The 53,814-nt window shown below is 38.8% G+C and overlaps 2 protein-coding genes and 1 long non-coding RNA gene across 4 annotated transcripts; all 3 read right to left on the bottom strand.

Moving 5' to 3' along the window:
• Positions 1-6,076: 6,076 nt before the first annotated feature.
• On the bottom strand, positions 6,077-6,672 carry LOC122656610 (calcium and calcium/calmodulin-dependent serine/threonine-protein kinase-like). Its single transcript, XM_043851209.1, has 2 exons — positions 6,439-6,672; positions 6,077-6,354 (listed from the first exon to the last, which is right to left on the bottom strand). The coding sequence occupies exons 1-2, from the start codon at positions 6,496-6,498 to the stop codon at positions 6,178-6,180; spliced, it is 237 nt and encodes a 78-aa protein (XP_043707144.1). The 5' UTR covers positions 6,499-6,672; the 3' UTR covers positions 6,077-6,177.
• An 8,765-nt stretch (positions 6,673-15,437) lies between these two features.
• On the bottom strand, positions 15,438-15,990 carry LOC122656779. The gene is made up of 2 exons (XR_006332162.1): positions 15,800-15,990; positions 15,438-15,715 (listed from the first exon to the last, which is right to left on the bottom strand). It is a non-coding gene; the product is annotated as an uncharacterized LOC122656779 (long non-coding RNA).
• A 5,637-nt stretch (positions 15,991-21,627) lies between these two features.
• On the bottom strand, positions 21,628-46,565 carry LOC122656778 (calcium and calcium/calmodulin-dependent serine/threonine-protein kinase-like). Of its 2 annotated transcripts, XM_043851427.1 has the most exons (7): positions 45,638-46,556; positions 45,497-45,551; positions 45,268-45,378; positions 44,804-45,036; positions 41,503-41,710; positions 21,998-22,057; positions 21,628-21,913 (listed from the first exon to the last, which is right to left on the bottom strand). In XM_043851427.1, the coding sequence occupies exons 1-7, from the start codon at positions 46,348-46,350 to the stop codon at positions 21,737-21,739; spliced, it is 1,557 nt and encodes a 518-aa protein (XP_043707362.1). In that variant the 5' UTR covers positions 46,351-46,556; the 3' UTR covers positions 21,628-21,736. The 2 variants fall into 2 exon arrangements, with proteins under 2 accessions (XP_043707362.1, XP_043707363.1); XM_043851428.1 differs by lacking the exon at positions 41,503-41,710 and having other exon boundaries at positions 45,638-46,565.
• Positions 46,566-53,814: the final 7,249 nt, after the last annotated feature.

Below are 53,814 nucleotides of genomic sequence, written 5' to 3'. Positions count from 1 at the left end.
TCAGAAGAAAGAAAAGAGTGATGATGACAACAAAGAACAACAAGAAACCACTATAGTTTCTTTTGATGGTGTTCTACTTTTTTCTGTGTGTAGATGGTTGTGTAAATGCAACATATAATGACTCAAATTGGGTAATTGATTCAGGAGCATCTTTTCATGCTACTTCACATAAAGATTTCTTTACTTTTTATAATTTAAGAGACTTTGGTTTGGTATGAATGAGAAATGATGGAAAATAAATTTTTTTTGGAATGGGTAATGTTTGCTTTGCAATCAGTGTTGGTAATAAGTTGGTTCTCAAGGATGTGAGACATGTTCTGGATCTCAGATTAAATCTCATTTCAGCTAGAAAGCTTAATGATGAAGGGTATGAGTCTTAGTTTCGTAATGGGATGTGAAAGTTGAAAAATGGCTCTTTTGTTGTGGTAAAAAGGTAAGAAATGCTGCTCTCTTGGTGAGGTAAACATTGTCATTGGAGAATCATTCTGATTTGTGGCATCGACGGCTTGGCCACATGAATGTAAAAGGTGTGGAGGTTTTGATGAAGAGAAATTATCTTTCAAATCTGAAAAGTACGTCTTTGTCCCTTTGTGATGATTGTTTGGGTGGAAAGCAACATAGAGTTTTTTTTTCACATGTTTTAACTAAACGAAAAATTGAGATTTTTGAATTTATTCATTCTGATGTATGTGGTCCCATGAAGGTAAAAACTCTTGATGGTGCAGTGTATTTTGTTACTTTTATGGGTGATGCATCCAAGAAAGTTTGGAGTTTTATCATGAAGACTAAAGACCAAGTACTTGGAATCTTTCAACAATTTCATGTCATGGTTGAAAGAGAAATAAGAAAATCTCCCAAATGCATTCGTACAGATAATTATGGTGAGTATGATGAACGTGGTACTTTTGAGAAGTATTGCAAAGTTTATGGTATTTGGCATGAACAAACAGTTCGCAAGACTCCACAACTTATGGTGTTGAGAAAAAGATGAACCACATCATTATAGAAAGAATTAGGTGCATGCTCTCAACAATAAAATTATCAAAGCCATTTTGGGGAGAAGCTTTACAGACAACCATATACTTGATCAATTTCTCCATCTATTCCTTTGAATGGAAATGTTCCACAAAAGATGTGGAGTGGAAAAGATGTTTCCTATAGTCACTTGAAAGTATTTGGTTGCAAGGCATTTGTGCATGCTCCAAAAGATGAGCGGTCTAAGCTTGATGACAATACAAAACAATGTATTTTCATTGGATATACACATGAAAAGCTTGGTTACAGATTATGTGATCCAGTTGATAAGAAGATTATCAAAAGTAGGGATGTGATTTTTCAAGAAAATTAAATACTTGTTGATTTTGACGAGGAACTTCCAAAGAGGATTGTAGATGAATTGCATGAAGAACAACTCCCTTTACTTATACATGATGATGATGAATAACAAGGTCAAATTGAAGAAAATCAAATTAAGGGTGATGAGACTCCTTAGATAGTTGATGATATGAATGGAAATGATGACGCACATAGTGATGTTGAGAGGGAAAGCAGTTACCTCAAGAACCACCTACGCCAAGAGTAGGTGATACTTAAAGTGGTGAACTAGAGAATTTAAAGAAGCCATGATTCATTAACAAAAGGTTGAATGGAAGAAATCTATACAAGAAGAGCTTGATTCTTTGCATAAGAATAAGACCCATGAGTTGGTTGAACTACCAAAGGGACGAAAGGCTTTGAAAAATAAATGGATTTTTCAAGCTAAAAAAATGAAGATAACAAGAAAAAAATGAGGTACAAGGCAAATCTAGTTGTCAAGGGGTTCAGGCAGAAACAGGGTATTGATTTTGTTGAATTTTTTTCTCTTGTGGTGAAAATGACTTCGATTCATACTATCTTTAGCCTAGCTACTGGTCAAGACTTGGAGATTGAGTAGTTGAATGTGAAAACAGCTTTCTTGCATGGAGATTTAAATGAAGAAATTTATATGGAGCAGCCAAAAAGATTCCATGTAAAGGGTAAGGAGCACATGGTGTGCAAATTGAAGAAGAACTTATATGGATTGAAGCAAATACCGCGATTATGGTACATCAAATTTGACTCATTTATGATGAATACTGGTTTTACTAGAACCATTGTTGACCATTGTGTGTACCTCAGAAAATATTCTGATTCTTTCTTTATTATTTTCTTGTTGTATGTTGATGATATACTCATTATTGGTCAAGATGCTAACTTGATTGACAGGTTGAAGAAATAATTGAACAAGGTCTTTGACATGAAGAACCTAGGGGTTACAAAACAGATTTTGGGCATGACAATCAAGCGTGATAGGAAAAACAAAAAATTATGTCTATCACAAGAAAAGAACAATGAAAAAGTACTTGCAAGATTCAACATGAAGAATGCAAAGCCTGTGAGTACACCATTAGCTAGCCATTTCAAGTTGAGTGCTAAGTTGTCTCCTTTTAGAAATAAAGAAAAGAAGAAAATGGAGATGATCTCATATGCTTCAATTGTAGGGAGTTTGATTTATGCAATAGTGTGTACTAGACCAGACATAACACATGCCATCGGTGTTATTAGTAGGTGCTTAGTAAATCCACGTAAGCAACATTGAAAAGCTGTAAAATGGATTCTAAAAGTATCTAAGAGGCACATCCAAAGTTTGTTTATGCTTTGAAAATTCATCATCCATGGTGGAAGACTATACAAATTCAGACATGGCAGAAGATCTTGATAAGAGAATGTCTACTTTGGGTTATTTGTTTACTTTCGCAGGGGACATTTCTTGGCAATCAAAGTTGCAAAAGTGTGTTACACTATCAACTACAAAAGCAGGATACATTGTTGCCACAGAAGTTTGTAAGGAGATGCTATGGTTGAAGCATTTTGTTATGGAGTTGGGTTTGGAGCAAAATGAGTATGTTATTAGGTGTGACAGTGAAAGTGCCATTGATTTGAACAAAAATGCTATATTCCACTCTAGGACCAAACACATTGAGATTTGATTTCATTGGATTAAAGATATCCTTGAAAGTGGTTTGATGAAGATCAATAAAATTCATACTATTAGGAATCCATCAAATATGATGACCAAGATAGTGCCAAAGGAGAAGCATGAACTATGCATGAATTTGGCAGACATGGATTCCATGTGAGCCTACAGTATGGGGGAGTCCTCCTCATGGAAGTGGAGGGGGTGTTTGTTGGGTGTTGGATTATTTTGATCTAACCCCATGTGGAGTTATTTGAGTGCTTAGGCTAAGTTGGGTCCAAAACTCATGTGAAGTCAAAGGACCAATAAGTTGGCATTCACTACCTTCCTTAGTAGGTTGTAAAATTCAAAGAGTCACTTTGTGAAGTGTGTAGTGGGGTTTTCTTTCAAGACAAAAAGAAGGAAGAAAGAGAATTAGTGGATTTTTTCTAAGGAGAGAGAAAATGTTTTTCTCCTTTATTGACAAAAAGAAAAGGAGAAATTTGTTCTTGGAGCTCTTGGAGAAGAAGTAGAAATTTTTTGTGGAGGTTTTGTTCTCACATTTGGATCATTATTGAGGTCGTTTTGCTACATATCATGCTCTTATTCAGCTGGGTAACCGAAGTTGCAGCTTCCTGTTCGGTTGAGTTCTCCAAGCTTTGGGAGAAATTATTGGTAGCTTTTAGAGGTGACTTGGTAGCATTTTCATTAAAGTGTAAGGTAATCTTGTAATCTCTCTAAATACTTGTTATTTCTTTTCTCAATCTTGTGGTAGATCTCAAGTTTGAGCATAAACTTGAGAGGTGAATCATTATAATCTTTTGTTTTAGTGGAGTATTTCGGAGTTGCCCCGTGGTTTTTTCCTTCATATTAAAGGGTTTTTCCTGTTAAATCTATTATTCATTTGGTTTGTGGTTGCTTGTTTCATTTCCATTTTCATTTTGTTTGCTTCTTTGTTTCACATAGGTGGGAAGATTTTTCCGCATCTGTCCCCAACAAATCTTTTAGTCATTTTTGGGAAGGATAACTTATATGTAGGGCTAGAAACAAGTTTGTTTGCAGTGTTGAGATAACGAATTCAAGCATTAGGATATTGGTACTAGGCCTGATTTAGTAAGATTACTATTTCAATTTCAAGGGGTGATTTCTATTTCGGAAATTGTTTGATTTTATTTTTGCACCTTACTTCAATGAAATAGAAATAAAGTGGAATAGAAATTCTGAAATAACTGAGGGCCTGTTTCAAAAGCTCAATTTCATTTGATTTCACTCTTGCTCTTTAATGAGTACATGGTTAATTTGATGGACAAAGTAGTAATTTCATGGTAAAAATAAAACACTAAACTTCTTCTCCTAATGGTCTCACCACCACCATGCCACCACCGCCCCGACACCGCCACCTTTGCCACCACCACACCGACACTACCACCGCCACCACTTCCATGCCACCACCACCAATGTCACCACCTCCCGCCACCACCACCACCACTGCCACTATCCCACCACTACCACCACCATCCTTCCCAAAGAAATATAGAGAATCTATTCTCAGAAATTGAACTACCAAATGGATTTTTTTTATTCTTGAAATATTTCATATTGATACAAAAAAAAAACAATTTCATTTTTTTCGACCAAATATCTATTTGTTGACTATTTCATGAAATCAATCCAAAATTGAAATATAAACCATACCAGATCAGGCCTTGGTCTGGAGTAAGAATTGTAGGCGAATTTTGATGCAATCCAGGTTCGAAAACCTTGATTTGGATCACTTGTGAGCCCACCCAAGTTCTAAACAATCTGGCTATTGCATCAATATCTCCTTTATTATTGCATTTTCCCCAGGGTAGCGAGCGACCTAGTTCACTACTTGACTTTTACTGATTTGATTTCTGGCTTCTACTTATTTCTTCTACTATTCTCTTTCATATTACTGTTGTTTGCATATTTTCTTCATTAAATTATCTTGTTTATGTTCAATTTTAGAATTTTTTCTCCTTCGAAATCACTTGGAACATTATCCACAGGCATTGGCATAATAGGGGATTTTTTCATTCCCTTTTCTGAATCACTCTCCTACAATTACCTTATGGGATCCATTCCATTCCAAGCATATCTTGTTGGTGGGATTTTATAGTTGAATTTATAAGGTAAAGTATCTCCTGGATCTGTCACATACCTGAACATATTCAATGTGGAAGACATATTCTGTTCTTCATATCCATATTGTCACTAGAGCACTAATTCTGACCAAATGTAATCACTATTTCCTTGTTGTTACCTCAGTTATGCTAGTCTATGCTCTATTAATGAAATCAATGGATATCTTATGTGTGTCTCTGTCAATAAGACTTCTCTTATTCAAAGAACCACTTCCCTTTATTCTGTAATCTAACTCTTGTCTCCCTTCTTATTCTGCAGACCCAGGGATGCCTCGACATCAGAGATATGGTCCAATGTGCCGAGCTTGCCATTGCAAACCCAGCACAGCCTGGTGAGTTCCAGGTATTCAACTGGTTCACTGGGCAGTTCTCTGTCAATCAACTTCCCACACTCGTCACAAAAGCACGAAAGAAGATGTACAAACCATATGTGTCAAACCCACAAGTGGAGGCAGAGGTGCATTACTACAATGCGAAGCATATCAAGCTTACTGAGTTGAGCCTCAAACCACATCTGCTATTTGATTCTCTTCTTGATTCATTTCTCAATTTTTTCATCAAATAAAAGGATAGAGTTGACACAAAACAGATTATGCCCAATGTTTCTTAGAGAAAAATAGGAATCAAGCCGAGGATAGTTACAGCCTTAACAAGTATTGTAATATCTGTGATGTTTCAGGGGTCATGTTTTAGTGTGAAATTCCAAGTCTAGTTGGCCAGGTGAGTTAACTTACCTGAATTAACTAAATTCCAAGTCTAGTTGTTAAGTAACCAATGCTAAGATACAAGTTGATTACAATTGAACTGCACAAATTCCCAATTGTTTGTAACTTGAATTTACTCAACAAAAATATTGAGGTTTCTGAGCTGGGCGCTGCCCTTATTCAATTCCTTGCCTTGCAGGAATCATGGGGATGAGAAGCAACAGTCGGATTACTACATGATTTGAGCCAATTAGGTCATATGGTTCTGAAGACAAATGTGAATGCTCCCAAACTGACTAGAAAGGAAGATGCCATTAGCACGCTGTAGCAAAAATTAGGTAGGTCGAAGGGAGTGGAGGACTACATCTTTGAGGGAGCTATCTCTCTTCATGGCAGCTTTGAACTCTTCGAAGGTGACCTTTCCATCTGTGTTAGCATCCATTCGTTCAAATATTTCATCCAAAGTTCCAGGTTCTGTGATATCTGCTGGAAGGCAGTCCTCTGGCAATGCCTGCACAATTCAATGTGTCCTATCAAGAGCAATGGAAAACAAAAGGGGTTGGATTCAGAGGAAGTGAAAGTGGAGGGATGGTACTCTGAGCATGGATGCCACTTCTTCCTTGGTGATGCATCCAGACCTGTCTGTGTCATACATCTAACAGCCACAAAAAACACAGGTGTTCAGTTTTAATTCTCTTAATCTTTGAAGCCAGAATACTATTGTAATGGGTTCAAAGGAAAAGGAAAAAATATAAAAGCATAAATGGTTTAGATTGTTGAAGGAAAGACATCTCAGAATCAGGATGGGAAGAACCCTTTCTTTGCATCATTTATGGGAATCAGACATAGCAAATCTTGTTTGTGAGAAGTTTTACCCAATTTGATGGTAAGTGGGTTACTGTTCCATTTAGCTTTCTTTTTAACTGGATCATTTCATGTTGAAGGATGACCTATGACCCAGACCCAGATACACTAAGTGTCCAGGTTCATTATGCACATGTTGCACATGTGATTATGCTAGGATTTTATTTACATATTTGTAATGTTATCTAAGTATAAATAAAGTGGTGGCCTCTATTTTCTTGACAAGCCTAAATCATTCTTTTCTCCTCTCTTCTCAATTGGTATGAGCTTAAAACCCTAAATATGTTTTTTTTTCATAAATAAGTATATGGGATGGATTAACTACATACTTTAGTGTAGAGACATGGAACACATTATGAATCCCCGATAATGCTGGTGGCAATGCTATCTTCTACGCCATGTTACCAACTCTCTGAAGGATTTCAAAAGGACCCATATACCTTGTACTTAACTTGCCCTTCTTACCAAATCTCATTACCCCTTTCATTAAGGCTACCTTGAGAAACACCTTGTCTCCCTTTTTGAATTTCAAATCCTTCCGTCTTGTATCTACATAACTATTTTGTCGGCTTTGAGCTGTAGATATTCTTTGCCGAATCAATTTCACCTTATCATTGGATTGCTGAATTATCTCCGGACCAAGGATTTGTTTTTCTCCTACTTCATCCCAATTCAGTGGTGATCTGCATTTCCGACCATATAATGCCTTGTAAGGTGTCATGTCAATTGTAGCTTGGAAGCTATTATTGTAAGCAAATTGCACAAGTGGTAGATGTGTATCCCAACTACCAGTAAAGTCTATCGCGCTGGCCCTTAATATATCTTCTAGTGTTTGGATGGTATTTTTTGATTGTCTGTCAGTTTGGTGATGAAAATCTATACTGAAATATAACTGAGTACCCAAGCTTGCTATAATTTCTCCCTAAACAACAAGCAAACCTCGATTCTTGATCGGATACAATGCATACCGGTACTCCATGCAATTTAACAATCCCTTTAATGTGTAAAACCTAACACGATGCAGAGAAGATTGGAAAAAATGCAAACACAATCGCACAATGCGCACAAGGATTTATGTGGTTCGGCAAGGTTGCCTACGTCTACGGTGAGATGATATCTGTTTCACTATCAATAGAGAATAGGGTTACAGTCGCTCATTCCTCATGCCTCTCTTTGATTTTCTTTTACAGAGAAAGAACTCTCGCTACAGGTTTATAGCGAAACCCTATATAGGAAATTTATCGAAATACCCATATAGTCCTTATAGAGGCCCACAAAGTCTCCACACAGCAATCCAGTCATCAAAAGTCAAGACACCAATCCTCAACATAATGTATGCTGAGCTAACCTCTCCAACGTATAATTCATGCAAACAACAAGGAAATGTGTTGATTTAGTCAATTTGTCCATATAACCCACACTACATCATATTTTCTGGACGTCTTAGGTAGAGAAGTGACGAAATCCAAAGTTACAAGTTCCCATTTCCACTCTGGTATCTTCAACGGCTGACCCAGAGGGTCTTTGATGTTCCACTTTAACTTACTGGCATATACGATATCGCTTCACGAATTGAGCAATTTCCTCTTCATACCATTCCACCAAAATATACCTTTCAAGTCTTGGTACATCTTGGTACTTCCTGGATGTACCGTATAGGCTGTCTAGTGTGCTTCTTTTAAGATATCTTGTTTAATTCTTCTTCATCCAGTACACACAGTCTTGATTTGAACCTCAGAACTCCATCATCAGAGATAGAAAAATTTGGTTTCTTCCCTTGTTGCACTCCCTTCCTGATCTTTTCTAGGAACTGGTCATTCTCGTACTTGGCTTTAATCCTATCAATTAATGTAGGCTACATCATAAGGTTTGACAAGATTGTTGTAGCACTGCTCACAACTACTTCTATATTCATCTTCCTCAAATCATCAAGATTTTGTTGTCGTATGGATATCATCATTACTAAAAATCTTTGTCTCTTCCTATTGAGTGCATCTGCAACAACATTTGCCTTCCCAAGATGATAGCGAATGGCACAGCCATAGTCCTTCAATAACTCAAGCCATCTACGCTATCTTATATTCAAATCTTTCTGAGTAAATATGTATTTCAGGCTTTTGTAGTCTTCTTTCTCTCCTCACAGAACCTGCCACTCCCTTGTCCCTCGACAATCTAGATCTACAAGGTTCTTTCGTTTTCACTTCTTAACTTGTGTAATAAATAAATTTGTTTGCCTTGCTGTCATCTTTGTTTAGGAAAGTCAAAGAGGAAATACAATATAGGACTTTTAATTTCTTCCATCAGGGTTTGTTTATTTGGTCATCCTTAATTCTTAGTTATAATCTTGAGAAGCTTATTACATGTGATCTTAGGGAATTTGAAGAAGTGAACCTATGATTTCATATTAAGTTGCTTTACAAAACAACTAAGCATGAAAAAACTTAGATTTCATTATAGTGAAAAAATCCACAACACAAATAAATCCACCTTGTTAGGAACCATTAAATTTCTTCTCCCTTTTCTACAGTGCCTACAACCGTTTAAGAACCGGTACCGTCCCGTTAGTAATCGGGAGCAGGATTTAGGTTTGGTCTCGTTAACTAAATGGGACGATTCTGGGATTGGCACTTTTGATACCGGTACCGGTATGGTCCCGTCCCAATTGGCTCCCTTACTAGTCTATATCCGAAATAATATCAAAGTCTCACATATCCAATAACTACAAATCTACTCTAAGCTCTCTAACCTCTACTTGTACCACAAGGTTACAAAATTATGTTTATAACCATTATCTCTCCTGAGGGTGTCATGACACTCAAATCAGTCTTTAATGTCATAGGCAGAATCTTCAATTTAGTAGAAAACCATGTGAGATGAAACAGTGTGTGGACCATGAATCAAACAATACAAATGTAGTATTGCCAAAAACATTTAACATACCTGAAATTAATAATGCATACTAATCATATATCATTGAAGCAAATCCTCACAAAATAAAACATTATCAAGTAAAACAATTACTAGTGACTACTGTTGGACAAGCCTATGCATCTTGCTGAGTAAGGGCAAAGACTCTCCCTGGAACCAGGGGTTTCTGTCCCCCAAGACTTCCTAGACCTTGCTGCTGTTATTTTTGTTGGGTATTCCACAATGAGCATGATATTTTGCTACATATCATGCTCTTATTCAGCCAGGTAACCGAAGTTGCAGCTTCCTTGTTCGGTTGAGTTCTCCAAGCTTTGGGAGAAATTATTGGTGGCTTTTAGAGGTGACTTGGTAGCATTTTCATTAAAGTGTAAGGTAACCTTGTAATCTCTCTAAATGTTTGTTATTTCTTTTCTCAATCTTGTGGTGGATCTCAAGTTTGAGCATAAACTTGAGAGGTGAATCATTGTAATCCTTTGTTTTAGTGGAGTATTTCGGAGTTGCCCCGTGGTTTTTTCCTTCATATTAAAGGGTTTTTCCTGTTAAATCGTTTATTCATTTGGTTTGTGGTTGCTTGTTTCATTTCCATTTTCATTTTGTTTACTTCTTTGTTTCACATAGGTGGGAAAGTTTTTCCGCATCTCTCCCCAACAAATTTTTTTGTCAGTTTTGGGAAGGATAATTTATATGTAGGGTTGGAAACAAGTTTGTTTGTAGTGTTGAGATAACGAATTCAAGCATTAGGATATTGGTATTAGGCTTGATTTTGTAAGATTTCTATTTCAATTTCAAGGGGTGATTTCTATTTCGGAAATTGTTTGATTTGATTTTTGCACCTTACTTCAATGAAATAGAAATAAAGTGGAATAGAAATTCTGAAATAACTGAGGGGCTGTTTCAGAATCTCAATTTCAGATTTCACTCTTGCTCTTTATTGAGCACTTGGTTAATTTGATGGACAAAGTTGTAATTTCATGGTAAAAATAAAACACTAAACTTCTTCTCCTAATGGTCTCACCACCACCATGCCACCACCACCCCGACACCGCCACCTTTGCCACCACCACCCCGACTGTCACACCCCCATTCTTGACCTTGGGAAATATGATGGGAACACCCCCGCATCCCAAACTATTCGGCAAGATCGACGTTCTTTGCTGTGACATGTACATTAACCCGACTTTTTATTCAGAAAATAAGAAGAGAACAGAGATTGGCGGAAGGACTGACATATAAAGATCACCTTAAATAAGGAAGTCTAAGTGATACCATATAAGTAATATAAAGAATTCAGTCATACACCAACAAAGTATTTAAAAAGATAACCAGTACTAAATACCAAAGGGCAAGAGAAAGTAATAGGTGCAAATCATTATTACAATTACCCACGGATCCCTAAGTACCAGATAGTCAAACCAAGTTCAATACTCAAGTCCAAACTAGTAACCCTCCTGGGTGCAGTCATCACAAAGATAATCCGACGTCGGCTCTACATTCGACTGAGCGCCCAAAGCCACATAGTCCTTGTCTGAGGGCAACGTCGAATCTCCCCCAATAGTATCGGCAGTCCCTGTGTCCACATCTAAAAACAAGGTTTCCGAGGGATGAGCTTACAAGTCCACCGAGCGATCAAACCAATCACAGTATATAAAATAGATACATCATCAATGCATGCTAAAGTACGCTCACCACACCGGATGCATGAATGTTCTTAATCTATACCTTCCCCCCTAACAATGAGACTCTAAGTCAGGTCGAGTACTACAATAACACAGGCAGCATCGTCGGCCAACGGTACTATAAACAGATGGTAAATAACGGTGCCATAAACGGATGACAATAACGGTGCCATAAACGGAAGACGATAAAGGTGTCATAACGGATGGTATTTCGACCATGTCAACCCCATGTTACCAAGGAAACCCGCGAGATTGGACCCACTCATCGAGTTATCCGCGAGCCCCCAATACAAATCTCGTCCTGGTGTCACCGAAGTATGGCGATGACTTCACGGTGGGCTACCCCGAAATACGATCGGGGCCCATGGGTTTGTCCGACACCTACACCCCTATTAGAAGGGTCGTAGTATTGGGTACATCCCCTCCTAGCCAACTGACAATCAATGAATGCGATGGTCATGATTACAATCCTACACCGTGCGAGTGTAATCCGGAGGTTGAGTCCATAGTGCCTAATTCGGAGGTCACTACCTTCTCCCTCTTCGATTCACATCAACACCAAGGTAGCAATACGATGGGTGTGATACCGAGATAACGGTCGATCGGTCACACCCGAGTCAATTCCACAATCCATCATAATAAAGAATTATAAGTAAAGCATCTTATAATCTACACCCCCCCCATAATAGCATGATCAATATGTAAAGTCCATAACTTTTCACACATGAATAACCCACCCCCATTCATGACACATAACATAGGAAAGATAGTCATGTTTGTGATACGTAATTAATTCAACATGCACAACTAACCGGATGTCTAATGAGAAACACTCTGTAAAATAGTTCAAGCGTTCAATCCACTCACCGAGTCCCACGCGTAGGGGAAGAAGGGGTCCCGTGCAATGTACGTCCCACCCACACGAGTACGATAACCTATCATGTCATAATAACAATGTGCAATGTGTGAGAGGTGACCCCAATGAAGTCCCAAGGTTGGAACCAACAAAACAGGGCATTTTGGTTTTGGCGGATGATGCACTGTAATGTCTGGCGGATAATGCATCGTCCGCCCACTGCATCATCCGCCAGAGTCCGAGAGAGCTTCCTTCAGCTTGAATGGCTCCCAAATTGGGGCCAGAGGCCAAGGGCTCATCGGAGACAGCAAGGGGGGTATAGAGAGTTCCAATTGGAGCAATTAGGTCGGTGGTGGAGCCCCCGATTTGTACCCAATAGATTGGAGCTTGATCCAAGCTCCCAACATCCATGGAAATGGTGCCCAATTGGGGTTCCCAAGCTACCTAAGCTAACAACTGAGAGATTGGCCCCTCCTTGAGGATTAATTGGCTCAATCAAGTAGTACTCAGTGGGCTAGGTTTGTAGAAATGAAAAGCCCCTTGATAGGAGCATGGATTGGACATCCATACATGAATTCCACATAGATTTGCATAGAAACAAGGTGGGAGAGATGGCTTACAATGGGTTTTAAACAAGAGCAGCAAGAAGAGGAGTTCCTAACCTGAGCTTGGGCTCCAAAACAGCTTCTCCACGGACTTCTACTCCATTGGTGAGTGATGGGCTGGTTGGGGGAGAGAGGTGAGCTCAAGAATAGCTCCAAAGGTGATGGAGGCCTCCTTCTCTTTCTCTTTCTCTTTCTTCTCCCTTCTACCTCCTTCTCCCACCCAAGCTTGCTCTCCACGTTTTTAGCTCTCCCTCAAGGGTTGGAGATGAGTGGAAATGAAGGAGAATAGGGTTTGGTTGGGTTATATAAGTGGTCTAAGTCTTGTTTGGCTTGGGGGGGTGAGTTTAAGACTCAATGATGGGTTTACCTTTAAGGTGCAGCCCAAGTGGTCCATAGGTTCATGACTAGTAGCTGATAGGGAGTCCTTGGGGTCCCCAAACACCTAGACTCAATCCTTGGCTAAGCCTTGGGTCAAGGCAATGGTGAACCAAGCACCTATTAGCCTCTCAGAGATAATCTCGCACTCTGGCGGATCATGGGCTGGCGGCTCATGCATGATCCGCCAGTCCCAGACTTGGCAGTTCAGGGCCCCCAATATGCCTAGGCTTCTAGGGTGGGTCCCAAATACTGAGGGGATATTAAGGGTCATATCTATGGGTTGGCACACCATTTACCCGAGGGGTATAATTGGGACTCGACAATGTGAATGGTACGTACCTTCATCTCTTGGACGGAAGGGGTGGTCTAGGGGGAAGGTTGACATATGCGGAATCATCGACGAACCTTCCCCGATCCCTATCGAGAAACCTCTCATCGACCGTCTCTCCACTCGACATGTCGAAGATCTTAAAGGTCGATTTCACGGTAATGTTCCAGAGGTCACCAACATAATAGAGTTCCGCTCCTACACAAAGTTTGAGTTAGTACTGATTTGGTTACGGGAGTAACACCGACACTGCCACCACCACCGCCACCTCTTCCATGCCACCACCACCTCCCGCCACCACTGCAACCGCCACCACCATCACTGCCACTATCCCACCACTACCACAACCACCCCTTCCCAAAGAAATATAGAGAATCTATTCTCAGAAATTGAACTACCACATGGATTTTTTTTTATTCTTGAAATATTTCATATTGATACAACAAAAAAAATTTCAATTTTTTTGACCAAATATCTATTTGTTGACTATTTCATGAAATCAATCCAAAATTGAAATACAAATCATACCAAATCAGGCCTTGATCTGGATTAAGAATTGTAGGCGAATTCTGACCCAATTCAGGTTTGAAAACCTTGATTTGGATCACTTAAGAGCCCACCCAAGTACTAAACAATCTCGCTATTGCATCAACTTCTCCTTTATTATTGCATTTTCCACAGGGTAGCGAGCGACCTGGTTCACTACTTGACTTTTGCTGATTTGATTTCTGGCTTCTACTATTCTCCTTCATATTACTGTTGTTTTCATATTTTCTTCATTAAATTATCTTGTTCAAGTTTAATGTTAGGATTTTTTTCTCCTTCGAAATCCCTTGGAACATTATCCACAGGCATTGGCATAATAGGAGATTTTTTCATTCCCTTTTCTAAATCACTCTCCTACAACTATCTTATGGGATCCATTCCATTCCAAGCATATCTTGTTGGTGGGATTTTTTAGTTGAATCTATAAGGTAAAGTATCTCCTGGGTCTGCCACATACCTGAACATATTCAATGTGGAAGACATATTCTGTTCTTCATATCCATATTGTCACTAGAGCACTTATTCTGACCAAATGTAATCACTATTTTCCTGTTGTTACCTCAGTTATGCTATTCTGTGCTCTATTAATTAAAACGTTGGATTTCTTATGTGTGTCTTTGTCAATAAGACTTCTCTTATTCAAAGAACCACTTCTCTTTATTGTGTAATGTAACTCTTGTCTCCTTTCTTACTCTGTAGACCCAGGGATGCCTCGACATCAGAGATATGGTCCAATGTGCCGAGCTTGCCATTGCAAACCCAACATAGCCTAGTGAGTTCTGGGTATTCAACTGGTTCACTGGGCAGTTCTCTGTCAATCAACTTCCCACACTCGTCACAAAAGCAAGAAAGAAGCTAGGGTTGGATGTACAAACCATATCTGTATCCAACCCACAAGTGGAGGCAGAGGTGCGTTACTACGATGCGAAGCATACCAAGCTTACTGAGTTGAGCCTCAAACTACATCTGCTATTTGATTCTCTTCTTGATTCATTGCTTAATTTTTTTCATCAAATACAAGGATAGAGTGGACACAAAACAGATTCTGCCCAATGTTTCTGGGAGAAAAATAGGAATCAAGCCAAGGACAGTTACAGCCTTAACACGTATTGTAATATCTGCGATGTTTCGGGGTCATGTTTTAGTGTGAAATTCCAAGTCTAGTTGGCCAGGTGAGTCAACTTACTTGAATTAACTGGATTGTACAATCTGTGACAATATAATAATAGAGTGAAGTTGTTCAGTAACTAATACTAAGATACAAGTTGATTACAATTGAACTACACAAATTCCAAATTGTCTGTAACTTGAATTTGCTCAACAAAAATCTTGAGGTTTCTAAGCTAGACGCTGCCCTTGTTCAATTCCTTGCCTTCCAAGAATCATGGGGATGAGAAGCAGCAGTCGGATTACTACATGATTTGAGCCAATTAGGTCATATGGTTCTGAAGACAAATGTGAATGCTCCTTAACTGACTAGAAAGGAAGCTGTCATTAGCACGTTGTAGCAAAAATTAGGTAGGTCGAAGGGAGTGGAGGACTACATCTTGGAGGGAGCTATCTCTCTTCATGGCAGCTTTGAACTCCTCGAAGGTGACCTTTCCATCTGTGTTAGCATCCATTCGTTCAAATATTTCATCCAGAGTTCCAGGTTCTGTGATATCTGTTGGAAGGCAGTCCTCTGGCAATGCCTGCACAGTTCAATGTGTCCTATCAAGAGTAATGGAAAACAAAAAGGGTTGGATTCAGAGGAAGTGAAAGGGGAGGGATGGTACTCTGAGCATGGATGCCACTTCTTCCTTGGTGATGCATCCAGACCTGTCTGTGTCATACATCTAACAGCCACAAAAAACACAGGTGTTCAGTTTTAATTCTCTTAATCTTTGAAGCCAGAATACTATTGTAATGGGTTCAAAGGAAAAGGAAAAAATATAAAAGCATAAATGGTTTAGATTGTTGAAGGAAAGACATCTCAAAATCAGGATGGGAAGAACCCTTTCTTTGCATCATTTATGGGAATCAGACATAGCAAATCTTGTTTGTGAGAAGTTTTACCCAATTTGATGGTAAGTGGGTTACTGTTCCATTTAGCTTTCTTTTTAACTGGATCATTTCATGTTGAAGGATGACCTATGACCCAGACCCAGATACACTAGAGTGTCCAGGTTCATTGTGCATATGTTGCACATGTGATTATGCTAGGATTTTATTTACATATTTGTAATGTTATCTAAGTATAAATAAAGTGGTGGCCTCTGTCTTCTTGACAAGCCTAAGTCATTCTTTTCTCCTCTCTTCTCAATTGGTATGAGCTTAAAACCCTAAATATGTTTTTTTTTCATAACTGAGTATATGGGATGGATTAACTACATACTTTAGTGTAGAGACATGGAACACATTGTGAATCCCCGATAATGCTGGTGGCAATGCTATCTTCTATGCCATGTTACCAACTGTCTGAAGGATTTCAAAAGGACTCACATACCTTGGACTTAACTTGCCCTTCTTACCAAATCTCATTACCCCTTTCATTGAGGCTACCTTGAGAAACACCTTGTCTCCCTTTTTGAATTTCAAATCATTCCATCTTGCATCTACATAACTATTTTGTCGTCTTTGAGCTATAGATATTCTTTGCCGAATCAATTTCACCTTATCATGGGATTGTTGGATTATCTCTGGACCAAGGATTGTTTTTTCTCCTACTTCATCCCAATTTAGTGGTGATCTGCATTTTGACCATATAATGCCTCGTAAGGTGCCATGTCGATTGTAGCTTGGAAGCTATTATTGTAAGCAAATTTCACAAGTGGTAGATGTGTATCCCAACTACCAGTAAAGCCTATCGCGCTGGCCCTTAACATATCTTCTAGTGTTTAGATGGTATTTTTTGACTGTCTGTCAGTTTGGGGATGAAAATCTATAATGAAATATAACTGGGTACCCAAGCTTGCAGTAATTTCTGCCTAAACGACAAGTAAACCTCGGTTCTTGATCCGATACAATGCATACCGGTACTCCATGCAATTTAACAATCCCTTCAATGTGTAAAACCTAACATGATGCAGAGAAGGATGGAAAAAATGCAAACACAATCGCACAATGCGCACAAGGATTTACGTGGTTCGGCAAGGTTGCCTAAGCCTATAGTGAGATGAGATCTATTTCACTCTCAATGGAGAATAGGGTTACAGTCGCTCATTCCTCACATCTCTCTCAGATTTTTGTTTACAGAGAAAGAACTCTGGCTACAGGTTTATAGCGAAACCCTATACGGGAAATTTATCAAAATACCCATATAGTCCTTATAGTGGCCCACAGAGTCTCCACACAGTAGTCCAGTCATCAAAAGTCAAGACACCAATCCTCAACACAATGTACGCTGAGCTAACTTCTCCAACGTATAATTCATGTGGACAACAAGGAAATGTGTTGATTTAGTCAATTTGTCCATATAACCCACATTACATCATGTTTTTTGGACGTCTTAGGTAGAGAAGTGATGAAATCCAAAGTTACATGTTCCCATTTCCACTCTATCTTCAATGGCTGACCCAGAGGGTCTTTGATGTTCCACTTTAACTTACTGGCATATACGATATTGCTTCACGAATTGAGCAATTTCCTCTTCATACCATTCCACCAAAATATACCTTTCAAGTCTTGGTACATCTTGGTACTTCCTGGATGTACCATATAGGCTGCCTAGTGTGCTTCTTTTAAGATCTCTTTTTTAATTCTTCTTTATCCGGTACACACAGTCTTGATCTGAACCTCAGAACACCATCATCAGAGATAGAAAAATTAGGTTTCTTCCCTTCTTGCACTCCCTTCCTGATCTTTTCTAGGAACTGGTCATTCTCTTGCTTGGCTTTAATCCTATCAATTAATGTAGGCTACATCATAAGGTCTGACAAGATTGTTGTAGCACCGCTCACAACTACTTTTATATTCATCTTCCTCAAATCATCAAGATTTTGTTGTTGTATGGATAATATCATTATTGAAAATCTCTGTCTCTTCCTATTGAGTGCATCTGCAACAACATTTGCCTTACCTAGATGGTAGCGAATGGCACAACCATAGTCCTTCAATAACTCAAGCCATCTACGCCGTCTTATATTCAAATCTTTCTGAGTAAATATGTATTTCAGGCTCTTGTAGTCTTCTTTCTCTCCTCACAGAACCTGCCACTCCCTTGTCCCTCGACAATCTAGATCTACAAGGTTCTTTCGTTTTCACTTTTTAACATGTGTAATAAATAAATTCGTTTGCCTTGCTGTCATCTTTGTTTAGGAAAGTCAAAGAGGAAACACAATATAGGATTTTTAATTTCTTCCATTAGGGTTTGTTTATTTGGTCATCCTTAATTCTTAGTTATAATCTTGAGAAGCTTATTACATGTGATCTTAGGGAATTTGAAGAAGTGAACCTATGATTTCATATTAAGTTGCTTTACAAAACAACTAAGCATGAAAAAACTTAGATTTCATTATAGTGAAAAAATCCACAACACAAATAAATCCACCTCGTTAGGAACCATTAAATTCTTCTCCCTTTTCTACAGTGCCTAGAACCGTTTAAGAACCGATACCGTCCCGTCCCGTTAGTAATCGGGAGCAGGATTTAGGTTTGGTCTCGTTAACTAAATGGGACGATTCTGGGATTGGAACTTTTGGTACCGGTACCGTTATGGTCCCGTCCCTATTGACACCCTTGCTAGTCTATTTACGAAATAATATCAAAGTCTCACATATCCAATAACTACAAATCTACTCTAAGCTCTTTAACCTCTACTTGTACCACAAGGTTACAAAATCATGTCCATAACCATTATCTCTCCTGAGGGTGTCATGACACTCAAATCAGTCTATAATGTCATAGGCAGAATCTTCAATTGAGTAGAAAACCATGTGAGATGAAACAGTGTGTCGATCATGAGTCGAACAATACAAATGTAGGATTGCCAAAAACATTTAACATACCTAAAATTAATAATGCATACTAATCATATATCATTGAAGCAAATCCTCACAAAATAAAACATTATCAAGTAAAACAATTACCAGTGACTACTGCTGGAGAAGCCTATGCATCTTGCTGAGTAAGGGCAAAGACCCTCCCTGGAACTAGGGGTTTCTGTCCCCCAAGACTTCCTAGACCTTGCTGCTGTTATTTCCGTTGGGTATTCCACAAAGAGCATGATATTTTTCTACATATCATGCTCTTATTCAGCCGGGTAACCAAAGTTGCAGCTTCCTTGTTCGGTTGAGTTCTCCAAGCTTTGGGAGAAATTATTGGTGGCTTTTAGAGGTGACTTGGTAGCATTTTCATTAAAGTGTAAGGTAACCTTGTAATCTCTCTAAATGTTTGTTATTTCTTTTCTCAATCTTGTAGTGGATCTCAAGTTTGAGCATAAACTTGAGAGGTGAATCATTGTAATCCTTTGTTTTAGTGGAGTATTTCAGAGTTGCCCCGTGGTTTTTTCCTTCATATTAAAGGGTTTTTCCTGTTAAATCTTTTATTCATTTGGTTTGTGGTTGCTTGTTTTGTTTCCATTTTCGTTTTGTTTACTTCTTTGTTTCACATAGGTGGGAATGTTTTTCCGCATCTCTCCCCAACAAATTTTGTAGTCAGTTTTGGGAAGGATAATTTATATGTAGGGCTGGAAACAAGTTTGTTTGCAGTGTTGAGATAATGAATTCAAGCATTAGGATATTGGTATTAGGCGTGATTTGGTAAGATTTCTATTTCAATTTCAAGGGGTGATTTCTATTTTGGAGATTGTTTGATTCGATTTTTGCACCTTACTTCAATGAAATAAAAATAAAGTGGAATAGAAATTATGAAATAACTGAGGGGCTGTTTCAGAATCTCAATTTCAGATTTCACTCTTGCCACCTCCACCACTTCCACGCCACCACCACCAATGCCACCACCTTCTGCCACCACTGCCACCACCACCACCATCACTGCCCACTATCCCACCGCTACCACCACCACCCCTTCCCAAAGAAATATAGAGAATCTATTCTCAGAAATTGAACTACCACATGGATTTTTTTTTATTCTTGAAAATTTTCATATTGATACAACAAAAACAATTTCAATTTTTTCGACCAAATATCTATTTGTTGACTATTTCATGAAATCAATCCAAAATTGAAATACAAATCATACCAAATCAGGCCTTGATCTGGAGTAAGAATTGTAGGCGAATTCTGATGCAATTCAGGTTTGAAAACCTTGATTTGGATCATTTATGAGCCCACCCAAGTACTAAACAATCTCGCTATTGCATCAATTTCTCCTTTATTATTCCATTTTCCCCAGGGTAGTGAATGACCTGGTTCACTACTTGACTTTTACTGATTTGATTTATAGCTTCTACTATTCTCTTTCATATTACTGTTGTTTTCATATTTTCTTCATTAAATTATCTTGTTCAAGTTCAATTTTAGGATTTTTTTCCCCTTCGAAATCCCTTGGAACATTATCCACAGGCATTGGCATAATAGGAGATTTTTTCATTCCCTTTTCTAAATCACTCTCCTACAACTATCTTATGGGATCCATTCCATTCCAAGCATATCTTGTTGGTGGGATTTTTTAGTTGAATCTATAAGGTAAAGTATCTCCTGGGTCTGTCACATACCTGAACATATTCAATGTGGAAGACATATTCTGTTCTTCATATCCATATTGTCACTAGAGCACTTATTCTGACCAAATGTAATCACTATTTTCCTGTTGTTACCTCAGTTATGCTATTCTGTGCTCTATTAATTAAAACATTGGATTTCTTATGTGTGTCTCTGTCAATAAGACTTCTCTTATTCAAAGAACCACTTCTCTTTATTGTGTAATGTAACTCTTGTCTCCTTTCTTACTCTGTAGACCCAGGGATGCCTCGACATCAGAGATATGGTCCAATGTGCCGAGCTTGCCATTGCAAACCCAACACAACCTGGTGAGTTCTGGGTATTCAACTGGTTCACTGGGCAGTTCTCTGTCAATCAACTTCCCACACTCGTCACAAAAGCACGAAAGAAGCTAGGGTTGGATGTACAAACCATATCTGTATCCAACCCACAAGTGGAGGCAGAGGTGCGTTACTACGATGCGAAGCATACCAAGCTTACTGAGTTGAGCCTCAAACTACATCTGCTATTTGATTCTCTTCTTGATTCATTGCTTAATTTTTTTCATCAAATACAAGGATAAGAGTGGACACAAAACAGATTCTACCCAATGTTTCTAGGAGAAAAATAGGAATCAAGCCGAGTACAGCTACAACCTTAACACGTATTATAATATCTGTGATGTTTCGGGGTCATGTTTTAGTGTGAAATTCCAAGTCTAGTTGGCCAGGTGAGTCAACTTACTTGAATTAACTGGATTGTACAGTCTGTGACAAGAGAATAATAGAGTGAAGTTGTTCAGTAACTAATGCTAAGATACAAGTTGATTACAATTGAACTGCACAAATTCCCAATTGTCTGTAACTTGAATTTGCTCAACAAAAATCTTGAGGTTTCTGAGCTGGGCACTGCCCTTATTCAATTCCTTGCCTTCAGGAATCATGGGGATGAGAAGCAACAGTTGGATTACTAAATGATTTGAGCCAATTAGGTCATATGGTTTTGAAGACAAATGTGAATGCTCCCTAACTAACTGGAAAGGAAGATGTCATTAGCATGCTATAGCAAAAATTAGGTAGGTCGAAGGGAGTGGAGGACTACATCTTGGAGGGAGCTATCTCTCTTCATGGCAGCTTTGAACTCTTCGAAGGTGACCTTTCCATCTGTGTTAGCATCCATTCGTTCAAATATTTCATCCAGAGTTCCAGGTTCTGTGATATCTGCTGGAAGGCAGTCCTCTGGCAATGCCTACTCAGTTCAATGTGTCCTATCAAGAGCAATGGAAAACAAAAAGGGTCGGATTCAGAGGAAGTGAAAGGGGAGGGATGGCACTCTGAGCATGGATGCCACTTCTTCCTTGGTGATGCATCCAGACCTGTCTGTGTCATACATCTAACAGCCACAAAAAGCGCTGGTGTTCAATTTTAATTCTCTTAATCTTTGAAGCCATAAAAGCATAAATGGTTTAGATTGTTAAAGGAAAGACATCTCAGAATCAGGATGGGAAGAACCCTTTCTTTGCATCATTCATGGGAATCAGACATAGCAAATCTTGTTTGTGAGAAGTTTTACCCAATTTGATGGTAAGTGGGTTACTGTTCCATTTAGCTTTCTTTTTAACTAGATCATTTCATGTTATAGGATGACCCGTGACCCAGACCCGGATATACTAGAGTGTCCAGATTCATTATGCACATGTTGCACATGTGATTATGCTAGGATTTTACTTACATATTTGTAATGTTATCTAATTATAAATAAAGTGGTGGCCTCTGTCTTCTTGACAAGCCTAAATCATTCTTTTCTCCTCTCTTCTCAATTGGTATGAGCTTAAAACCCTAAATATGTTTTTTTTTTTTGGGTTTCTTCTTTTCCTCCGCCACCGCCAGCAGTAGCGCACCACCACCGATCTTGAGGCTCCGGCCTCTTCTTGTCAAAAATGGTTGACTAAACAAGTGCCCATGCATGTCGTACCATGTGTGACAGTCACTAACAACCATTGACCACCGCTGCCACTTACACTGCAACCACCGTTAAGCTCCAATGCCCGTTCCATCACTTTCATTGCGCCTCCCAGGGCAGTCATTTTTTGTTCGTACCTACCAGGGCCCTCCCCCTCTCACTAGCGCTTCTCCCAAGGACATTCTGGCCCCTGCCGCTGCTCCTAGGGGCCTTTTCACCCCTGCCACCGCTCCCAAGGGACTTTTCACCCCTTGCCGCCGCTCCCAGGGGCCTTTCCGCCCTCTTTGCTGCTCCAGGGGACTCCTGCCCCAGTCGCTCGAGCCCAGGGTTTCCACCCCAGCCGCTAGCCTCTCTACAGGCCTCCACGGGTCTTTATTGGACTTTCCATGGCCCTCCATTTGGCTTGCCCATGCTTCTGTCATCCTCTCTAGACCTCGGCTGCTCTGTCTGCGCCTCCTCAGCCATCATTTAGCTGCCACTAGGCTGTTGGCCTTCTTTTGTGAGTACCATAGTTCTTTCAACTTTAGTACATTTGTTTTGGTTCTTCTAGCACATCCGTTGATATTAGGAGCAGTGATCTGAGTCACCCTATTGCTCCTCACCATCGTCCCACTCTCCAACATGGACCTACTAAGTTGAATGGAACAAATTACTTAGCTTGATCTCGTGCCTTTTCCTTACCATTCGTGGTAATCATTTTTTGGGGAAAATTAATAGAGACACACATATGCCCACTGAAACTCCTGCTAAGGATAATTGGTTGGCTAATGATGCCTTGATCATTTTGGTCCTTTTGAACTCCATGGAGTCATCCATTAGTTCCAATTTTGTCCTCCTTAATTCAGTCAAGGAGTTATGGGATGCTGTGAAGCACACTTATGGTCAAGCCAACAACTATGCCCAAATGTATGAAATTTGTTATCAAGCTCATGAAACTAAACAAAAGGATCTCTCTGTGTCTCCCTATTATTCTACCCTGACGACATTATGGCAACAATTGGATTTCTATCATCTTATTACTATGACTAGCCCAATTGATGTTGCTACATTTGCAAAGTAACATGAGATGGAATGCGTTTATGCTTTCCTCAATGGCCTTAATCCTGAGTATGATCAGATACGCATTCAAGTTCTCAACAGGAGTACCTTTCCCTACTCTGCTTGAAGCCTATAATATGATTCAGCATGAGGATCACCGCCATTCTATCATGATACCTCCTACTGCACCTCATCGGTCTGCTCTTGTTACTATAGACAGACTTCTTTACCTGTGGACAGTGCTGGTTTGGTCAATAAGGCTGGTTCTACTCGTCCTCCAGTACAATGTGATTACTGTGGCCGCCCTTGTCACACTAGGGAGACTTGCTAGAAATTACATGGCCATCTCAAGGGGGCAGGAAGGGAGGGAAAGCTGGTTCTACTAGTCCTCAAGCTCAGGCTCACTTGACTGAAACTCTTGAGGTCCTTACTAGTACTTCATCTATGTAATGCAAACCCGGGTTCAAATAACCCTTATTGGGTTGCTGGTGGACCCACTCAAGCAAGGAAATACTCAAGTATAAGATTCAATGGCAATCTGGTAATTTTTTTAATCACAAGAAAAGGAACAAAAGGGAATAGTCACTTATGAAGTGAAAGGAGTAATTTTGGAAGGTTTGTATAGTAGGGATTAAGGGAATAAAAGGAGAAAGAAGGGGTAATATGGGAAGTGGGGTAATAACGAGAGTTAGTGAATAAAATAAAGGAAGATAGCATCTATCATGGAGGGAAAAAGTAAGGTTGTCTTCAACCTCTCAACAGCAACCAGCGGAAGAAGAGGAATGTGATTCAAGATGGGATCTCCCTCTTGAGGTACTCAGTCGATGTGGGCTTTGAGGCAGTCAATCGCAAATACCAATCCTCCCAACAGTGCTACAAATCAAGTCGAAAAAACCTGCAGTGAGAGAGATTGGTGGATCTGGCGGAAGGGTCTCAGACCAGATTTGATTTGTGGGTTTACTCACAAAAGGTAAGCCAAATGGGGTGGGGGATTTTACTGTTTGAACCGCCCAGAACAGGGGTTCGTTCAACCCTAACCACAGGGAGAAAAGAGAGGAGGGATATGGTCACACGACCTTGTTGTACCAATCTGGTAACAAATAAAAATCAAAATTCTATTCATCAAATCTGCTCAACAAATTGGGTTACAAGCATATTTATATAAAAAGAAATTAAGTGTCCTAATTGAGGTCTAAAACAGAAATAGAATTAAAAAACTTCCTAATTACTTCCGAAAACCTAAACTAACAGAAATAGAGACTAAATAAGACTCAAAATGCTATCCAAATAAAAGATTACATATATTTCCCACATAAAATAATTCCTAAAAATCCTACTGAACCTAACAACCCATGGACCCGGTTCGTCTTCATATGGGTCCTCCAACGGGTTTAACTCGGTCCAAGAAATTTCTCCTGCATCATCTCTCTTCTAAAGATTCAACTGGCAACCAAGTTCAAAACTTAGGACCTAGGGCACCTCAAGTACTTCTTGGGAATCGAAGTAGCTAGATCCAAGTCCAAAAAAGGAATCTTCATTTCTCAAAGAAAGTACGTTCTAGACCTTCTTGAAGAAATTGGGATGCTTGGTTGCAAGCCTGTTGATTCTCCCATTAAAGTTAACCACCAACTTAGCAGCACTGGTGGTAACTCTGTAGAAAAAGAACGATATCAACGTCTCGTCAGCAGACTTATATATTTATCTCACACCATGCCATAGTTGTCACGACGGCTAGGCGACCCAAGGCGTTGGAGAGGGCCCAAAATAAAGGCGAGACCAAGTAGCCAACCAAGGCGCCCGCCTAGGCGACCAAGGCGCATGGACGCCTAGGCGGCGCCTAGACGATGCCTTGACAACTATGCATCAGGCCAAACATTGCCTATGCCATAGGAGTTGCCAGTCGTTTCCTACATGTTCCAAAGACTGTACATCTTGAGGCAGTTTACAAAATTCTTCGTTATTTAAAGTCAGCTCTTAGAAAGGGTATTCTATTCTCAAATAATGGGAATCTCAAGTTAGAATCCTTTAATTATGCTGACTGGGCTGGCTCTGTTGATGACTGAAGATCCACTTCAGGCTACTACACATTCAACAACAACAACAACAAAAAACTAAGCCTTATCCGATCTAAATGGGGTCGGCTACATGGATTCTCGTAAAATAAAGTAAAAGAAAAGAAGAAACGAACACACAAGAGATGAGAAGTGCGAAAGGAGAAATGAAAGAGAAATGAAATAGGCCCAGCCTGGGAAGTCAAGGGAAACTCAGCTATACGGGGTCAGCAACATGGATCTTTGCCCTTCAACAGGTTCTATCTGAGGCCATACTTGGTACAAGACCCAGACTACGCATGTCATTCCTCACAACCTCTCCTACAGTCATTTTTTGGCTTGACCATAGCTCTTTTAGCTCCTTCGGTTAGAATCAGATCACTCCTCCATACTGGGGCATCCTCAGGCCTCCTTTGAACATGGCCATACCACCTCAAATGACATTCTCGCAGCTTATCATTGATCGGGGCAACTCCAAAATCAGCTTTGATATGATCATTCCTTACTTTATCCTTCATAGTGTTGCACATCCATCTCAACATCCTCATCTCTGCTACAAATATCTTCTCTATATGACACTTCTTAATTGCCCAACATTCTGCCCCATACATCATCGCCGGTAGAACAATAGTCCTATAGAACTTTCCTTTAAGCTTTAACGGAATACGTGGTCACACAGTACTCCGGTTGCACCTCTCCACTTCATGCATCCCACCTTAATTCTCTATAAAACATCATCAACTATGTCACCTTCTTTATTGATAGTTGACCCCGAATACCTAAAATAGTCACTTCATGGTATCTCTCTCTCCTCAATTTTCACAATATCATTATCCATCATAGAGTGAACAATCTATAGTCCATCTTTGATCTACTAATCTTAAAGCCTCTTGTTTCAAGGGTTGAGCTCCATATCTCTAATTTAGCGTTGATCCCTAATCTAGTCTCGTCTATCAAAACGATATCATCGGCGAATAGCATACACCATGGGACTTCGTCTTAAATGTTCTTGGTTAATTCATCCATGATAAGCGCAGACAAATAAAGGCTTACAGCCCATCACTAGTGTAACCCAATCATAATTGAGAATTCCTTGTCCTGGCCTTCCATTGATCTCATACTAGTCACCACGCCCTCATACATATCTTTAATTATATCAAAATATTTACTTGACACCCCTCTTTTCATAAGAACATGTTAGATTAGGTCTCTAGGAACTCTGTCATAGGCTACTACACATTCCTTGGAGGAAATTTGGTAACTTAGAGAGGCAAGAAACAATCTGTGGTTTCTAGGTCCAATGCTGAGGCAAAATACAGGGCAATGGCACAAGGGCATTGCGAACTCATTTGGTTGAAGAAACTTCTCTAAGATTTGAGAATAGCACCAGAAGGGCCTATGAGACTCTAAAATGATAATAAAGCTGCAATCAGTATAACTCATAACCCTGTTCAGCATGATAGAACAAAGCATGTTGAGATTGATCGACAGTTGCATCAAGGAGATGATTGAAGGTGGTCTAATTTGCACTCCGTTTGTTACAACTGAGAAGCAACTTGTTGATGTTTTTACTAAAAACTTAATGGTCAAATCCTTCCATCCGATTGTTTCCAAGTTGGGCATGCGAGATATCTATGCACCAACTTGAGGGGGAGTGTTGAAGGATGACCCGTTGACTCGTGACCCGAACCTGGATACACTAGAGTGTCCAGGTTCATTATGTACATGTTGCACATGTGATTATGGTAGGATTTTATTTCCATAATTGTAATGTTCTCTAATTATAAATAAAGTGGTGGCCTCTATCTTCTGACAAGCCTAAATCATTCTTTTCTCCACTCTTCTCAACTTTTCATAATCAACAAAGTTGAGAACCTTATACAAATCTATGCATATCTATGAAATTTATCATAATTCATATTGCCTTCATTTGCAAACTCCTCTGATCCAACCCCCCCCCCCCCCCCCGTGGAAAAAAAAAACACATGCAATCCATGATGCCTTAAAAGGGCAGGGCATGACATTTGAGGGTTAGATACATTGCAGTAGATTTGTGACACTAAATCCCAATGTATTTACAATAAAAATAACTAGTACATTGTGATTTGTATAGCAAGTATAAACCCCTAGTATAATCAATAGTTTATAAACAAGTAATCTCTTACAAATAATAGGCTAATAATATTTTGAGGAATCTAGTTGGTTTCAAAGAATTGTTATTACTTTCGTAATAAATATACTTTCTCATGGGATCAAGAGTTAAGAGTACCTATATTTATTGTTCTACTTAAAGATTCTTTGGATGGGAGAGATCTTAATATATATATAGTCATTTCACCTATGACAATGACACAACGACAAGTAACTTTCAACTTGTATTGAAACCCCTGTTTACCCTTGTCTTTGATGTTTTTGGGAATACGACAAGGAGAAAAAAAGTAAGGTTACAATCTTGTAACAACCTTGGTGACAACAAGACTCTCTCTCTCTCTCTCTCTCTCTCTCTCTCTCTCTCTCTCTCTCTCTCTCTCTCATATATATATATATATATAAAGAGCGTACCCAGTGCACGAGGCTCCTGCCACTGCGGAGTCTGGGGAGGGTCATATGTATGCAACCTTACCCTTGCTTTAGCAAAGAGGCTGTTTCTAGACACAAACCCGTGGCCACTTGGTCACAATGGAGCAACCTTTTGTTAAAGTTTATGTTTTGGGGGTATTTTTGTAACTGGTTTATTTTGCCTTAAGTTGTATTTTGTATCTTTTTTCTTTTTTACCTTTTACCTCCCTAGGGAGGTGTATGTAATTCTAGCAGTTGATTAATGAATAATATATGGAGAGAAATCGATTCTCTCTCCCATACGGTTTTGTTCATTTCTCTTCCCCTCCTTTACCCTCTTACTTCTTCTCTTGAGTCAATCCTAGCTCATTTCTAACTGGGTATCAGAGCTTGGTTTGAGAGTCGACCAAGCTTGCATCTCCTTTTTTACCTCTCTTTGGAACCCTAGAAAAGTAGAGGGTTCCAATAGAGGCTATACCATGTAAGATAATACTCTTAGAGGATCTATTGGAGTTCTACCATCAACTACAAGACATAATGGAGGAAGATTTGGAGCTGTGAAGCTCGATTGAAGAACAAGAAGCCCTAGACAGTGTTACCGCCAGCTCCTTTTTCATGTGCGTGTCTCTCTCATCAAGCCACCATATGAATAATGGATAGGCTTGCTAGAATTGCCCTAAGGTTAAGTTTCTCACCTACCAAGTCTCGGTTGCTGAAATAATGTGCTATGGGAGCACAACTCATTTCCTCAGACATTCACAGGTACTGCCAGCTTCAGTGTTTCTCCTCTGTTTTGTCTAAAATGCCTTGTGGTTTGTTAAATTGTTGTTGTTGATTGGAGAGTTGGAATTTGTGAGGCTTATTTATTGCTATGGGATGAGGCTGCATTGTCAAAGGTGTCCTTGTTTTGGTTTTCAAGAAACTGTTGTTCATTTGTGCGCTAATGGTGTATTAGCTTGCAGGTGTGTTTCTTTGGGTAGCGTGCTTTCCAGTTATGAAATAGTTGTGGAATGTCTCATATGGATCCTTGAGTTGTCTTCAGATGTTGCTAGTTGCCACCCTTTGAAAGGTTTATTTGAGTGGAGTTCTTCACATCCGGAACTTGTTTTTCCATGCTGGATTTTTTTTTTTCTCAAAGAGGGATAGCTTGGTGTTGGTGAGGAATGTTGTTTGAGCCTCTCTAGTGGTTGTGTGATGAAGTTATACTTCAAAGAATGTGGTGGTGTTGAATTCATTGAGATATTTGCCTTGTCCAGTTGCTGCATGGTTTAAAGTATCAGAATGCATTGTATTGTATCGGTCGATACGTATCTATATCAATCGGAACCGATACGATACATACCAATACATTTTTTTTTTTTTTTTAAATGGACTGTCATGGATTGTATCGAAATGTATTGGCCGATACAGGCCGACACAGGCCGATATGATACGATACGATTCATATGTATCGATACACTCGATATGTATCGATACGTCCAGTAAAGGGTTCTGTAGGTGGTTTAATATGTATCGATATGTATCGGCCGATAAGAGTTTCTAGTGTGTTTAGCAAATTCACAGACGTCACAATTTAACTGTTCCAAACCATAAATTTTAACTAAATCTGGAAACATAGAATGTAAAATATGAAAAGGATGTTCCAAACGACGATGCTAGTGATGAAGCTTGGTCAAGGTGCGATCAGAAACGAGGGTGTGAGCTGAAGAAGGGAGTAGACCAGTTGGTGTGGATTCCAAGTAGTAGAGACCATCACAAACCCAACCATACCCAATCGTTGCGCCCGTTACCAGACCCTGAAAGACACAATGAATGGAGAAAAAATGAACAAAACAATTCAATTCACTAGTTAAACGATAGATGGATGAGAAATTATCAAAATGTTTAGAGACATGGAGAACAGAAGAAAGAGAGGTGAGGAGAGCATAAAACATAACCTTTACCTGAAATGGAGGACATAGACCCATCGGCTACACGTACCTCATCTCAGCTAGAGCAGGGAGAATGGCTTATGAGTTACTAGTTATATGATCAGTAGCACCAGATTCGATTAACCATAAGGGACTGGGAGAAGAGACATGGAAGTACCTGACTGGGCAAGGTTGGAGACAGACAAAAAGGGGCTAGTATTCGTTTGTGTCACCAATTTTTGGAGGGCAGCCATCTGATCCGAAGAGAAGGGTCTAACAGGAGAAGAAGCAATGCCAGTATCAGTTGCTTTAAAGACATTGGCCTGGGAACGAGTGCCTCCTTGTTTAGAGTTGCGACCATTTCTAGGGCACCCATGAAGTTTCCAACAAGTATCCCTGGTATGGCGAGGGCACCCACAATAATCACAATTCACAGGTTCCCGTGTAGATGGAGAAACCTTGGAAGAATTTGCAGGGAGAGACGCAGGTGGTGTAGTGAGCAAGACAGACCGGACAGGGGCAGCAGGAGGCATCATAACAGTCCAGCGATGGTCCTCAGATTGAACCAAACTATAGGCCTGAAGAAGGGTAGGGAAGGTGTCCCGATCCTCATACTAAGGCAGAGTATTTGGCAACTAGTGAAGCAATCAAAGAAGATGTTCAGTTATAAAAAAAAAAAGTATTAACCGATTTTGAGGTGGTACCTGGGCTCGTCAAGCACCCAATAACATTATATTGTGATAACAGGGGAGCCATAGCACAAGCCAAGAACCCATATTGCATTAAAGGAATGAACATGCAGAGCGAAAGTATCATCTCATAAGGGAGATTGTACAACATGGTGATATTTGTATTGCCAAGGTTGATACTGCAGAAAACCTATCAGATCCCTTGACTAGGGACTGGCACAATATGTATTTGATAGACATGTTCAGAACAAGAGCATTAAATTAGTAGGAGTGGGACTGTGAGGGAGACACCAATGTGATGTGGAACGAGATGATGACTTGTATTAAGAAGGTTGCCAAAGAGGCTCTAGAGGAAGTAAAGGGTAGGCGTCAGGCCCCTAGAGAGACTTGGTGGTGGGATGAGGAGGTCCAAGCAGCCATCAAGATCAAGAAAGAGAGGTTTAAGACATGACAATGAACTAAAGATACAGAAGATAAAAAGAGGTATAATACAGCCAGAAACGAGGCCAAGAAGATGGTGGGGATGGCTAGGGCGAGGAAATATGAGGAGCTCTATATTAATGTAAACACAAAGGAAGAGGAAGAAGCTATATATAAAATAGCTAAAATGAGAGAAAGGAAGAGTAGAGATTTCGACTAGGTGAGGTGTATAAAAGGGGAGGATGGAAGAGTGTTGGTAAGGGGTGAGGGCATTGTAAGGAGATGGGATGAGCATAATTGTGAACTTCTAGATGAAGATAATTCGCATATGGCTGAATCGGTTTCTTGCATTACTCGTCAAGACACCACACTTCAAAGATATGTAAGAAACGTTAGTGCGGCGGAAATTAAAAAAGCCTCAAGAAATTAAAAAAAAAATCGATAAGACACCAGGCCCAAATGAGATCCCAATAGAAGTGTGGAAAGCGCTAAGAGTTAGTGGGGTATATTGGTTAACTAAGTTATTTAACATGATTATGATCACAAGAAAAATGCCAGATGATTGGAGGAGAAGCATTGTAGTTTCGGTTTACAAAAATAAGGGTGATGTCTAAAGCTGCAATAACTATAGAAGCATAAAACTAATGAGTCATACAATGAAACTTTGGGAGAAGGTTATTGAAGCCCGTCTAAGAAGACAGACTCATATCTCAAAGAATCAATTTGGTTTTATGCCAGGTAGATCCACGACAGAAGCTATCTACCTACTGAGGAGGCTCATGGAAAGATGTAGAGCTAGCAAGAAGGATCTCCATATGTCTTTATTGACCTGGAGAAAGCCTACGACAGAGTCCCCAAGATTTAATCTGGCATGTTCTTGTGAAGATAGGGGTGTCGAGTTTATAAAGATAATTAAAGATATGTATGAGGGTTTGGTGACCAATGTGAGATCTGTGGGAGGCCCGGGCAAGGAATTCCCAATTACAGTTGGGTTACATCAAGGATCAGTCCTAAGCCCTTATTTGTCTGTGTTTATTATGAATGAGTTAACCAAGAACATCCAAGACGAGATACCGTGGTGTATGCTCCTCGCCGATGATATTGTCTAGGTGGATAAGACAAAAGCAGGGATTAACGCTAAGTTAGAGTTGTGGAGATCAACCTTGGAAACAAGAGGCTTGAAGATTAGTAGATCAAAGACGGAGTATATGATGTGTAACTTTAGTCACACTTTGATAGATGATGACATGGTGAAAATTGAGGAGAAAGAGATACCGCCAAATGACTATTTCAGATATCTGAGGTCTATCATACACAAAGAAGGTGACATAGATAATGATGTTTCACAAAGAATTAAAGTGAGATGGGTGAAATGGATAGGTGCGACCGGAGTACTGTGTGACCGACACATCCTTTAAAGATTAAAGAAAAGTTCTATTGGACCATTGTCCGACCTGCTATGATGTACGGGGCGGAATGTTGGGTAGTTAAGAAGTTGCCATTTAGCCAAGCTATGTGTTGCAGAGATGAGGATGTTAAGATGGATGTGTGGTAAAACTAGGAAGGATAAAGTGAGGAATTGACATATTAAAGATGATGTGGGGGTCGACCCGATCAGCGACAAGCTCCGAGAATGTCGTCTGAGGTGGTTTGGCCATGTGCATTGGAGGCCTAGGGACGCCCCAGTAAGGAGTGATCTAATTTCGATTGAAGGAGCTAAAAGAGCTAGGGGTAGGCCTAAAATGACCATAGATGAAGTTGTGAAGAATGACATGCATAGCCTTGGTCTTGTGCCAAGTATGACCTCCGATAGAGCCTATTGGAGGGCAAGTATCCACGTCGTTGACACCATGCAGCTGAGATTTTCCTGATTTACTGGGCTATCCTCTTTCCTCTTACTTTCGCTTTTCATTTTCCATCTCTCATTTTTCTTGTCTCATTTCTTCATTTCTATTCTTCGTTCCTCTTACTTTCATTTTCATGTGTGGATCTCAATTTTCCCTACTTTGTTTTGAAAGGATCCATGTAGCCAACCTCATTTAGTTGGGATAAGGTTGAGTTGTTGTTGTTGTTGTATTGACTTGGAAGTACAAGTGGGAGATTGCTGGATTTATGTGTCCATCCAACCCAATTAAAGTGTTAAATTGATTTTCGTTATCATTTTATGTTAGAAATCTGAGATCAAAAAAAGAGAGAACGGTGAGGCTGCCTGAGTCGAACGAGAACGCTTTGTCCTTAAGACAGTATTTACACCCTTACTTCTGCATTGGGTTACAGCAAATCTGCCTCCCAAGATAAAACAGGCTTGGACTTGATTACTGTTTTGCAGAGACATTAATCACCTTAAAACTATAAGAATTGTTATGTCTGAATGACAAGACTCGTGGGCTATTTATGAGCTTGGACCTGGCTGTTCGTATGGGTTACAACCATTGGGCTCACTTGTCTATTCGAATAGGTCACAACCACTGGGCTTAATGTTGTTCCAAGGGTTGCACCCTCCTTTAACCAGTTACCGATCCAAAGGTCGGATCCTAAGCACCCCTACGATCAAACACTGATCCAATGGTTGGAACCTAACCATCGCACTGGTCCACCTGCAACCCAGAAAAGAATAAGGCGCCTCATTGCGACGATGTGCACATGCGAAGTGCAAAGTGAGCCATCAAAGTGCCACATTGAGCCTCACGCACACACACTCGTACAAGCTCTAATGGTCGCTGTCCTCGCTCGCAAGTGCACCGTACAATCCTTTCTAAACATAACATGTGATAATAGATCACAAACATATATAAGCCAAAAGATTTCCTCCTTCATAACCAATACCATTATTTAGAAAATTCCAACAATTTTTCCTAATTTTAAAATAATTAAGTCTCAGTCTATAACCTCTCTATACCTTTAAATCATACTTACATAAAGGTGTCTTTCGACTTGAACTTTCATGTCATCATAATATATCAATACTTGTCAAAATCTAAGTAGCCGTAGCCTTGAACTTAGAACTTTATAACGACAAATCTAATGTACTAGGCATATGATTTATTTGAACATAGTTTCAATAACACTCACACATTTTATGGTCTTGGGCTTTCATCTTAGGTTTTCATAAACGCCTTAGAGACAAGCTTTGAATCTCGCAGAAGCGGCCCCACTTCCTGCACTTATATAGGTGAATCTAATAAAATGCAAATGTATGAATTGCATTTGTTATAGGACATAGATTCATTAAAGGATTGATCCTATCCTCTGTCAATTTCTCCATACAAACATGCACTACCTTGAGATGACAATGGATTCTATTATCTACTAATTAAGTGCATAACCAGTTATTACTACAAGTGTTTTCTATTGAACTAGTTGACTAGATGTTGGTCTAGTGTCTAGATGGTTTTCACTTGCAGGTTACCTCTTATTTAAAAATTTTAAACCCATCTCCCTGGAAGTTTTTCATATCACATCCCTACCTAGGCTTTTTGTAAAGGGATCAGCCAAATTTTTCTTTGACTTTACATAACTAATAGTCACAATTCTTTCGATGAGTTGTTCTCTTACATAGTTATGTCTTAAACTGATATACCTTGACTTTCCATTGTAAATTTTATTATAAGTCCGTGATAATGTTTCTTCATTATCACAAGATATTGAAATAGCAGACATTGGCTTAGGCCATAGAGGAATCTCTATTAATAGGTCCTTAAGTCATTCTGCTTCTTTACTGCTAAAGCAATAAATTTAGACTCCATGGTTGAGTGTGAAACTGTAGTTTGTTTCTTGGATCCCCAAGAAATTGAACCTCCACCCAAGGTAAATATCTAACCACTTGTGGATTTTGATTCATCAGATCCTGTAATCCAATTTGCATCTGTGTATCCTTCTAGCACTGCAGGAAAATCTTTATAACTTAATGCATAATTTATTGTACCCTTTAAGTACTTAAGAATTTTAGAAACTGTATTCCAATGAATTTGTCCAGGGTTATGAGTAAACCTACTCAAAACACCAACTGCAAAAGCTATATCAAGACGAGTGCATTGCATGGCATACATTAAGCTGTCAATGATACTAGAGTATTATTCTAATTGCGATACACAATTCCCTTCATTAGAGTCAATCTGACAGAATGATTATATGGGGTAGCAACTGGTTTACAATCCTCATGATTGAATTTCTTTAATATTTTCTTTATGTAATGAGACTGTGTTAAAGAAATAGAATTAGAGGATCTAACAAAATTACGTTTTCTTCACACCCATATCTTTCATATCAAAACATGAAAATAAGGAAGTCTTTGTCTCCAATATAATGCTTGAATTAATACCAAAGATTAACGTATTATCAATATATAAACAAATTATAACACCATGTCTATTTTTGAATTTAGAATAAACACACTTATTAGATTCATTTATTCTAAATCCATTTGCTACAACCTTTTGGTCAAATTTATCATGCCATTGCTTGGGAGCTTGTTTTAGACCATATAAAGATTTGACTAGTTTACAAACTTTATTTTCTTGGCCTTTTAAAACAAACCCTTCAGGTTGTTGCATGTAAGCTTCCTCTTCTAAATCTCTATTTAGAAAGGCAGTTTTAACATCCATTTGGTGCAGAACAAGTTTATTAATTGATGCTAAAGCAATTAATAATCTAAGTGTACTAATTCTAGCAATTGAAGCATATGTATCGAAATAATTAATACCTTCCTTTTGCTTAAAGCCCTCGGTTACAAGCCTAGCTTTAAATTTATCAATGGTTCCATCAGCTTTAAGTTTTCGCTTAAAGATCTATTTACAACCAATAGGTTTAAATCTGGGAGGTAAATCTGTTAAAATCCATGTTTTATTTCCCATTATAGAATCTATTTCATCATATATAGCTTCTTGCCAAAATACAAAATCTTGAGAATTCATGGTTTCTCGAAAAGTCAATGGATCATGTTCAACATTATATACACAAGAATTTGGGACTTCATTTCTATTTCCTTCTACCAAGAATTGATAGAAATCTGGATCAAAGGATTTTTCTACTCTAACTCTTTTACTTTTTCTTGGTTCAACACACTCATTAATTTCAGAGTTTGATTGAACAGTATCTTAATCTTCTTTGTTTGTATCTTCATTCTTCCGTTTCCTAGAGAATGAATCCTTAAAAAACTCAGCATCTAGATTCCAAAATTATATTTTGGCTAACGGTCTCTGTAGATTCCATCATTAGAAATCTATAGGCCTTGCTATGTTGATCATGGCCAATGAAAATACATTTAATTGCTTTTTCACCTAATTTAGGTCTTTTAGGATCAGTTAATCTTACTAATGCTCTACATCCCCATACTTTGAGATATCCAAGAGAATGTTTTCTCTTCATCCAATGTTCATAAGGAGTGATATTAGTCCTTTTATAGGGTAAACGATTAAGTATATGACAAGCAGTCATTAATGTTTCTCCCTATAAATTCTTAGGTAAGTCAGAAGTAAGTAAAAGGGTATTCACCATTTCTGTTAGAGTCCTATTTTTCCTTTCTACTATTCCATTTTGTTGAGGACTATAGGGTGTCGTTATTTGATGGATAATTCTATAAACATAACAGAAATCATCAGTAGAAAAGTATTTCCTTCTTCTATCAGTTTGTAAGATTTTAATCTTACGATCTAATTGATTTTCCACTTTGGCTTTGTAGATTTTGAATTTCTCCAAAGCCTCATCTTTAGTCCTTAACCGGTATACATATGTATATTTTGAACAGTCATGTATAAAAGTGATGAAATATCTTTTACCACCTCTAATTAGAATACCTTCTAACTCATACAAGTCAAAATATACCAATTCTAAGAGTTGTGTATTCCTTTCTACTTTCTTAAAGTATTTTCTAGCAATTTTAGACTTAATATATACAGAACATTTGTCTTGACTACAAGAAGCGCATTCCTATATTAAGTCTAATTTAACTATATTTTTCATGCACTTATAATTAGCATGCCCAAGTCTAGTATGTCATATATCAAAAGTAGAAACAATGCAAGCAGAAGATGGATTTTCATTAATCATATTAAACTTATACATCCCATTCGATGCATATCCTTTCCCAACATAAGTTCCCCCTTTGGACACTATGATGTTCCCCGACTTAAACAGGGTTTTAAATCCATGTTTGTCAAGCAAGCTTACAGAAATTAGATTCTTCCTAATATCAGAAACATGAAATACATCATTCAATGTAAGCTTCTTTTCGGATGTGAGATTCAGAACCACTGTGCCTTTTCCTATGACCTTAGCAGTTGAAGAATTTCCCATAAAGAGATCTTGTCTATCTGCTATAGATTCATAAATCTTGAACACGTTTTTGTTCTTAGCAATATGTTTGGTTGCATAGGAATCTATCCACCATTCCTCATCATCACAAACTGTGTATGCTTCAGATATCATAGCAACCAAATCATCATTGTCAACCATGTTGGCTTGGTCTTTTTGTTGCTTCTCCTTGAGATAAACTCTATACTGTTTCTTGAAATGATCGACTTTTTCGTAATTTCAGCAAGCCGCTTTAGGGTTAGTAAAAGTACCCTTCTTCTTATCCGAAACAATTCTTTTCCCTTATACTTTCTCTTTTTGCTCTTAGAAGATGCATTTTCTATAACATGAGCCTTTGGAGATTTTTCCTCCAATTCAAGTTTGTCCAGTTTGCGAGAATTCTCTTCAACTTGGATATACTTTATCAGCTCTTACATAGTTATTGCATCTGTCTTTTGTTTCAACTCTTTCCAAGCAAGAGGTAACTTAGAAATAATACAAGATACTTAAAAAGATTCGTCAAGAGAATGGCCCTCAGAGATGATTTGATTCATGAGACCTTGCAACTCATAAGTTTGTGAAATAATGGATTTATCTCCTACCATTCTGTAATCAAATAACTTACTCACAAGAAACTTCTTGTTGCCAGCATCTTCAATTTTGTACTTCTTGTCGAGATCCTCCTATAGTTCCTTTGATGTGCTTTCTGCAAATTTGGGCTCGTACACATCATACATTGAGTTCAACAGTCCATTGAGAATGTAACATTTGCACATGAAATCGTCTTGTTCCCACTTCTGGCATTGCTTGATTTGTACTAGTGTTTCTCCACTTGTAGGTTCTTCATCGGTATTTGTCGATGCTACTGGCTTCTCCTCGTTCAGAACATGTGCAATCTTCAAAGCAATGAGGAAGAAATACATCTTCCCTTTCCAACGCTTGAAGAACAAACCATCAAACTTGTCCAGTTTGGTAATCTCATTCCTAGGTATCTTCATTACTGCAGTCTCCTCCATTGACAAATACTGTCTTAAGATTGTTAGAAATCTAAGATCGAAAAAGGAGAGAACGGTGAGGCTGCCTGAGTCGAACGAGAACGCTTTATCCTTAAAACAGTATTTGCACCCTTACTTCTGCACTGGGTTACAGCAAATCTACCTCCCAAGATAAAATAGGTCTGGACTTGATTATTATTTTGCAGAGACAATAATCACCTTAAAACTATAAGAATTGTTATGTCTGAATGACAGGACTCGTGGTTATTTATGGGCTTGGACCTGGTTGTTCGTATGGGTTACAACCACTGGGCTCAATGTTGTTCCAAGGGTTGCACCCTCCTTTAACTAGTCACCGATCCAACGGTCGGATCCTAAGCACCCCTATGATCAGACACTGATCCAATGGTTGAAACCTAACCATCGCACTGGTCCACAGACCTAAGACCCAGAAAAGAATAAGGCGCCTCATTACGATGATGCGCATGTGTGAAGTGCAAAATGCGCCATCAAAGCTCCACATTGCGCCTCACGTATGCACACGCGCACGCGTACGTACTCGGATGGTCGTCCTCCTCGCTCACAAGTGCACCGTTCAATCCTTTCTAAACATAACATGTGATAATTGATCACAAACATATATAAGCCAAAAGATTTCCTCCTTCATAACCGATGTGGGACTAAAGTCCCACACCATTATTTAGAAAATTCCAACATTTTATGTGCAATATGTTATCCCAACGTTATACCTTAAAGTGTAAGTAACTAGGGACAGAATTGGGCATTGTGTTCATGGGGTTGTTACATTGCAATATTATGAAATAAGAAAGGCATACACAATGCACGAGGCTCCCGCCATTACAGGGTCTGGGGAGGGTCATAATGTATGCAGCTTTACCCCTGCTTTCGCAAAAAGGCTTTTCCAGACTCGAACCCATGACCACTTGGTCACAAAGAAGTAACCTTACCATTGCACCAAGGCTGCAATATTATGAAATGTGGTTCCAAAATAGAAATGTGAGTATTCATTCATATTGATCATCTTAAGTATCTTGCATTGACTTCCGTTAGTTGTTTAAGCAACAATATTACCTTTGATAATTACTTTAGTCCCCACACCTAAATAATTTTACCGTACAATTGGACTTTGTTTGTTTTGGAGTACCAAAGGTTGATGCCTACACTGGCTATATATTAGTGCGCTAGATTCACAGTTTATATGAAAGGAATAGATGCTCAACAAGTAATCCACTTCCCAAATAGGGTGAATATCATGAGTAAAATATTGTGTGATTTGACAAAATTCTGAGCTAGGTGGTAGTTTTGGAAATTGTTTAAAAATACATTTAAATATTATTATTTAAAATATTTTAATTTGAAAAATGGTTTACAAAAGTTTTATGTCCAATCTAGGGTCAACATTTTTTGAATAAGCTGTTCTGATGGATAAGAGTTTTTTATGGTAATTTTATCTATGCTTGTAGATCCATTATGCAATATTATTTAGTGGAGTGGACTTAGATGAGTGTTAAATTATATCCATCTTAGGATCTACTTATATATAAATAGTTAATTATTTGGATAAAATTTCAAACTTAAGTAAATAATTGTATTTACTAAAGTATGTCAGGCTCAAATGAGGCAACCTTGGTAGGATCAACCAATAGTATCCCACCACTTGGCTTGTAGTACGCTACAAGGAAACTGATTCTTCCAAAACTATAAAAAGTTACAGTTTTTGAAATGTAGAGGAGTGTAAAGGGATTGTTCACTGCTACGTTTCTCGTGCAAATGTCATGTGTGCATCTTAAGTTCAAGTGTCGTATTCCTTTGGAGGTACTACACTTGCGGTACAAAGAGATAACCTTAAATCCTACTTGTTTCCGTCCGTTCAAATATCCTAATGTCTACCGGGAAAGAGGTTCGTGGTTGAAAATGTTTTATTTGGCAATATCGCCACCAACAATACTAGTAGTGTGGCCATCATTTTCCCATATCTATTGTAATTATGCATTTTCTTGTCAAAGTATTCATGCTTAAACATAATGTAACATAGGGATAGTTTTTAATTTAATCATGAATCATATTCATTTAAAACCTCATAAGGCAATAGATATATTAAAGGCTTATATATTTCCATACATTACAACCAAAGCTATGAGAAGTCAAGTCATTTCATAGCGAAAAAACCAAAGGCATACGAATCATGCTAATGAGATGGATAAAATCACAAGAAGTATCTTATGATTATAAAATTATGGGAGAAACAATAAAGTTTCTCTGATATGAATAAAGGTAAGGGAAATATAGATACTTTGTAGAGGAAAACAAATCAAACTTTCTATACAAATAGGAGAATTTCTATATGAAATATAGCAATTTTTGTTCCCTTTTTCCCTTTCTTTTTGGAGGGGAGGGGGGGACAAATATCAAACATGAATGTAAATCTCTAGCCGATGTTTTTTATTTTGGATGAGGAATCCCTTGTCAATCTATTTAGATTAATTTTTTAATCAAAATTGAATATTTGATTTTCAGAATTGTAACCTAATAATTTTTTCCATAGAATGGTCACATTGAACTGAGAGCAATGGTTCAAATGCCACAGCATAATAACTAACTCAAAATGTGTGTTCGTTTTGCAAATATGTGTGTGTGTGTGTGTGTGTGCGCACGCATGCACAATGACAAGATCTCTTACCAAAAATTGAATACGTAAAAAAAATAAGAAATAAATAAAATGGGAAGAAAGAAAGAGAGAAAAGGAAGGATCAGCTGTTTCAGATCGATTTCCAGCTTGCCATGGATCCTTAGGTTTCAATCAATCTGCAGCTATGGAAAATTCTTTGAACAAATACAAATATAAACCTCCAGCTATAGGCTATTTAAAAAGAGTGGATTGAAACAGAGATGTAAAGTCACCTGGAAACAGAGCTGAAGAGCATCATCTCCTTGTGAATTTCTGAGACTTGAAAACCCACATAGTATCTCTCTCATGTCCACAGTCCCATCATGGTTATTGTCAAAGAGGTCAAATATGCGGCGGGCAAGAGGGCACAGTGAAAACATATTCATTGCTTTTAGCACCTCTTCAAATTCAGATAATGTGGCGATGTCACGATCTTTACGTCTGCATTTTGGATAAATTAATCACTCTTAGAGACTCAAATACTGTTAGATTTGTGATCTAATGGTGGTCCTTCAAGTTTTTTTCATTAACAAAATTACATGGACAGTTTCAGCATGATGTACTATGCCTTATGCATCAAGATCCAGGAACTGCACTAAGTCCAAAGCCTCAAAAATGCTCTGTTTTCAGTAACAATTGGATTCGTAGCTAACTTGGTCTGTTCCATGTTCAAACTGTCATGTTGATTTGGACTGGTTTTGCCAATATGTATCATATTGGCTCTCATCCAGTTGATTCACTGAGTTACATGATAGGAAATGTTGTACTTCTATTTGGTGCCATCTCGCTGAGAGAAGACTCTGATTTTGGAAAACAACTTTGACTGTTTGAATGTGGCCAAAGTAATTAACTTTCAAGATTGTTTAGAGGTTAGTGCCTCCTCCTCAACATCATCATCATCTTCTTCTTTTTTTCTTTTATGCTGGAAGTGGTTGAGGGTGGAGAATACATTTGCACAAAGTCAGGTCTCTTACAATTTGTGAGTTGTAAACCCACCAAACAAAAAATTTCTTCATGACCCCACCATTATCTAGAGTAATTGTTAGGATTTAGGATATCTTTTGCTTATGAAATGTTTCAGAAGTTTGCAGACTCTTCTTCCTTTTTATTATGCCAAAACATAATGGTAATAGTAATAGTAATAATAATAAGGTGAATTACTATTGTCACAAATGTCTGTTATTTATCTAAATGTCACAAGACATTTATTCTGCCAAGTGGAAAGATGATATGTCCACTCCAACCATTGTATAGAGAGTACATGGTCTAAATTAGCCACATGCAAAATTTTAGAGTCTAATTCAATCAAATAGCCCCTTTGTATTGGCACACAGCCCAAGTATGTCCATGCATGTGTACCAGTACTCTAAACATTACTATGCACTCTCCCAACACTCAGTGGGAACATATGGTTTAGATTAAAAAAAAAATTGAAAAGATGGATGGCTCAGATTTATCTTGTGATTTTTGGAAACATCACCTTCCATTGTTACATGGATAACTACCCAATAATAATGATAATGATAATAATAATAATAATAATAATAAGGGTTTTTTCCAAATGCCCCCCTCAAATTGCCCATTTGTACAAATGCACCCCTACTTTCCAAACATTGTAACACTTTAGTCCAGTCCGTTAGTCTGGGACGTTAGACGTTAGTTTCAGGAAATCTAATGACCAAAATGCCCTTATAATAAAAACCCACCAAAATTAAAGAATAAAGTGACCAAATTGCCCTCATCTTCCCCAAACGTTTAGGGTTTGAAACTGAAAATCATCCAAAAAAATGCAAAAAATTTGCATAAATAAAACATAAAATCATCCAATAAAACAATTTTTCCTGGAAAACTTCTTCCCCAGACTCGCAGGAGCCTCGTGCACATGGTAATGGATACATTCTCCTTTGGAGAAACAAATGGAGCAATGGTCTAAATTCCTAAACCAATACGAAGAAGGGAAAGAACAATTCTTAAGCATCAGTAATTGTAACAATTGAGAGTTCTATTTGAGATTTCCATACATGAGCACATTCTCAAATCTGCAATTAAAAGCAAAGTTCTTCCCACATTGAATAAGCATTAGAAAACTCGAGATTTTGATCCTGTAAGCCTCTTTGTTTTTGGTGACCCTTATAGCTAGACTTATATTTAACCTAACTATATAACCTATCTCCCTGGTTCTAATTATTCGAGCACTACAGATAACCTAAAAGGAGAATCAGACCTTTTTCGGGTGTGTTTTCCTTATTAAGGATGAAGCGAGGGTATGAAGCATCTGCATCGACCTCTGTTGGTCCACCTCAATCAAAGCGCAGATTCGATACTCATGGTAAGTTTCAGCAAGATCCATTTATTTCTTTCTCGCTTTCCTTTAGTTTCTGGAAGTTTGTGTTGTTAATTGATCTCCCCCACCCCATCCACCCTGGTTTAGGTTTGTCAGTTTGTTATGAGTTTTTGAGCTTACAGACCAAAGGGTTTAATTATTTTATCATCCATGACAATGCTATTTCCACCCATTTTTCAGAGGAAGACGAAAGCACAAAAAAACTTGCACGGAAGGTGGCCGACCATTACAGTGCAAGGACAAATCAAACTCTAGAGGATCGAGAAGCAAGTCCTATCATCCATTTAAAGAATCTACACAATTGGATAGCGTTGCTTTGCTCTTCTCATCCAAAACTGCCTCCTCTTATTACTTCCTTTCTTTTCGGTTTTCCCTTTTGATTTCACGGAATTAAGTGAAGGAAAAGTTCAATCTTTCATCTGGCTTAGTCTGGGGAAGAAGTTTTCCAGGAAAAATTGTTTTATTGGATGATTTTATGTTTTATTTATTTGATTTTCCTGCATTGTTTTTAAATGATTTCAGTTTCAAACCCTAAACGATTTGGGGAATATGAGGGCAATTTGGTCACTTTACTCTTTAATTTTTGTGGGTTTTTATCATAAGAGCATTTTGGTCATTAGATTCCCTGAAACTAACGTCTAACGTCCCAGACTAACGGACTGGATTAAAGTGTTACAATGTTTGGAAAGTAGGGGTGCATTTAGAAATAGTAAAGTTTCAGGGGTGCATTTGTACAAATGGGCAATTTGCGGGGGGCATTTGGAAAAATCCCTAATAATAATAACAACAGTAATAACAACAACAACACTAATAATAGTAATAGATGAAAATTAAATATCCTAGTATTCTAGACTTCATATATCCAATCAAGTTAATGTGAAATTCTTGATATTTCAGTCCACATAGTTCTTTTTGTCTTTTGTTCTTCATATAAATTTAAATAACTAATTGCCAATCATACTGGCAGCCAAATTATTGGGATTCAGCCTGAACATCATAATAATCAGAATATCTTGGGAGTGAGGTTTTGGCATGGTCAAGCAAATAGATTGTTTTGATGGTTGTCTAGACATACGAAAAACAAGTATCTATTGTTCTCGAATCACAGTTATCTATCTAACCAACAAGTTCCACAGTGTATACAGAAGCTAGTCAAAGGAGATAGGTCTTGAATGAATGGGGAAACTCACATTGTTTTAAAATGCATCCTCAACTTGTCAAGTTCCTCTAGTGTAAGATCATGAGACCCTAATAGATTCCTTAGCCTCTTTGTTCGCAACATAACTGTGCTACTCATCAAGCTGGCTATCCCAGCTACTCGGAATTTACGACGGGCATTGAAAGTATGTAGTCGAGAAATAATTTCGGAATCCATGAGCTCCTTCTTCGCTGAGTGCCCTATGACCCAAGGATGCAAAAGAATCTGTTTACAGATTGAGAGATACTACAGTTAGTATATGGAGTGAAAAGATTAAGTTCAAAACAGGGTGACTCATCTGGTGATTTTTATCTGTTCAGTTGCAATATTAATTTTTGAACTTTTAGATCTCAATCCTAGTATCTTGAAATTTGCAGGTTATGTGAAATTAGTCATCCAATTTACCTGGCCCAAACATTGTCAGCCAACTTCATCCAGGAAGTGATCATATCATACCTCTTGAGCAGTTGGTCTCTTTTGGGGATCAACAGTCAGAAGGCTGGATATCAATTGCTTTGCTGATGGAGAAATGCTTGTCCAAGTATGGTCTTCAAAGCTGATATCTCCCTGTGAAGAGACCACATGTTTCTTATGAACTTCAAAAGAGAAGTCATGAAAAGAGCAGTTAAACTTGGGACATGACAGAGAATTCTGCACTTAAGCAAAAGCAAAAGAAAAGACTTACAGCCAATATGAGGTTCTGTTTTTGCCGATATGATGTGGCTAGAAAAGGTGGATCACTGGAATATTGAAAGAAAAATGATGGAGATTCAAGAAAAAGGGGAAAATTCAATGGAAACAATTCCGGAAAGACTTACTGACATACCCAGAGAGGAGTATATACAGGATCACTCCCAAAGCCCACATATCAGCTGCAGATGTTACTCTTCCCTGAGATAATGCCTCAGGTGAGACATAGTCAATTGAACCAAACAACCCGACAATTGGTTCAGTGAATTCCTCTATAGAACTCACACCAAAGTCCATTATTTTCAAAGGTGAACCTTCACTTTTGTTCAAGAAAAGACAGTTCTCCGGCTTCAAATCACGGTGGATGATGTTGGCCCAATGAAGGGCACTTAACCCATTGGCAATTTGCCGAACCACAGCTGCAGCATCTGCCTCTGAGTATTTTTCCTCGTCTACCACGCGGTCAAAAAGCTCACCACCAGAACACAACTCTAGCACAAGGTGGACACCATTTAGGTCCTCATAGAGATCATAAAGGTCAATCACATTTGGATGGGGGCTCACATCTTCCATTATCTTCCTCATAACTATAATCTCATTAATCAGCAAGGCATCTGAAGCTGATAAATGCTTCCATTTTGTATTTTTTTCTGAGGCTGTGCTATTCTCCTCCGCCATACTTTGTGGTGTTCCCTCAGGACTTCCAAACCTCTTGAGAGTTTTGATAGCTACTTGGAATTTGCCTTCACTGGACTTGCGAACTGCCCTTCTCACGACTGAAAATCCCCCTAGACCTAAAACTTCTTTGACATCATAATCCTCTGATAATTCCCTTGTTTTCTCCCCCATGATTGACCCAATTTCTAGTATCAAAGATAACCAAGGATATTGATATGCTCTCTACTTGTTGACTCCAAAACAAAGAGGTGTTATTCTTAAAACTTAAACCTTAGTAGTCCAAAAACAGAATTAGACCTACAAATGCAACGATTGCAAAGATCTCGCCCATGATTCATTTGAAAATCATCCAAGTTACATTGTACCAAGAAAAAGTAACAATAATTAGGAGAGAAACCCACACCTTTACAGAGGACAGTAGCTGAAAGCTGGAGATCTCAAAAGGAAAACATAACATTTAGCCAATGTTTCTTAGGGTAAACCAGACGATAATTTGTGATAGAATGAACAAATAATTAATATATCACAGATATCTCAATTATCACCGTGGATTATTATAAAAAATCACCATGCATTAAGGGTCTAAAGCAATTCAATAACAAAATGAAGAAAAATTTTACAAAGAAAACACAATAAGATTTTAAATGATTAGGGAAAGAAAAAAAAAATTTGTGGGGATTACCGAACAATTTTGTAAGGGAGGAAACCTGAAATCACCAAAACCATTTAGAAACCCAAGGGAGACCAACCTTAATCCAAAATCAGAAGAAAAGGACATAACAGTATAGGTTAATACATAGGTCAGGTGATAAAAGGAAAGAAACCCATCCTACAGATTAGTACCAGGAAGAGATTGGAAGTAGACATTGATTGATATCGTTCCTTTGATCAGTTTCTACCATTAAATTACTGCTTAAAAAATGATAGAATTATTGTAAGGAAATGAGGGACTAAAACTTGTGGGCTTGGGGCCGAAGATGACGAGAGAGGAGATAATCCCCTAACCTTAGGCACTTCCATGAAGATCTCTCCATCTTTCTTCTCTTTCTGCAACCCTTTCAGGGAGAGAGAGAGAATGCCGTTAAAAGATGAAGAGTTAGTTGAAAGGGTAATTTTAATAAGGATACGGACAATGCCGCATGGGCCTGAAGCCTGAAGGGCCCATGACTCATAAGTCATAAACCCTGTGAATAGAGGCCCACGAATTTCCATGATCCACTAGAACTAGGGGTGTCAACCGGTCGGGCTCGGTCGGTCTCGGTCGGGCCTAGTCAGGCCTCACCAATTTTATAGGCTGTATCGTGTCCGATCATTTAGGCATTCGGGCTTGCCTTGGGCGGGCATGGTACGGTTTCATTTTGGTCGGTCGGTGTTCGGTCTTTAATCGGGGTAGCCTTATTCGGGCTAAATGGGCATAAACCGGATCTAAAACGGGCTAATGAGCCATTTAACTCTAAACAGTCTCTAAATGGTGTGGGCTTACTAATTGACATGTAACCAGAATTTTAAGTTCAAACCATCACACCGTTGGGCACTTACTGTACACCTCAACTCAAAATCAAATAAAACTTATCCCAATTAAAATAGCAGCAGAACACCGATAGAAGCACATCTAACAAAGTAAGATCTAAAAACTAAAACTAAGCCTCATCTCACCTACGTTAAGTGTATCTAAATCTAACCAATAAATGTCAAAGACCAACAAAAAAACAAACAAAAAAAAAGGAAATTTGGAGGGAAGGGGAGGGGAAGTTTATAAGTTCAAGGGTCGGACTGAGTCGGACTGCAACAAGGCGGTCTAGGTCGGGCCTGGAATCGGTCGGTCCGGTCGGGCTCCCGACGGGCTAGGACCCCACACTGAGACCTCCCGATTACAAAACATGTCGGGCTTAAGCCCGACACATTTAGTAATCAGGCCGGGCCGGGCTTTAACCGAGTGGGCCGGGCCTAGAATTGACACCCCTAACTGGAACAATGCAATTCTATCGCCCAGTGCATGCCGCCCCTGCACCCAGTTACAGGGCGCATGAAATGACCACCACAACCCTGGTCATTTCCGTCTTTCCATGGGGTGCGGCTATCATTTAAAGCGCCCTGTGTCTGGGACTCTAGGCGCAGGGGTGGTGTGCGCCACACAACCAGGTTGCATTTTTTTCTCCCATAATTTAAAGATGGGTCCTAATACTTAAACATAATATTGTAGCTCATATGCATTTCACTACCATTCTCACCTTGATCACATGTCAGGTTTTACTCTAACCTCTCTGTGTCCGTCGAAAATTTTTTCTATTTCATTTTTAAGATTTAATGTTCTGTTTCACTACATAAAAAATTAAAAGGAAGGAAAGTGAAAATTTTCAAACCTAAAAAAAGAAACTTTTGTAATTAGTATTTCAAACCCAAGGGAATAGGATGCAAATTAAAGTGAATTTTAATAAACAAAAAATGGAATGATTTGGAGATATTGATCTAGTCATGTGAGATACTGATTACAAAAGTTTTTTCTTAGGTTTGAAATTTTTATTTCCATTTCTTTTAATTTCCCTTGCAACCAAACAGAGTGTAAGAGAAAAAGATTCCTAGGCAAGCGAATGTGATATTCTTTTCATGCCCTCTCAAATAATGAGTCGCATGCCTTGCACTAATGCTCTCTCTTCTCAAAAAAATCTGAGTCCCCTGATGAATGAACTTATTTCCCACACTATGATTGGTGTACCGTCAGACGGAAACCAATTACCAAAATTTTTCTACGTATTAGGGAGAATGTTTTCTGTGCCTGTGGCGCAAGCTGTGCCCAGACACATGGGGGTGGGCAAAATAACCACCCTGCCCCCGAATGGCAGGCCCATGTGTCTGGGTGCAGGCTACGCTGCAGCACAGAGAACATACCCCATAATTTTTTTGGTTATTTGCTCCTGTATGTTAAGATAGTTATTATTTTAACTAATACATAAGGATAAAAGTTTACGCGACTAGCTAATGATTGTGTCCATCCAATGTTTTTTTTTATTTTTTTTTATGGTTATATTAAGCAGGTAAAAAAGTACATCTATCATCTAGCCAAGGTACATTAGTAGTCAGAGTTTGTTGAGCTAGGGATTTAAAACAACATAACAGAGAAGTATCCGTCAGATGTTTGAACAAAATGCCTAGTGAATGATCCAAGATCTGCAAAAAATATGCCAACACTTCTAGAGGCCACGGAGAATGGGATGGAGTTGGAAGAAGTCCAGGTAGCGCCTTGTTAGAGCACCAACTTCTTTCAGCTTCAAACCGCTCGATTTAGCCAAATCAAAACCGTTGAGAATGGCTAACACTTCTGGTTCCAATTCATGGTTGCTTTTAACCCTTCCTGCATTTAACAAAATGAATTTCCCATCTAACAAAATGCCAAAAGTCCATCCGGAACAGCCTATGTCCGTGGAATCAAGCCCTGCGCATAACAAAACAGGAAAGTCCAAAGTAGGTAAATGAAGCTTAGGAGTAACATGCATATCCTGATTATCATAAAATACATTATTGGGCTTAATGGGGGGCAATATGAAGGTCTTTCATCCAAAGTTCAATCCCCTTTAACGCAGTTAGAGGATGAGGTTTAACAGAGCAGAAAACATAATTGTTCCTGGAGATCCAAATAAAATAACAAGTTATAATAAAAATAGAAAAAAAAAAAAGACAAGAGATGGCTTATCAAGCTTGCGACTGAGGAAAGTAGAAATGCAAAATTGTCTCAGAGATGGGAATGAAATGAATTCTGTCCTCAGACCCAAAGGACCAACTGCCCAGATATGTTTAACCCATTCACAAGATAGCAGTAAATGCCAAAGGGTCTCATTACAAGTGCCACAAGAAAGCACAAGTTGGGTCAATCTGAGTCCATTTTGAAATAGTATCCTTAACCGGAATCTCTGCATTTAATACACGCTAGAAAAAAAATTTAAATTTCGGATGGAGATTGAGTTTCCAAAAAAATTTCCACCAAGCGGATAAAGAAATATCAAAGCAAGAGGAGTTAGAAATGAAATTAGCTGCTTTTTTAGTGATAAAACGCCCATCCCTAGTGAGAGTGCACCAACAAGAATCCAAGGAGTTCGAGCAAGGAATGTGAATGATGTGAGGAAGATAGGAAGGGACAGAACTCCTCAAAAGATCCAGGTTCCAACAAGTGTTAGAGATAAACAGACTAACTTTGTCAGGATAGGACCTCTGTGTATCCTCAGGTTTGATAGAGAATAAAGGTATTGATGGGATCCAAGGGTCGGTCCAACAATAGGTGTCCAGTCCATTATCAATTTTCCTAATACAGAAAGATTTAAGGAGAGGAAGACTTTTAGTGATACTATTCCAAACCCAAGACCCCTTCCGCGACTTAATCCTAGGGTCAAAAAGAGAAGTTTTAGGAAAGTATTTTGCTTTGAGAACTTTGGTCCACAGAGAGTGTGGTTCAACAAGAAGTCTCCATCCTAATTTAAGAAGAAGGGCATCATTTTGGATACGGGAGGGTCGAAAGCCGAGCACCCCAAGAGCCATAGGAAGACATAATCGTTTCCAGGAAACAAGAGACTTTTTGTTTTTGTTCTCATAACCGCCACACCAAAAGTTATAACAAATAGTATCAATTTTCCTACATATAATAGAGGGAAAAGCAAAACAACTCATAAGATAAGTAGGCAGGGAATTTAGAGCCGACTTAACAAGAACACCTCGACCTGCAAAAAAGAGAAGGTTAGCTTTCCAATGGGATAACCTATCATTAATTCTATTGACAAAAGGATTCAGATGTGTAATCTTAGATGTGGGATAGAACAACTTAGTTCCAAGGTAAAAGGCCTCATGATTCATTTTACAGACATTTTTGCTGAAGTGCAGCCCACTTTTAGATAAGTTAATCTCCCGGCCAGACAAGTCAGAGAATAAGTCCAGAATGGCCTTAATAGTGAGCAGATCCTCAGAGTTAGCTCTGCAAACTATGAAAATGTCATCAACAAAGAGTAAATGAGTAATCTCAGGCGTCTCCCAAGCTATCTTTACACCACGAAACATGTTAAGCTCTCTATAAGCAGAGAGGAGACGTGATAGGACTTCCATTCCGGTGATAAAAAGGTACGGGCTGAGAGGACATCCCTGCCTAATCCCTCTAGAGCCTTTAAAGTGCCCAAAAGGACTCCCCTCAAACTTGATAGAAAAGGAGGACGAAGACATAAGATTCAAGATAAAATCACACCACTGATGTCCAAATCACAAAAATTTGAAAATAGAAACAAAAAAGGTCCATTCAATTTTATCATAAGCTTTGGACATGTCAATCTTAATAGCTACAAACCCTTCTTTCCCCTTCCTATGGTTAAGAAAGTGAAACACTTCATGAGCAAGCACAATATTATCTGTAATTTGCCTATCTTTCACAAAAGCTCCCTGAAAGGGAGAGATAAACAAGGGCAAGAAATCTTTGAGTCTATTGGCCATAATTTTGGCAACAATCTTATAAACCACAGTACATAGGCTTATAGGTCTAAAGTCCTAGAGTTTACAGCCAGTGTCACATTTGGGGATTAAACAAATAAGGGTATAATTAAACCCATCAGGGATCGAAAGCGAAGTAAAACACTTGGCGACGAAGTGAACCAAACTATCCTTAATGTTTTCCCAGAAAATTTGAAAAAAACAAGCCAGAAACCAATCAATCCCAGGAGCCTTAAAAGGTCCCAAAGAAAAAATAGTGTTATGGATTTCATCCATAGAAGGAGGGGCGCATAGGGATTCAGCAGAGGAAGTAGTCAAAACAGATGAAAAAAGACATTCCACAAAATTAGCATCCAAGGGGTCAGAAGATGTAAATATCTTACCCACATAATTGGCAAAAGCCAACGCAATAGAGCAGGGGTTAGTGAGTTTTTCTCCAGAATCCAGACATAAAAAGTCAATCCTATGTTTTCTTACATGACATGTTGCTATAGAATGAAAAAACCGAGTGTTAGTATCTCCAGAAGTGATGTAACTATGCCTAGACTTTTGAAACTAGAAGCATTCCTCAGCATCTAAAATCCACCGCAGCTTGTCAGAGCAGCCTTGAAGGTCACCATTTGTGGAAAGAAAGCTATCCTCCAAAATTCCATACTGAGAAACCAGTTGTTGCTTAATACATTCAACATTACCAAACACAGTTTTATTCCATCCCCTGAGAAGATTGGAAAAAGCAGTGAGGCAGCAAGGGAAAGGGTCCTGCGAAGGGGTGTTCCAAAAGGAGTTGCAGAAGCTAGAGAAATTGGGGTAGTGGGTCCAGGCTAGTTGAAAGTGAAATAATTTCTTAAAAGAAGATCAAGCTGGATTGGTGTTGAGAAGGATCGGATTATGGTCCAAACCTATAGATGCAAGTTTGGTGAGGGAGGTGAGAGGGAACCATTGACCAGCCAGGGGAACAAAATAACCAATCCAAAGATTCCTTGATGAGGGTTAGGGGTTTGTGATGATTAGACCAAGTGTAAGGTGAACCACACAACCTTACTTCCTCCAGACAGAGGAGGGCAATCAAGTTGGTGAGAGATGTGGAAGACGCAGTGGGATATAAAGGGGATCCACCAAATTTGTCAGAAACCGTATGCAACTCATTGAAATCACCAACAATACAGAAGGGTTCAAAGATGACAAAAAGAGTTTGAGATAGTGATGTCCAGAAAAGGGTCCTCAGATGTGCATGAGGGGGAGCATAAATAAAAAAGCACCAGAAGTTACCCAGACAATTATCACTAATGAGGCATCCCAAAAACAGAGGGTCAGTAATAACAGCAATAATATTCAGACCACACTTAGCGTAGAGATATATACCACCTTTGCCTTTGAAAACCATAGGGCTATCAAAAAAGGTTATCAATGACTAGTTCTTAGAGAGAGCAGGGATACGAAGGACCGAATGGTCAGTGCATTGCATAAAATGATCATATCCAGTTTGTGGTTGTTAGCATGTAAACCTAAACAACGTTTTGAAAAAAGCATTATTTACTCCCCTAATATTCCAAGAAAGAACAATCATGATGCAACAGGAGAACGAGATAAAAAAACATAGTAATGTACAAAGAAAATTAGGAAAAATTATAACGAGGGATAAAGGATCTGCAGGAATAGCGAAAGTTGATCAAACACAAAGAAATAGATAAGCAAAATAAAACAGCAATAAAGATAATACAGAAGTTAAAAAATTCATAGTTTTCAAGGAAGAATTGTACTGAGCTAGAGGGCAGGGGCCCCAACACTTCACCAGGTTCAGATGTTAAGGAAGTGCCATTAGAAGATTCAGCTGCCAGGGAGGAAGGACAAGAAGGTGTATCCAAAAGCCATTGTTTGATCAGAGCCATCAGGGCATTCGGGTCTGGAGCAGAGGCCAAGGAAGATTCAAGCGATTGCCGGAAGGTCAAGAAAGCCGACGCCAACGAGGGAGGGATATCTGGTTCCATAAACTTCCTTTTTTTACTCAAGGGTGAAGGTGCAAAAGAACCAAGAAAATTTTGTTTCCCTGCAGACGGAACGAGGGAGGGACCCAAAGGGGCAGCAGCGAGGCGGGGGAAGCTAATTCAGATTCAGTGCAAAGAGGGGGAGGGAGCAATGGTTCCACAGATGGCTCAGCAAGATCCCAAACTC

The sequence above is a fragment of the Telopea speciosissima genome, chromosome 3 (genome assembly GCF_018873765.1).
Source record: "Telopea speciosissima isolate NSW1024214 ecotype Mountain lineage chromosome 3, Tspe_v1, whole genome shotgun sequence".
In the NCBI taxonomy this organism is placed as follows: Eukaryota; Viridiplantae; Streptophyta; class Magnoliopsida; order Proteales; family Proteaceae; genus Telopea; species Telopea speciosissima.
The sequence above is the reverse complement of the archived record's forward strand: the minus strand, read 5'-3'. Positions and strand labels throughout refer to the sequence as shown.

Bases quoted from the DNA above. Each gene is read 5' to 3' on its own strand.
- LOC122656610 (XM_043851209.1), bottom strand. From the start codon at position 6,498: ATGTATGACACAGACAGGTCTGGATGCATCACCAAGGAAGAAGTGGCA. The intron at 6,355-6,438 runs GTACCATCCCTC...TGAATTGTGCAG, and splicing joins AAGTGGCATCCATGCTCAGA to GCATTGCCAGAGGACTGCCT.
- LOC122656778 (XM_043851427.1), bottom strand. From the start codon at position 46,350: ATGGGGGAGAAAACAAGGGAATTATCAGAGGATTATGATGTCAAAGAA. The intron at 22,058-41,502 runs GTGACTTTACAT...TGTGGCTGTTAG, and splicing joins CTCTTCAGCTCTGTTTCCAG to ATGTATGACACAGACAGGTC. The intron at 21,914-21,997 runs GTGCCATCCCTC...TGAACTGAGTAG, and splicing joins AAGTGGCATCCATGCTCAGA to GCATTGCCAGAGGACTGCCT.